Source organism: Pongo abelii, chromosome 4, assembly GCF_028885655.2.
Source record: "Pongo abelii isolate AG06213 chromosome 4, NHGRI_mPonAbe1-v2.0_pri, whole genome shotgun sequence".
Classification (NCBI taxonomy): domain Eukaryota; kingdom Metazoa; phylum Chordata; class Mammalia; order Primates; family Hominidae; genus Pongo; species Pongo abelii.
In genome coordinates this window covers 39,915,205-39,987,293 of record NC_071989.2, presented here as the reverse complement: position 1 = coordinate 39,987,293, position 72,089 = coordinate 39,915,205, and the positions used below count along the sequence as shown (strand labels likewise).

Genomic DNA, 72,089 nt, shown 5'->3' with positions numbered 1-72,089 from the left:
AAGTCCCCAAAGGAAAAAAGTAGACAACATGCAAGAGCACATGGCTAATGTAAGCAGAAAGATAGAAACTATAAGAAGAAATCAAAAAGACACAGAAATAAAAACAATATAATGGAAATGAAGAATGCCTCTGATGAGCTCATTACGAGACTAGACATGACCAGGAAAGATCAGTGAGTCTGGTGATACGTCAATGGAAACATCCCAAACTGAAATGTAAAGAGGATTTTTTTTTCTGTTTTTTGTTATATTTGTATTTTTTAAATGGAATATCCTATTGCTGTGGATATTTTTTTAAAGATATAACATCCATGAGCTGGGCACCGTGGTCCCTGTCTACAGTCCCAGCTACTTGAGATGCTGAGGTGGGAGGATCACTTGAGCCTAATAGATTGAGGCTGCACTATTTATGATTGCACTCCAGCCTGGACAACATAGTGAGACCCCATCTTTAAAAAGTCTTTTAAATAAAATAAAATATAGTATATAGAATGCATGTAATTGGAATACAAGAAACAGAGGAAAGAGAGAACAAAGTAGAAGTAATATTGTAATGAGAGCCATAATCTGCTACATGAGATGTAGCAAATATAAATGCAAATATCCTCAATAAAAAAATTAGCAGATCAAATCCAACAAGGTATAAAAACAATTATATGCCATAACCAAGTAAGAGTTATTCCAGGTATATAAGGGTGGTTTAACATTCAAAAATCAATGTAATCCATCACTTTGACAAGCCAAAGAAGAAAAATCATATGATCATATCAACTGGTGCAGGAAAAAGCATTTGACAAAATCCAACACCTATATATGATAAAACATTTCAGAAAAGTGGGAGTAGAGGAGAAATTCCTCTGCTGTAACTAACATCATACTAAGTAGCAAGAAATTGGATGTTGTCTCCCTAACAGTGAAAACAAGACAAGGATATGCTATCTCACTACTCCTTTAAAAAAAAAAAAAAGGAGAGAGAGAAAGATGAGATCTCACTATGTGACACAGGCAGCTCTTGAACTCCTGGCCTCAAGAAATCCATCTACCTCAGCCTCCTGCATAGCTGGGACTACAGATACAAGCTACCTGGCTGTCTTACCACTCCTTTTAAACATTGTGCTGAAAGTCCTGGCTAATACAATAAGACAATAAAAGGAAATAAAATGTATACATATTGGAAAGGAAGAAACAAACCTGTCTTTTTTCACAAATAACATGATTGTTTATGTAGAAAGAATCTACAAAAAACTTCTTGGAACTAATTAACAAGCATAGTGAGGCCACAAGAAAAAAGGTTAATATACAAAAGTTATATTTGCTTTCCTAGGCGCTAGCAATGAACAAATGGAATTTAAAATTAGAAACATAATACCATTTACAATAGTGATCAAAAATAAAATACTTTGTTACAAATCTAACAAGAAATGTACAAGATCTATATGTGGAAATCTATAAAACTCGAATGAAAGAAATCAAAGATGTAAATAAATAGGGAGATAAACTCTATTCATGGTTGTATGTCAATATTGTTATGAGGTCAATTCTTCCCAACTTAATCTATAGAGTCAATGAAATTTTCATTAAAATGTCCTCAAGCTATTACATGGACATCTACAAATGGACTCTAAAGTTCATACGGAAGGTCAAAAGACCTAGAATAATCACAATCACTGAAAAAGAACAAAATTGGAGGGCTCATACTATATGATTTCAAGATTTATTATAAAACTACAGGAATTGAGACAGCGTAAAATTGGTGACAAAATAGACACATAGATCAACGGAACTGAAAGAGAGAGGCTAGAAATGCACCCACACAGATATAGTTAACTGACCTCTGGCAAAGGAGGAAAGGCAACTGAGTATAGAAAGGCTAGTCTTTTCCATAAATAATGATGAAAAAATTGGGAACCTGTAAGCAAAAAAATGAAATAGACAAAGTCATTTCACATATCACAAAAAATAACTCAACATAGATCATACACATAAATGTAAAATGCATCATTATAAAAATTCTGGAAGAAAACATCAGAGAAAATTTATGTGAACTTGGGTTTGATAATACATATTCTAATACCATTCTTCAGTACTAAAATCAGAGTTCCTGAAAAAAAAAACAACTTTCATCAGTTGAACTTTATTAAAATTCAAAACTTGTGCTCTGCAAAAGAAACTATTAAGATAATCTAATGATGAGCTTCAGAGTGGAAAATAATCTCAAAACACATATCTAATAAAGGACTTGTATCTAAAATATTCAAAGAACTCTGAAAACTCGAAAATAAAAGAACAAATAGCCCAATTAGAAATTGGGCAAAAGATCAAAACAGATCACCACATAACATGTACAGATGGCAAATAAGCATATGAAAAGCTGCACTACGTCATTCGTCATTAGGGAACTGGAAAATAAAACAACAATGAGATTATCACACCTATTAGAAAGGCTAAAACTGGAAGGGGAAAAAAACCTGACATTACCAGTTACTGATTAGAATGCAGAGCAATAGGAACTCTCTTTCACTGCTAGTTGGAATGCAAAATGTACAGTCATTTTGGAAGACAGAGTGGCAGTTCCCAATGAAACTGCCAAGCTATATATCAATGCTATATATCAATCTCACTCCCAGGAATTTGCCTAATCGTTATGAAAATACATGTCCTGTATACAACGCATTTATAGCAGCTTTATTTATAATGGCCAAAACCTGGAAGCAACCAGAATGCCTTGGAAAATGTCTGGTTCTATTAATGGAAGTTGGGTAGGAAATATAAGAGATGGGTTTGGAGTACCTTATAATGCTGGGAAGTAAAGAAGTATTTAAACAAACAAAAACAAAATCACCCACAATGATTGAGGCATGTCAATGGGACAAAAGAGACAACTAAAACAGCTACCAGTGGCCAAAGATGAAAAAATCTGAGCAACAACATAAAAAGTAGTATTGAATTATAATCCCAAGTATAATATAAACATCGGAGAGTGCATGCTGATATATTGATTAAATAAACAGGGATAAGAGAGAAGTCTCCCACTTAGATTAATTTCAAATAATTTCTGTATACTCTGCCTTCCCAGAGAGAAGAGCATTAGTTCCCACTCCTTATGTGTGTACTGTGTATAGTGACTTCCTTCCAAAGATTATAGTATGTAAAGGAGGCAAGGGAGAAACTTTACAGTTGAAAAAATCTCCATCAGCCAGATGACAAAGTTAATCTTCTCTTCAATAGTAACAAGTCATGTTTATACTATGCGTTCCTGATTTGTAATAAAAATGAGGTCAGGCACAGTAGCTCAGGTCTGTATTCCCAGCACTTTGAGTGGCTGAGGCAGGCAGATGGCTCGACCCCAAGAGTTTGAGACCAGCCGGGCCAACATGGCAAAACCCCATCGCTATGAAAAATAAACAAAATTAGCTGGGTGTGGTAGTGCGCGCCTGTAGTCCCAGCTACTCCAGAGGCTGAAGTGGGAGGATCACTTCAACTCCGGAGGCAGTCTTCAGTGAGCCGTGTTTGTGCCACTGCAATCCAGCCTGGGCAACAGACTGAGACCCTGTCTCTATCAATCAATCAATTGATCGGTCAATAAAAATGACATTTTATTTGTGTGTTCTTCTTCTAAAAAGAGTCGTAACCCCAGTTTAATCATGAGAAAAATATCATGTGAATCCCAAATGTGACAAAGGACATAAATATTTTCAAAACAATCTTGAAAATAAAAATAGAGGGCTCACACTAACCGATTTCCAGCCTATGATACCTATGATAATCAATACACTGTTATTGGCATCAGTATAGATATAAAGATCTACAGACGAGAATAGGGACTTTGTAAATCACATTTCTATGATCAAATTATTTTCAGTAAAGTCATCAAGATGATTTAATGGTAAAGACAATCACTACTCATTTAAAAATTAAATTAAATTAAATTAACAAAACCCCTCTGATCCTTACTCTTATCAGCCACAAACATTAAGTACAAGTAAATCATGGAAATTAGTAATATAAGAGCTGAAAATATAAAATTTCTAGAGAAAATATTTTAATATTAGATTTCTTTAATAAAACATAAAAAACCAAACTTTAAAAGAAAAAGTGGTTAAAGAAGACTTCAAAAAATTTTAAAACTTTTGCTCCTCAAAAGGTTCAGTTAAGGAAACAAAAGACAAGCTACAGACTGGGAAAGCATAACCAGAATACATACAAATCTCTCATGACTTAATAATTTTAAAAAATGCAAATAAAAATGACAGACCAAAGATTGTTTTGGATATACTTATGTCCTTTGTCTTTGCATATACATTTTAAAGTTATTTTGTAAATTTTTAAAATAAAACCTTCTATGTTTTTTGTTGGATTTTTTAACTCCATGAATCAAGTGGAGAAATGACTTCTTATTTGAGTCTTCTATCAATGAAGCTGGTATACTTTTCAATTGATTTAGATTTTTTAACATTTCTCTTTGCAATGTTTGGCAGCTGATAGTTATGTACCATAAGTACTTTTTTTTTAAGTCAAGCACATACTCTTCTTTGCGACTGTGACTTAACTCAGAAACTAGGAAAATTGTCTTGCAGAATATCCCTCATCTAGAATTGCTTACCCTCTTGAAATATTGTTAAGCTTATTGCTCTGACATATTTTCTGTGAGATGAATCTCGTATCTTATGTTTTGATAAATTCAAATTAAATATATTTGATGTGAATCTCATAAGTGATGGTGTGTGCTTTGTATAGCACTGAATCAGAAGACATACAATATCTGATTGACACACCATTAGTGATGGTAAGTGTTACCCCCAGATTAGCTTGTGGGAGGCTAATTCCTCTACTGCACCATTAAATATTTCCTCTTTTACCATGGTGGTGCTTTTAGGGCACTATACATATATCCAATTCCTTATCAGCCAATTGATATTCCTTTCATGGATGAATAATTACATTTGGGTTTGCAAAATTAGGCTTTCTAACTCTATCAAGTCTTCTACATTTATTAGCTAGCATTCTGCTCTTAGAGCTTTGCTACGTCAATTAGGACTTTTTGAAACTGCTTTTTCTCATGTTGTAAGTTAATGGAACTAATTCTGTTAAATTATTTTAGATGCCAAGAATTATTAAGAATTTCAAGACAGTGACAGCTGAGCTTTAAACAAAGTACAGGGCCCTAGGAAATGCAGAGCCCTGTGCTGCTGTTTAGGACACATGCCTGTGAAGTCAGTCCTGTCAGGGACATTGACATCTTTGTGTATTGATTTTTCCCTTTTTTGTTTATTATAACAGCAGTGTATTGAGTAGTCACAATGGCAAGCAAGTGCATTTTATATTTAAGTATAAAAAGACCTCAAGCTGCATTTATTATTTCTCAATAAATGTTTGTCCAGGAGGCCTTGATTTTACTATGTGAGAGATTTCATTGTCCATTCATTTAAATCTTGTCAAATTGGCAATTTGTACTACATTTCAGGGATAGTTTATCAGTTTCTAAATTAAGCATCAATCTATTAGAATATATTAACATGATTAATTTTAGTGTAACTTCTCACATGAAGTAGGTAAATAACTGCTAGCTCTTATTTTTTGTCATCTGTTTCCAAGTAGTTTTAAAACATGTAATCATATGTTTCATCAAAACATAGCATAACCTCACCCCATGGACTCAAAAACCACTGATTATTTATAGAAGCACACAAAAGAAAATGCCTATGGCACAAGCCCGTAAACTGAATTGTGCAGATACCTAATAATGGCATTTGGGAAAAAAAATGCTGGGCTCCTTTATCATCCATATCTCATTAGTGCATAAGGAAGAAATCAATTCGTAATGTATACGCTGCTTTGAAGAATCCTAAGGGCCACTCACCTCAAAGTCTAGGTAAACTATCAATACAAAAGGAAAATATTTCTATGTACCCTGTTCAGAATCAAAGGTTGTTGTCCACTCTGTGTGAGGCAATCGGAATGGAGAAAGCTATACAGAGAGGCTGGCTTGTATTTTTTCAGGAAAAAAATCTGAAAAAAAAAAGAAAATCCGCTTAGGTCAACAGCTCAAGAGAAGGCAATTTTACAGTGCCCTTCTGCTGCTCTTCTTAAGAGTGATAACCACAGCCAGTTCATGGATAGATAATCTGTGAGGTCACACAGGGCCTCACACTTTAAAAAGACTCCATATTTTGTTCAATGCTCTGCTTTTGCGTCTTGAAATTCTTAATGATTTTTGAGCAAGAGGCTCTGCAAATTCAGTAGCAGTCCTGGTGATATCGTGTACATTTGTTTTATTAAAAATAGTTCAGGCCAAGCGCAGTGGCTCACACCTGTAATCCCAGCACTTTGGGAGGCCGAGGCGGGCAGATGACGAGGTCAGGAGATCGACACCATCCTGGCTAACACGGTGAAACACCGTCTCTACTAAAAAAATACAAAAAATTAGCCGGGCTTGGTGGCGGGCGCCTGTAGTCCCAGCTACTCAGGAGGCTGAGGCAGGAGAATGGCATGAACCCGGGAGGCGGAGCTTGCAGTGAGCCGAGATCGCGCCACAGCACTCCAGCCTGGGCGACAGAGCGAGACTCCGTCTCAAAACAAACAAACAAACAAACAAAAACAAACAAAAAACAGTTCAGTATGGAAACATCAATCTAATGACGAACATAAGTAATCGGATATTAAATAGTAAAAAGCACAATAAAATCAAATACAGACAGGTATTGTATTTATAAACCTTCATATAGTCTGGTTTTATCTCAGGGTTGCATGGAACACAACTTTCAACATTCTTTCTTTCTAAGATGTTGGTTTTCCGATAACGTATCTGCAGCACCAAAAGTGCTAAAGGATTATGCCAAAAGCCCTGTTGTCATCCTGAAACTGTATTTAATTGCTGCCGGAATTAAACAGGGTTTCACAACATTTTATTATGCCTGTAAGCATCACAGGGAGCACTCTGGTCCGTTTTCCATTCCCTTTTTATAGATACAAACACATAAACAAAAAATATTTCACTTTGTATTTTTGTGAAAAAAATACATAACAGTAATTTACGGAAAGAGAGCAGTACCTAAACAATGGCATCACCAGTGACAAAATGAGGCGATTCACTATTATACACAGAGAAGGTGGAGTTAAGTAATACAGGCATGAAAAATTTAATGGGAAAAAAGAAATCATGACGGAACCCACGAAATACACCAAATTAGGATCATATGATGTGCAGTGAAGACGGGGAATCTCCACAATCCTTGACTCATTTTGAAGTTTAATTCAAGATCATGAGAGAAACAGAAACGTTTAGGACAATGCCAAGCACATACCTGCTTTTCAATACTTGGTGAGCATTTTCCCTCAAACCTCAATGCAGTCTCCTGGTAAATGAGCCTGGATGAGATGGACCTGCAAGAATCTTGAAGTGATAGAGGCAGCCTGCTATTTCTTTGGTCGTTTTCTTCTAGGCTAATATAGAATCTCAGCTATTTAAATGTGACTATTTCACTCCAAAAAAAAAAAAAAAAAAAGAGAGAGAGAAAGAAAACTAAGTCCAAGAAAGGACCAGGAAGACAAGTTTTGAAAGAAAGTTTTTCCTAAGGTCTAAGGTCTGACTCAGCTTTTTCATCTTCTGAGCCAGCCTCTCATTTTTAGGCTGCCTAGAATAGGGCTCCTAAAAAGAAGCTCATACCCCACTACATGCGTGGGAAACACGTAACTCAAAAGGTGCAATTAAGATTGCCAGCAATCTTTGATGTTCCTTAGCTTGGAGAAGCATCACCCTGATCTTTACCTTCATCTTCACATGGTGTTCTCCCTATATGCCTGTCTGTGTCCAAATTTCTTCTTTTTATAAGGACACAAGTCATATAGGATTAGGGTCCACCCAGATGACCTCAATTTAAATTGACTACCTCAGTAAAGACTCTATCTATCGCCAAATAGGGTCACATCCCGGGCTACTAGGAATTAGGATGTTAGTTAATGAATTTGGATGAACACATCAATACATAACAAAGGTCAGTATAAAGCCTTTCTGATTTACATTAACAAGAATAAGTGTAGTAAACTGTTTTTGTAATGTGCCATAAGCAGAAAAACATTTATTAGTGGTTGTAGGTGTGTTTTTAGCAATAATATATGTTTGCAAAAGTAAGAGAACAGTAATATCACTTATAGTTTACACGGGCTAATAGAATGGTGTGATAAATAGATTAATAATATGTTGGGTGTAAGCAATGAATATAAATTAGTGAAAACACTGAAGACATAACATCTGTTTACACAGTACTCATCCCTGCATATTCTGAAAAGCCTGAGTTAATGCTGAATTTAGAAACTGATGAATCATGTATTGTCCCTGAAATTGAGTGCAAATTGCCAATTGGGTCTTCCTATGCTTCCTATGAAGATTGATGCAGCATCTACATATCTACATGAAGAAAGATGAGGAAGATATTTTTATTTCATGCCTTCTATGTCTCATGCTCAAAGATTTTAGACTGTATCGACCAAAATATGAGGCAACAACTGACCTTCTGTTACAGAAGTGCTACTCGATGATGGTGCTAGAAAAAAAAATTCTCTCCTTACCCCAATTCTGTTTTCTAAATCCATGCAATGGAAGTGATGCAGTTTATCTTTTAAGGTATGGTCTCTTCACTCTGCTAGATGGAATGGGAAAGACAAAGCTACAGCTCTCAATGAGCTTATGCTCCAGTGAAGTAGACAAAGGAACCTCTATATGATTGTCCAGAATTATTACATTTCCTTCTTATTTTTGGTAGTTTTCTACATTATGAGCCCCAGTCAGTTTCTAGAGATAAAATAAAAAGCTGATAAACCCAACTTCCTTGTAGGTTTGTATAAGCGCATGGCCTTTGTGGTGTAGGTAGAAGCCATGGTCTATTTTCCACCAATCATTTGCACCCAAGCAAATGATCAGGCAAATACTTGGAGTGAATGAGTCACTGCAGGGCAGGGGGCACGGGCAGGCAGAGGCACATGGAATCCCAGGATGGCAAGGGTGGAACAACAGTTCAGAGTGTCATATGAGTGAGTGATACTGTCAGTACCAACATTGTGAGAAGCCACATGGTGTGGTTGGGAATTGTTATTGGTTTAATAGCCTCAGGATCTATATCTTTCACCCTCCTGGGAATTTCAAAATGTGTCTATAATGTTGAACAATTCCAGTGCCTTCTGATACCTGTCAGAGTGCAGTCTGTTATTTATGCCTGAGAACCTCTGAGAAATAATCAATTGCAAAATGCCAACTACTGTGAAAAAAAAAAAAGTTGGTAAGAGAAAGAAGTAGTCCACAATCTGTTTTGCTCACAACTCCTCCAAGGAATTTTATTGTTTTAAATTTTAGATTCAGGTGGTATACTTGCAGGTTTATGGAAAAGAGAAACCTGGATGGACATGATGTATAATGCTGTGATTTGGACTTCTATTGAACCAGTCACCCAAATAGTGAACATAGTACCCAATAGGTAGTTTTTCAGCCCATTCCCCTTTCCCTCCTCCCCACTTTTGGAGTCTCCAGTGTCTATTGTTTCACTCTTTATGTTCATGTGTCCCCAATATTTGCTCCCACTTATAAGTGAGAGCATGCAGTGTTTTATTTCCCATTTCTGCATTAATACACTTACAATAATGACCTCCAGCCATAACCATGTTGCTGCAAATGACATGATTTTGTTCTTTTTTTATGGATCCATAGTATTCCATGCTGTTTATGTACCACATTTTCTTTATTCCATTCACTGTTGATAAACACGTAGGTTGAGTCCATGTCTTGGCTATTGTAAATAGTGCTGTGGTAAATATATGAGTTCAGGTGTCTTTTTGATGGAATGATTTAATTTCTTTTAGGCATATACCCAAGAACTAGAACAAGACAAGGATATCCATTCTCATCACTCCTATTCAATATAGTACTGGAAGTCCTGGCCAGAGTAATTATGCAAGAGAAAGAAATAAAATGTTATCTATATAGGAAAAGAGGAAGTCAAGTTATCTCTGTTCATTGATGATATGATTTATATCTAGAAAATCCTAAATATTACTCCAAAAGACTCCTAGACATAATAAATGACTTCAGTAAAGTTTCAGGACACAAAATCAATGTAAAAAAATCAATAGCATTTCTATACATCAATAATATTTAAGGTGAGAACAGAATCAAGAATGTAATCCCATTTACAGTAGCCACACACACACAAAAATACCTAGGAATACAGCTAACCAAGGAGGTGAAAAATCTGTACAATGAGAACTACAAACTACTGTTGAAAGAAATTATAGATGACATAAACAAATAGAAAAACATCCCATACTCCTGGATTGGAAGAATCAACATCATTAAAATATCCATACTGCTCAAAGCATTCTACAAATTCAATGCAATTTCTGTCAAATTACCAATGTCATCTTTTCACAGAATTAGAAAAAAACTATTCTAAAATTCATGTGGAACAAGAGCTAAAAAGAGCCCAAATAGCCAAAGTAATCATAAGCAACATGAACAAAGCCAAAGGGTATCACGTTGCCCAACTTTACACCACAAGGCTACAGTAACCAAAGCAACATGGGTTTGGTACAAAGACACATAAATGAATTGAACAGAATACAGAACCCAGAAATAAATATGCACACCTACAACCAAGTGATCTTCAACAAAGCTGACAAAAATAAACAATGAAGAAAAGACACCCTATTCAATAAATGGTGCTGGGAGAACTGGTTAACCATTTGCAGAAGATTGAAACTGATCTTTAATAGATCACTTTTATTTTATTTTTTATTTTTAATTTTTTTTGAGATGGAGTTTTGCTCTTGTTGCCCAGGCTGGAGTGCAATGGTGCAATCTCAGCTCACCTCAACCTCCGCCTCCCAGGTTCAAGCAATTCTCCTGCCTCAGCCTCCTGAGTAGCTGGGTCACAGGCATGTGCCACCACGCCAAGCTAATTTTGTATTTTTAGTAGAGACGGGATTTCTCCATGTTGGTCAGGCTGGTCTCGAACTCTCGACCTCAAGTGATCCATCCACCTCAGCCTCCCAAAGTGCTGGGACTACAGGCGTGAGCCACCACACCTAGCTTAGATCACTTTTATACTTCTTGTAACAAAAGTGTTTATATGAATTAAATGTTAATTTTTATTTCCTGTGACAACACAAAGTGCCTAAACATTTATTTGTATTGTCATAATTTTATATATTATTAGTGTACAATTAATCAAAACAATATAAAATATGCATTTTTATAATGTTTGTTAAATACCAGATACATATAATGTGCCTCTGAGTGAGATGAATAGGATTTCACTACTCTCCAGTAGTTTGCATCATGAATAAATAAAATATATGCTTAGAAACTCAGTAAATGGTGTCTTTTTTTATTTTAATATCTATAAGCTTTGAGAAATCATGTTAATTGTTAATTGACAAAAATAATTATATGGTAATTGAAAGAGTTGTATTATAGCAAATTCATTTATTTATTCGAATGTCTTTGAACTGCATGCCAAAAATGACACTGAAGGAAAACCTAATTGAATTCTCAGATGATATATTATTAAAAATATTTGTTGATGATGGATGACTGTGGTATTCATGTTTTCAGTTTCTATAATGGACATTTTAAGAAGTATCAAATGACTATTAATTCTATGGATTGCTCATTTCCATATTTAACCTAATAAGCTCAGAACACTTCTGAAAATCAAAATGTTTGCATGTATTACATATTTACCGGTGTAGTATTTCTCATAAAATAATATGTGTGTAAAATATATTTTAATTAAAATCTTGGTGCTTCAGCATTAGCATATTCTACTTACAAAAAATATTTTTCCTATTATTTAAATTGGTGTATCAAATCCTCATTGTGTTCCAAACATACAGATTAGTCTTACTGCATTTTAGATAATGAATTTATTTTTAATTTCAGACAAGTGTTACTAAGATGTCTATCTCAAGAAGTCCCATAAAAACACTAAGAAAGGAATTGTAGTATGTCATAAAAGATATATTACTAAAAGCAGTCAAGATTAGAGATGTAGAAATAATTTAATAAATTTATCAAATTTTATAAATTATAAAAACAAGATATTCTGTTTTACATGCTTAATTTATAATGCAGTCTCAGTAAGTAAAATTATTATTTATAATAGAGTATGATAAAAAATATGTTACATCTTTAATAAATGTGAGTACAATGTAAAATTTTAATGTTTGGTTTATGGGCATAAACAAGTAAAAATTTATATTTTTACTGACAAAAATTTTTACTGATAAAAATCAGTAATAACTCCAATAATTGCATAAAACATCATGATAAAACTTTCCCTACGTACTAATATGTAATATTAGAAGTATATATTAGTATATAATAATAGAACATAATAGAAAAATACATCCTGTCTCATGTAACTTCTTTTTTGTTAGTAGAAGGTAGACTATATTAAATATTTTATGACATAAGATGAGCATTCATTATAATTAAAACAATACATCAAGATATGATTTGACTAGGGCAGCTTTATTTACCTTATTTGTTAATATGCACTAACGCTAAAAGAAATTACATGTAAGTTTTATCCTTGGATTTTATCCAACGTATACTGAAAATTCTGATAGTCTTCAAGAATATCTAGTTAGAGACTAACTATAAGAATTAACATAATAACTAATGCTGCTTTAATACTCTAAAGGTAATTTCTAAGATAAAATAAAACATTTTAAAGATGATACAATATTAAGAATTTTTGAAGATAATTGCTTGACTTTAAATATGTTTTTTAAAATTTTGTGTGCATTCAATGTCTCTCTTTTATGCTATCTTACTTTTGCTCTTGGTATCCTCTTTTAAGAATGATGCACTCTTTGATTTTTTAAATGATTACTTATACCTGTCCACTCCACCATTTGATTAAATTCAAAACTTTTCCTAACAGAGCCAAAATGCCCTTCTGTCGATGCTATATTTCACCATTAAGATAAATATTTATAAGAGAAGAGGGCTTCAAGATGCATGTGTCTTGTTTAAACATTACAAAAAGCTTTCTTTTGTTTTTTTTCTTGGCAACCAAGTGATTTTTCATATAACCTGGTATGGTAAAATATATGGAAGTTAATTGAATTGATAGATTTCCTTAAATCTATCATTGCTGGAATATCCCCAGGAATATCTTCTACGGTTTGAATATGATTGTCTTAGAGTAAGTGGATGAGGTAGTGAGCGATTTATCTACACAGAATAGTTGGAGAAAGGCTCACAGGCCAAAGCATGTGAAATGAAGCATGACATACGAAAGGGGAGCTGAGATGCCAAAAGCTGGGTTGAAGAACACTTTAAGCAGAGGAAAAGTATATAAGAAGGTCCTAAAGTATGAATGAACTTGTCTGGCTTAAAGATAAAAGACCAGTGTGGGTGGACAGAAGCAACTGAGAAAGAGAATTGAGGTTGAGAAGGAATACAAAAGTAGCTATGCAAAAAAATTTGCATTTAGGTCAAAATAAAAGAATTCATAGAAAAGTTTAAAGCATAAGAATTTTATAGTCTGAGTTACATTTTTAAAATGGATTGAAGACTTTAAGATATAACTCTGCCTCCAACATGAAGAATCCATCACAGGAGGCAATAGACGAAGCATTGTGAAAGTGTTAAGTGAGAAATAATGATGTATTATTAGGCAAGGGAGATGAGCAGAGGCAGAATTGAAATTCACTTCGAGACATAGTCATCATGATTTGCAGATGAACTGAATTTTCTTTTTTTTTTCTTTTTTTGTTTTGTTTTGTTTTTTGAGACAGAGTTTTGCTCTTGTTGCCCAGGCTGGGGTGCAATGGCACGATCTCGGTTCACCGCAACTTCCGCCTCCCGGGTTCAAGCGATTCTCCTGCCTCAGCCTTCCCAGTAGCTGGGATTACAGGCATGTGCCACCATGCCCAGCTAATTTTGTATTTTTAGTAGAGATGGGGGTTTTTCCATGTTGGTCAGGCTGGTCTTGAACTCCCGACCTCATGTGATCCGCCCACCTCGGCCTTCCAAAGTGCTGGGATTACAGGGGTGTGCCACCCCCAGCCAGAACTGAATTATCAAAGTATTAAAGAGAGAGAAATAGTGATGAGTACCCTGGAATTTGGATTAATGTCACGGTCATTTATTGAGGTGAAAACTCCTGGAGAATGAAAATTCAAAAGGAGGAATTTCATTCTGAGCACGCTAATTTGCTATGAAATTAATATAGATTAAATATCTTATTAAAAATAGATCTCGGGCCAGACACAGTGGCTCACGCCTGTAATCCCAGCACTTTGGGAGGCCAAGGCGGGTGGATCACGATGTCAGGAGATCCACACCATCCTGGCTAACACAGTGAAACCCCATCTCTACTAAAAATACAAAAAAATTCGCCAGGCGTGGTGGCGGGCGCCTGTAGTCCCAGCTACTCGGGAGGCTGAGGCAGGAGAATGGCGTGAACCCTGGAGGCGGAGCTTGCAGTGGGCCAAGATCGTGCCACTGCATTCCAGCCTGGGAGAAAGTGCGAGACTCCGTCTCAAAAAAAAAAAAAAAAAAAAAAAATCTCATATTGAATTAATAATAAAGCCCAAAAGTTTAAGAAATATACCTAAATCAAAATAGTAATAAAATGTTAAAGTAAATAGGTGGATTAAAATACATCTGAGAAACTCAAATAGGAACAGTGCAGTACTATTAAATATTAACACAGAATCCAAGGTAAGAGTCATTAAATTAGTGGCTATATTGCACAGACATGTTCCACTATGAGCTTTTTTGCACCTATAATTATAATATACACCTCCTAAAAACTATTAATCAAGGACACAAAAAGTACATATAATTTGTAATATTATTAACTGTAAATTTAACTTTATTATCCACATTTTTAAGTATCCATTGGCATATGGAGAAAAATATACACACTGAATCACAAAGAATATCTCAAAAAATTATAAAATGTCAAATTTACAAATATCTATTTTCCTACAAATACATACAAAATATATTTCAGTTAAAAATAAATAACAAAAGCACAACCACTAAGTCTCATTCACCACTATACATACATTACAATTTAGAAATTAAAAGTATTCCATAGTAACTTTTGGATTAAAAAGAGAATAACAAATCAAATTATAGACTATGATGGAATAATTAAGTATTTCATAGTAACAGAGGTGTTTCTATTAAAATCAATGGGGAATAAGGATTCTTGTAAATAGTATTAGTAATATCATTTTAGAAGTTCTAGCTGTAAGGCATGAAAAAAAGTCAACATAGCTAGTGTAAAGAATAAAATAATTTAGTGTGGAACAAATAAGTTCCTTTTAGACATTTTTGGAAAGGTTTTCTATTTTAAAAAATAAATAAATTTTAAATACATATATGTATGCATGTCTACATGCACACACAATAAAATTGGATCTCCCTTTACAACTACATTAAAATAAACTATACATGGATTAAATATTAAAATTTTAAGCCAAATTAAATCCCCCAATACTAAAAATTATACAAAAAGTTATATACTTGACTACATATAAAGTCAAAATTGTTTTAGTGTTAAAAAATTAGAAGCTACTTTAAAAGACAAACTAGTAAAATATTCAAAACTCATATAATAATGTTTAGCATACTTATCCTTTGTTAAAAAATAATTATTTTAAATATCTATTAGCCAAAAGGACAGAACATGTGGATTCAGTTAAATAGATTACAGCAAAAAACAGAAGAAATAAAACTGGTCATTAAACAAAAAAACATATTTAATCTCACAAGTAATCAAATAAATTCATAATAAAATAATGCCATACCAGATTTTGGCCTATCAAATTTTCAAAGAACAAAATGGTGAAGAAACTGTGAACCTGAATTCTGATTAGATGCTGCCAAGAGTGTAAATAGATAAATCCTTTCAGGGAGGTAATTTTCTATTATGTATCAAGATTTTTAAAATAATTAACATGAATTTGATAAAGTATTTTTACTTCTAGTAATCCCTCATTAAGAAATTATTACTGATATGGACAATAGAAATCTATGCAATGATGTTCATATGGGGAAACATTTGTGGTATAGGTGAAAACAAAGGATACTTACAGGAATATCTCACTTTATGGTACTTCACTTTATTGCACTTCATAGATACTGCATTTTTTGCAAACTGGTTTGTGGCAAGTCTGCACTAAGCAATTTTATCAGTTTATCAGTGTCATTTCCCAATGCGACACAGAGATGGCATTTGTACACTCTGTATCTCTGTGTCACATTTTGGTAATTCTCGCAATGTTTCAAGCTTAATTATTATTATTATATCTATTATAGCGATCTGTAATCAGTGATCTTAAAGTTACTATTGTAATTGTTTGAGGGCACTACAAACCACTCCCATATAAGAAAGCAAATTTAATTAATACATGTATGTGTTCTTACTGCTCCACAGACCAGTCATTCCCCTATCTCTGTGCTTCTCTAAGATTCTCCCTATTCCTGAGACACAACAGTATTGAAATTAGGCCAGTTAATAATCCTACAATGTCCTCTAAGTGTTCGAGTGAAAGGAAGAGTCACATATCTCTCACTTTAAGTAAAAAGCTATAAATGATTAAGCATAGTGAGGAAGGCATGTCAAAAGCCAAGATAAGCCAGGCCTCTTGCTCAAGTTAGCCAAGCTGTGAATACAAATCAAAAGTTATTGGCAGAAATTTAAAGTGCTACTTCAATGAACACACAAATGATAAGAAAGTGAAACAGCCTTATTACTGACATGCAGAAAGTTTCAGTGTTCTTGACAGAAGATCAAGCCAATTATAACATTCTCTCGAAACAAAGCCTAACCCAGTGCAAACTCTCAATTCAATGAAAGCCCAGAGATGTGAGGAAGCTGTAGAAGAAAGCTGGAAGCTAGCAGAAGTTGGTTGATGAAATTTAAGGAAAGAAGCCATCTCCATAACATCAAAGCAGAGGATAAAGCAGCAATGCCGATGGAGAAGCCGCAGCAACTTATTCAGATCTAGCTATGATAAATGATGAAGATTAATGCATTAAACAACAGATTTTCAATGTAGATGAAATAGCCTTATATTGGAAGAAGATTTCATCTAGGTCTGTCATAGGAAGGAGAAGTCAATGCCTGTCTTCAAAGCTTCTAAAAACAGTTTGACTCTCTTGTTAGGGGCTAATGTCCCTAATGACTTTAAGTTGAAGCCAATGGTCATTTACCATTCAAAAAAATCCTAGGACCCTTAAGAATTATGCTAAATCTACTCTGCCTGTGCTCTACAAGTGGATCAATAAAGCCTAAAAGATAGCACATCTACCTATAGCGCAGTTCACTGAATATTTTAAGCCCACTATTGAGACTTGCTGATAAGAAAGAAAGATGCCCCTCCCTCCCCTCCCCCAACGCGCAGGCGGGCGGGCTCTGTGAGGCGGGCTAGGCCGGGGCCGGGCTATGGCCCCAGTGCTGTGCGTGGGGAGCGATCTGTGTGTGGGGGACCGCGTGAAGGGGTGGCCGCTAAGTGTGCGATACTGTGGAGGCGGCGGGGACGCTGGGCGCCCCTTTTCCGCCTCGTAACCTCGCCTCTGTGCTTCCATCTCGCCCGCCCTGTTCCTCCTCTAGTCCCGTGGCTCCGTGCCCAGGACCCTGCCAGCAGAGGAGACAGGTATATGCTCGTCACTTTCGAAGAGCCGCCCTGTGCTATCAAGGCTGGCTGGAAAGAAAACGGTACAACGTTTATGAATGAACTGAAAAACCTTCAGGCTGAAGGACTTAGGACTCTTGGCCAATCCCTAAGGACAGCTTTTGATTTATTAAATTTAAATAGATTAGCAACTGGCATAGACAACTATGGGCAGGGAAGAAACCCTTTTTTCTTGGAGCCAGCAAAAATTATCACAATTACTGATGGGAGCAAGTTGACTACCACCGGTGGAGTCCAGGATGAGCTTCATTAACCTCTTAATTCTCCTTTGCCTGGAAGTGAATTGACCAAGGAACATTTTTGTTGGGATCAGAGACTCTTTGCATTAGTGTTGCGGTTGCCTGGCACCATGTCAGTAGAATCAGAACAGTTGACAGGTGTGCCTTTAGATGACTCCGCAATCACACCGATGTGTGAAGTGACAGGCAACCGGTCGTATTCTGTGTGTTCTCCAAGAATGCTTAATCAGTGTCTGGAGTCCTTGGTGCAGAAAGTACAAAGTTGGGTGGTAATAAACTTTCAAAAAGCAGGACCAGATCCTTCCTCTGTAGAAGATGGGCAGCCAGATAAATCAAGGCCTTTTGGATCTCAGCCTTGGCATAGCTGTCACAAACTCAAATATGTCAGACCAAATCCTAAAACTGGGGTTCCTATAGGTTATTGGCCTGTTCCAGAGTCTTTTTGGCCAGATCAAAATTCGCCAACACTACCACCTCGTACATCTCATCCTGTAGTGAAGTTTTCCTGTGCAGACTGAACCAATGGTTATTGATAAACTTCCTTTTGACAAATACGAGTAGGAACCTTCATCACTGACTCAATTTATCCTGGAAAGGAAATCTCCTCAAACATGTTGGCAGGTATACGTCAGCAATAGTGCAAAATATAGTGAACTTGGTCATCCTTTTGGTTACTTGAAAGCCAGTACAGCACTGAACTGTGTCAATTTATTTGTGATGCCTTAACAATTATCCAGTCCTTCTTCCCCTCTTAGATGACTTGTTTAAAATGCATAAAGCAAAACCAACCTTGAAGTGGAGACAGTCATTTGAAAGTTATTTGAAGACCATGCCTCCCTACTATCTCGGGCCCTTGAAGAAAGCTGTTAGTATGATGGGAGCACCTAACCTAATAGCAGACGGTATGGAATATGGACTTAGTTACAGTGTCATTTCATACCTCAAAAAACTGAGTCAACAGGCCAAAATAGAATCTGATCAAGTCATTGGATCTGTAGGTAAAAAAGGAGTACAGGTAAATGGAATAAAAGTCTGGAGCCGATCACATGGTTTATCAAGGGCATATAGGAAAGATTTTCAACAACTTCTCCAGGGAATTTCAGACGATGTCCCTCACAGACTGCTAGACCTTAATATGAAGGAATACACTGGGTTCCAAGTTGCTTTGCTGAATAAGGATTTGAAGCCACAGACATTTAGAAATGCTTATGACATACCAAGACGAAATCTTTTGGATCACTTAACAAGAATGAGATCTAATCTTTTGAAGCACACTCGCAGATTTCTTAAAGGACAGGACAAAGATCAAGTGCACAGTGTTCCTATAGCACAAATGGGGAACTACCAGGAATACCTCAAGCAAGTACCTTCTCCACTAAGAGAACTTGATCCTGATCAGCCGCGAAGGTTGCATACATTTGGCAACTCCTTTAAGCTGGATAAGAAGGGTATGATGACAGATGAAGCAGATGAATTTGTGGCTAGACCTCAAAATAAACATAAACGACCTGGAGAATCAAATATGCAAGGGATCCCTAAAAGACGTCAGTGTATGTCTCCACTACTAAGAGGCAGACAGCAGAATCCTGTTGTAAACAATCATATCGGGGGAAAAGGACCACCTGCATGTACAACTCAAGCACAGCCAGATCTTATTAAGCTTCTTCCTCTTCATAAAATTTCAGAAACCACTAATGGTTCGATAATACATGATGCAGTTGAAAATCATGTTGCAGACCAACTTTCATCAGACACTACACCAAATGCTATGGATACTGAATTTTCAACATCTTCTCCAGCCAGTTTACTGGAACGGCCAACCAATCACATGGAGGCTCTTGGTCATGACCATTTAGGAACCAATGACCTCACTGTTGGTGGATTTTTAGAAAATCATGAGGAGCCAAGAGATAAAGAACAATGTGCTGAAGAGAACATACCAGCATCTTCACTCAACAAAGGAAAGAAATTGATGCATTGCAGAAGCCATGAAGAGGTCAATACCGAACTAAAACCACAAATAATGAAAGAGATAGGAAAGCCAGGGAGAAAATATGAAAGAATCTTCACTTTACTGAAGCATGTGCAAGGCAGTTTACAAACAAGACTAATATTTTTACAAAATGTCATTAAAGAAGCATCAAAGTTTTAAAAACGAATGCTAATAGAACAACTGGAGAACTTCTTAGATGAATTCATCTAAGAGCCAATCAGATCAACCATATTAATAGCAATTAAAAGAAAATAGAATGTGGCCACTTATTTCACTATCTTCTTCAAATACAAAGCAAATACAAGACTGTTGTGATCTTGCATTCATTTTCTGACATGCATTGTCAGCTATTTGAAATACTAAAAGCAAATCTACAGATCCTTTTCCGTCATTTTACAGTGACCTTTTCTTCATTTTGGTTTATTTTTGTAATGTGAAAAGTATCACTCTAAAAAACATTTTTATTTAACAAACTAAAAATATTCCTCCAAAAAAAAAAAAAGAAAGATGCCTTTTGAAATATTATTGCTCATTGACAATGCACCTATTCACCCAAGAGCTCTGACAGACATGTACAAGGAGATTAGTGTTGTTTTCATGTCTGCTAACACAACATCCATTCTTCAGCCCACAGATCAAGGAGTAATTTCATCTTTCAAATTTCATTATTTAAGAAATACATTTGTAAGGCTATAGCTTCCATATATAGTGATGCTTCTGATAGATCTGGGCAAAGTAAATTCAAAACCTCTGGAAAGGATTCACCAGTCTAGATGCCATTAACATTTGTGATTCATGGGAGGAGGTGAAAATATCACTAACAGGAGTTTGGAAGAAGTTGATTCCAACCCTCATGGGTGACTCTGAGGAATTCAAGACTTCAGAGGAAGAAGTAACTGCAGAGGTAGGAGAAATAGGAAGAGATCTAGAATTCTAAGTGAAGCCTGAAGATGTGACAATTGCTACAAGCTCACGATCAAATTTGGAAGGATAAGAAGCTTCTTTTTATGTATAAGCCAAGAAAATGGTTTCTTGAGATGGAATCTATACCTGGTGAAGATGAGTTGAACATTGTTAAAATTACAAGAAAGGATTTAGAATATGATATAAATTTATGTGTATATATGTATAAATACACACATATATATGTATAATATAAACTTAATTGATCAAGCAGCAACAGGGTTAGAGAGGATTGACTCTAATTTTGAAAGAAGTTCTACTCTTGGAAAAATGCTACCAAACAGCATCGCATGCTACAGAGAAATCTTTTGTGAAAGGAAGAGTCAATCACTGTGGCAAACTTTATTGTTCTCTTATTTTAAGAAATTGCCACAGCCACCCCACCCTTTAGCAACCATCACTCCGATTAGTCAGCATCCATGAACCTCAAGGCAAGAACCTTCACCAGCAAAAAAATTACAACTCTCTCAAGGCTCAGATGATCATTAGCATTTTTTGCAATAAAGTATTTTTTAAGGTTTCCACATTTTTTTACATATAATGATATTGCATACTTACTAGACTACAGGATAGTGTAAACATAACTTTTATATGTACTGTGAAACCAAAACATTTGTGTGACTCACTTTATTGCAATATTCACTTTATTGCAGTGGTCTGGAACTGAACCCGAAGTAACTCCTAGGTAGGTATACATAAAACATAATTCTTAAAAAAGTTGTGTTTGTAAATATGTTGGAAGAGAATAATATTAAATCTATTAAAAATGTAATGTATTTTTGGTGGTTAGATTATGACAAGTATTTTTTTGCAGTATATATTCCATTTGCTACCATGAACTACATGTCTTTCGTGCCAAGGGAAAAATCATGCACTTAACACAAAAACCTTCAATTGCAAAATGTAGTCATTATTTTAACATTCCCTCTGCAGATGTTTTCTTTAAGAAAATAGGATGAACAAATGACTGCCAGCTGTTCAAATGATAAATACTCCGATCAAATAAGTATTGCTCTATTAAATTAATTAATTAATAGGACCATTAGTCAAATTAATTTAACTATTAACTATCATAGTATTAGACTATGCTTGTCTCTCTTCCCTTGTAAGTTTTGATTATGCAAATTTTAGTAAAATTCACTGTAAAAGTATTTTGCCTTTGAAACTTTTTTAAAAAGTTACTATTGTAGCATATGCAACTGCCTTTAGCTAATATCCTCTTCCCACCTCCAAAATTTAATCATACTGTACCTCGAGCAAGAAACCCTGAAGTCTGTAAATAAGCTTAGCAAAGGCCTGACATGTAAGCATACAAACGTTAGTTGCTTGTCATTCTGAATCTTTTGTGCCATTTGATTTTCTTTACATATGCAGCAACTTTCCCACCAAAAAGTAACAAACAGAAACAGCTAGGCAAAAATAAATAGCTAGCTAGGTTAGCTAGCTACATTGATAGAGAGAGAGCAAACAAATTATCTAATGATTGAACAGTCTTGCTGGCTCTTTGTTTATCCCTCCAGATCAGTCACCACATCTCTCCACTCAGTTCTGTGCTATGGGAGTCTGACCTTATAGATTGCATCAGCTGCACCCAGCGCCCTCTGGCTTCCAATTTAGTTTATTTAATGGAAGGTACAGACTGGCCAGCAGAGGAAAGTTCCCTCCCTACTGGGCCTTAGGTGGCAGTTGCTGGGTTTCTCTTCCAATGGACTTCTAGGAGGTCCTGTCTTTCAGCTATTCTAGCCTAAGGGTAGTGCTGGCTCTTTGCTCCTACTATTTACACTTTCTTTGGCTGCTCCACATCCTTGCTGGCATTGACAGTCTCTAACTTCAGCTCTTGTGATAGATGTGTATCTGTATTTCACTGTACTTTAATTTGCAATTCTCTAATCAATTGTACCTAGCCATTTGCACATCCCTTTTGTTATCCTTATTGATCACTGGAATATACTCTCTTGTGAGGAGTCTTTGCCTGTTTTTTAAAAAATCAATTGTCAGGCGAGGCGCGGTGGCTCACACCTGTAATCCCAGCACTTCGGGAGGCCAAGGTGGGTGGATCACGAGGTGAAGAGATGGAGACCATCCTGGCCAACATGGTGAAACCCCGTCTCTACTAAAAATACAGAAATTAGCCGGGCGTGGTGCTGCGCGCCTGTAGTCCCAGCTACTCGGGAGGCTGAAGCAGGAGAATCATTTGAACCCGGGAGGTGGAGGTGGCAGTGAGCCAAGAGCCTCAGGTTGGCGACAGAGCGAGACTCCATCTAAACCAAAAAAACAAAAAACAAAAAAATCAGTTGTCAGTCTTTTTATTATTATTGTTTTGTAGGAGCTCTTTATTCTGAATATAATTTGTTTATCAAATATGAGTCTATGCTTTGCTTTTTAACACTTAATATTAAAATGTCTTTGAATAAAAACGAATTCTTAATTTTAATGCAGTTCACTTATAATCTTTTTTGTATGGTGTGAGTTTTCACACTCTGTTTAAGAAATCTTTGTTTAAGAAGATCTTCATGAAACACGAAGTATTTAAAGGTCTTAAAGATTTTCCCCTATTTTCTTTAGGAAGAATTATTGTTTTTCTTTTTATATGTAGGTATATGATTTACCCCTAATTTTTGCCTATCACATATATCGTAGGTTGAAGTACATATTTCCCATATAGATTTCCAGTTGACCTAGCTCTTTCTAACTCACAGAACTGCAACAATGCTTTTGTCACATATCATATCATATATCATGTATGGAACTGTCTCTGGGCTCTATATTTTAGTTCACTGGTATGATTGTGCTTGTACTAATCTTACATTGTCTTAATTGCTGTGCTTTTATAACAGGTCTTTACATCTGGTACCGTATAGCTTTCATTTGTTCTCTTTTGAGATTACTGTTAAGTATACTAGATCTGCATTATAGAAAGGGCACAAATTTTCAAAAAAAGATGGAATTTTGATTGAGATTGTATTCAAGCCATAGATCAATTTTGGAAAAATTGACATAAAAAAGATTGAGTTCCAAATTTTCCTTCCATCCTGTAGGTTGCCTTCCATCCTGTAGGTTGCCTTAAACACAGCCTTAGCTGCATTCCATATGTTTTAAAATATATGTGAATAACCTTTTCTTTATTGGAAACCCCTTTCAGTGGTTCAAATATCCTGCAAGTAGATATATAGTTAATAATTGCCTACTACAAGTGAAGCGCAAGGTCCAAGATTGAATAATTTTAAATGATATTTTGGAAGAATATGGAGAGGAGATATTAGAGAAGAGTATAAAAGAGCTAACTTTTCATCTTATTTACTAGGAAGACAACAGATGACATTTAAGACAAAAAATAAGGAAAAATTAGGATAAACATGATATTTTCAAATACATAGGTAAGTACCAGAAAATAAGAAACTTTTAAAAAGCTAAAATTGACTAGTCCAGGTAAACAGAAATAGTGAGTACCAAAAAGTGAGTTAGAGGGCTTTTTTCCTACTGCATAACTCTAATTTTTTAATTCCATACATGTAGTTGTTTGACAACAAACATCATTTTTACTTAATTTATTAAAAAGTCTTTTAAAGAAGATAGAATTTTGTGAAAGATTTGATATTTTCCTTGAAGAACACAACGTTTTAAGCCTAAAATATATCTAAAATACATTTATGCCACAACATTTCCTTAAGGAAATTGTGCTTCTCAGAAAACATTGAAATGTCTAATTTCTTCTCACACCTGATTTGTTAATGACTAGTTGCAATATAACATTATACTCAAATTCTAAGTTGTCCAAACAAGCACAAGTCTGAAGTCTAAAATTAGCTACTATCTATTGGATTGTGGCCCAGGTAAATTCGTTTGTTCAGTGAAGCAAAAATACTATATATGTGGAATAGTTTAAATATTATTTTAAATGTATTATTATTATTGTATGTATTTGGCTTATGTTTCTAAAGGAAAGAAAGCATAGAAAAATGCACAGTTCACTACTGCCCTCTGCCGCATGGAAAGGTGAAGAGAAAAGTGCTAAGAGAAGACCTGCTACCTGGCCTGCAGTGATCTGATTTGGGACTACAAGCTATGTCATGTCTTCTAGTAAAATGACTCCACCAGCCATTCTCTCTGTAAAATATGCTGACTGAGAGTCCTTGCAAAATGGTCCTTGGATTAAACTGCTAGTATTTTTAGAACACCTTCAGATTTTGAGAGAAAAGAGAGTCATTTAAAAAAATAATTCATCAGACAAGATGTTCATGAAGCAGCTACTATTTCAGAGACAGCTTGGGAAGAAAAGTATCTTATTACTACTAGGTCAGTATGGCCAGTCAATGATAAAATCCTGTTGTTATAAACTGACATAAGCCAATTTGATCCTTTAGAAGTTATGAAGCCTTTTTTCAGTATGTGTTACAAGTCTCCAGCTATGAGAGGGGAAGGCTACATCCCTCTCATTAACAGGCAGCCTGCGCAATAGAAGCAAATCTTTAACCGTTTTCTGCCAAACATAATGTTTATTGGCAAACAGGAAGAAGAAGTTATCCAACCTAGTCATGCAAGCTGGGAAGTTTCTCTGTCCTCAGGCACTCCTACAAGCAAATGTCAATGCCAATCTTTCAGCAGAATTGGCCAACTCTCTTGTGAGGCCACAAAATGACTCCTCTATGAAATAAAGTAGGATAGTGGTGGGGGGAGTGGGAGGCAGAACCAAATATAGCATCTACTCTGAAAGACAAAAATATTTTCTTACATTGACAAAGTAACATTATCATACATAATAAAACTAAGAATTATTTCTGAGTGCTATCTCACTCCTGGTTCTTTTTAAAATCCTTTGCAACATTTAAACTGTGTCCCTTAATGCCTTTCTGGTGATGACGTCACTTGCTGAATGGTCTTCTACCAGCAGGGATTTCCCACATTGGTTGGGAATATATTCTTGGGTCCTTTATTTTGAGGCTGATGAAATGATCTCTTTTTTTTGTCAGGTAAGGTGACAAATTTCTCTGTGATAGGAGTGGGGATACTGGACAAAACAGAGCTTTGGTGTTGAGCACTTTTCATATATCTGTTGGTCATTTGCATGTGACCTTTAAAAAAAGGTCTATTCAGGTCCTTCGCCCACATTTTTATTTAGGTGCTTCTGTTTGTTGGCTTGTTTTTCTATTGATTTTCATGAGTTCCTTACGTATTTCGGCTATTAGTCATGTATTGTATATATGATTTGTAAATATTTTCTTCCATCCTGTAGGTTGCCTTTTCATTTTGTTGTTTGTTTCCTTTGCTGTGCAAACACTTTGTAGTTTGATGTAGACCTACTTGTTTGTATTTGTTTTTCATTACCTATGCTTTGAGGGTCATATTCATAAAATCATTATCAAGACTAATGTCATGAAGCTTTTCTTGTGTTTTCCTCTACGATATTTACGACTTCAGATCTTATGTATAAGGCTATTTTGAGTTGAACTTTGTGTATTGTGTAAGATAAGAGTCCAATTTTATTCTTTTGCATATGGTTATCTGGTTTTGCAAGCACCATTTATTGAAGAGACTACGCTTTCCCCCTTGTGTATCCTTAGTACCTTTGTACCCATGCATGGCTTTGTACCCATGCATGGCTTCTGAACTCTCCATTCTATTCTGTTGGTTTATGTGTTGGTTTTTGTGGCAGTAACACACAGTTTTGATTACTGTAGCTTTATAATTATGAAAAAGTGCTGTGCTCAACATCATTAATCATCAGGAAAATGCAAATCAAAACCACAATGAGGCATCACCTCACACTTCTTAGGATGGCTATTATCAAAAAGCCAAATGACAAGTGTTGGCAAGAATGTGGAGAAAAGGAACCCTTATACTGTTGATAGGATTCTAAATTACTATAGCCATTATAAAAAAGAGTATACAGGTTCCTCAAAAAACTAAAAATAGAGCTACAATATGATCCAGCAATCCCACCTCACTGCTGAGTATGTATCCAAAGGAATTAAAAACAGTTCTTGAATATATATCTTCACTTTTATTTTCAGTGCAGTTTATTCACAGTAGCCAAAAGGGAAACAACTTAAGTGTCCATTGATGAATGAATGGATAAAGAAAAAATGGTATGTGTGTATTTATATTTATGTTTATATACAATGAAATATTATTCAACCTTAAAAGAGAAGGAAATCCTGCCATGGATGAACTTAGAGGACATTAACCTAAGTGAAATGAGCCAGACACTGCAAGACAAATACCACATGATCTCACTTACATGTGGAATCTGAAGTGAAACTCATAGAAACAGAGACTGGAGATGGTTGCCAAGGGCTGGGCGATTAGGGAAAGGGGGGATTTGGTCAAAGAGTATAAGCTTTCAGTATAAGATGAATAAATTCTGGAGATCAAATGTACAGCATGGTAACTATAGTTAATAATAATAATAATAATAATATTAGTCTGGTGCAGAAGTAATTGCGGTTTTGCCATTACTTTCAGTGGCAATATTAGATACTTGAAATTTGGTAAAAATAGATCTTAAAGATTCTCAGCACTACAAACAAAAAAATATAACTCTGTAGAGTGATGAATACGTTAGTTAGCTTGATTGTGGTAATCACTTTACAGTGTATATACATATATATTAAAATATCACTTTGTACACTTTAAATTTATACAATTTTTATTTCTCAATTATATTTCAATAAAGCTTAGATAAAACCACAGCAAATCAAACAGATCTCTGGGAATTACAGATTCTACTATCCTGGATTCTTACATTTTATTCCTGCAAGGTGATGGTCCAAAGTGGCTGAGGACAGAGATCAGTGACTTCCTTGAGTTGACAAAAAATAAGATGTATTATGGTTTTGTGTCTCCTTTCCAATAATTATTTGATATTTGACAGATACGGGTTTCAACTTGCTTTTACTACAGCGTCCATCTGGTAAAGTGTCTATGAAGAAGCTTCTAAAAGCTGGAGGGATTGATACCTGTTCCCTCCAAAAGAAAAACCCTGATGACTTATAATGTTGTCCTTGCTTAAAAGGACAATGCATTATTATTATTAATAGATGATGTGAGTGATTTCAAAAGATATTGGAGCTATTGTGCACAATAACAGCAAACCTGGAATATTCTTGTAAGATAACCAGAAGGTAAAGTACAACTACAAAGCAAAACATCAAAAACAATATATCTAACTATGCTAATATTAAAAGATGAGTCAAAATCAGAGAATAATGGAATTGATCAGAGGAAATTTGCTAGAGACGAGTGTTTGGTCAGATCTTAAAGGAAGGAGGAAATATGATTGACTCGACAGAATCAGATTGCAAGAACAATCTCTAATGTGTTAGAGAGATTGAAGAAATTCTCTAGGTAGGAATACTAGGATAATACAGATAAGCCATGAAGATGAAAACTACAGAGTACATAAAGAGAATCTAATGAAATGAGGATGTCTGGTACCTAAGCCCTTGAAAGATGATTTTGATGCTAGCAATACATGTAATCTCTGAAGTAACTCTACTACACAACTTTCCAGCAAAAGGTGACAAAGTCCCCTTTCAAGCTGAAAAATTTTAGAATGTTTTAGTTACATGGAATAGAATGCATTAAAATTATATTCTGGCATATACTTGTATTTGTATTTTAAATGAAAATATAAAATATTAAGTATTGAAAAATTAATGTAGCATGTTAATATGTGGAAGAAGAACAGACACAATTGTTAGAGGAAATACAAGGACTACTACAGTGATCAATAACATGGACAATGAATTGTATACTTCCTTCCAGGCAAAGAAACAAAACCAATGAAGCAATTTACTGAGGAATTACTCTAGTGGTAAAAAAGATGAAGGGGTTTTAATGTGCTTCAAACATGGGGTTCATTACGGTTCTGCTAATTCAGGATTGAAAACCATATCCTGGATAAGACTGAATGAGTTCCTAAGTCTGTATTTAATTGGTTTTTGAAAATTCCTATTGTTTTTTGTTCAGGAAAGAGTCTTCAGTTAGGTCTGCTGAGGTTCTAGTGTACTGATAACTCTCAAAGTTCTTTGTCATTTATCACCTTCAGCTGGAGGGGTTCTCAGCTCGTACTCATTTCCCAGGTTCAGTGAGTTGTGATGAAATACAGAATTCAGTTTTGGTATCTTTTAGTCAAGTGCTGCTTTAAGTAGAAAGATCTTTTATACAATCTGTAAATTATCTGAATTGGATTTCTGTGTGGTTAAATTTCTCTCTTACGTCTTCATCTTCCCCACTTCCTATACCTCATGGCGCAAAACAAATAAGGTTGGCAGAACACAGATCACATCAGGTATAATTTCTGGTAAAGGTACCATGAATAAAATTTCCAGCTATACAGCTACAAGGTTCAATGCTTCACATTTCTGTATCTTAAATCTATTATAGGATGGTGTGGAATTATAATGCTTTCCATTTGCTGGAAATGGTCCAACTGCATGCATCTGGAATAATTTGTTCCATCTGTTCTCATACAATTTATTAGATTTATCGAAACCATGAAGTTAAATTTGGATTCCTGGAAAAGGAACTATTAGGAGTTAACATGAATTTACAATAATGCTCAATTCTATACCTCTTTCCTTTGACCAGAATAAATTAGCCAGTTTCACATTGCCTAATGCTAACATTTAAAATGTCAGAAAGTATGTCCCTTCCTTATTCAGAGTGATGTGGAAATGTAATCTGTAATCAAAAGCACAGCAATTCAACTTCTCCTTACTGGAGAGGCACCAATGATTGACATCTTCCATAGGCGGTTACATTCCCTTATGAGGCTTGCTAACTGGCATTTTGAAATGCCACATTTCATATATATGCCCTATTTTAATTCAGAGACTAACAAAGTTAAAAATTGCAAGGAATTATATGTCAATAGTCAATACCAAATGCAAGATTTTCCCTTAAATGCCAGCCCATCCACTAATTTTCTACAAGAGACTTAATAAACAAAGTTAATCTGCCTGTGTTACCCACGGACTCTAGCTGTGTAGGCTCAGACAGGCTACTTGGCTTTTACCTGCCTTCGTTTCCTTGTTTGTAAAATAGAGATAATAATAGTATTTGCTCACAGAGTTTTTGTGAGGCATTTGTAATATAATACATACAAAGCTCTAATAATAGAGCCTGACACATACTAAGTACAAAATGTGTTAGCTACCAATATCATTGATATTTAATTTTGTACATTTCGGTGACATCCTACTGCTTATATTACTGCACCATATGATTGTGCAAACAACCCCTCCAGATCAAAAAATAGAAAGAATAATTCTCACAGGCATTGCTTTTTGAGAGATTGTGAATAGTCGAGTTAATTTATTTAATAAAGTATCTGACATAGGAATTTGGGGTATTAATTACTTCCTTAGATGGACCAAGAACAAAGGTAGAAATAAAAGAATCCCCTTGTTTGACACATCCTGATCACTAGCTATGCATATTTTTGAAGGAATTGGTGGTAGAATTAAGGATGATACTTCTTTTTTACGCGTTCCTTGACCTTTACATTTTTCAAAGCCAAGCAAGTATTACAGGTTGAGCATTCCTAATTTAAAAACCTGAAATCCAAAATGCCCCTAAATGTGAAACTTTGAGTGCTGGCATGATGCCCAAAGTAAATACTCACTGGATATTTTCAGACTTCAGATTTTCAGATTAGGAATGCTCAATCAGTAATGAAAATATTCCAAAATCCCTCCAAAAAAGAAATGTCAAATACTTCTGATCCCAAGCACTTTGGATAAAGGATATTTAACTGGTACTTCCGTAGCAAAAAGAAAAGCAAGCAAACAAAAACCCTGACAATATTTTATAAATATTTTAGAAAGGAAAAAGCTAAAGAACGCATTATTTTGATAATAATTTCATTCGAATTTGAACTTCAAATTCTTTGAAAATAAAGTTTTATGACTTTAGAAAATAAGTTTAGTTTTCTAAGTCATTTAAAAGCTGCAAATCATTATCTGATAATATATATAAACTAAGAGTAGCTACAATGACTTGAAAAATAAATTCATTTTCTCTGAAAAACTTGTTCAAGGCTCATCTTAGGTAATGTGAGAGACATTTGCTTCAGCAACACACTTACAATAAGGTGAATACAGTGTATGAATATTAACATTAATATCTGTCAGTACTCAAATCTTGATGCTACCAATCCCTACTTGTCTATTGATTGAGAGCATCTCTTTAAACGCATGTATCTGAGGTTTCCCAAGGATGCACATAAACCTTACCTGATCAGTTCTCTGGCCTTTTGCCTCTTTTGCTACTGATGATCCCAGTCTCCTTTGATTTCTTTGCCACGGCACCAACTTGGACCTGAAATCTACTCCTGAACCATTACTAACATCACCACTCTTTCGAGATGATGCTCAATTTGGGGAAAGGCCCTACAGCAAAAGACATACGTACCTTAAAATCTCTTGGTAGTTAATGATAAGAGATTTTCCCATTTGCCACACAACTAGACATGACAGATTCTCATGGCCCCAGACACCCACTGAGAGAGGCAGCTTAGCGAGTTGCCAGTTTCCTTGACCTTGAGTTACCACCACAACTGTCACCTCTGCTTCTGTGGTGAAGTCCTGATTTACCCAGGCATCAGTATTACATGTGGTGAGATGAATATTTGCCACATATCTATTGTGTTCATATATCTATTCTGCTCAGCCAGGGGATACCCCACAGCAAAGGTTGCATGAGCCTCAAAATGTTGTAGCTTTTTCTGTGCTCACATTCTTAGCCACTAAGTCCCAGGCCATGCAAACATCCCCACAGTGCCCTACTAGGATGAGTTTCAAAATCAGTTATGTTCTCATACCAACAGGACCCATTGCAAATTGGGGACTCACAATTCTAGACTCTTCCTCCCATTTGGGGTCCTATTGTCCTTTTCTGTGCTCTGGGCACTGTTGGGGTCACTCAAGTTGATCAGACATGTTTTGTATATCATTTCTTAGTATGTTAATGTGAGTTGCGGTCTCTTTCCCCCACCCCAGGAAAGCAACTCCTCTGAAAATCCATAGATTGAAATAGATACGGCATGTTTCCCCTCTTACAGACATAAGAGTATGAGTTCCTGTCCAAGTTTTGTAAAGAAAAATTTCTTATTTTTTCTTTATTTTTTTGTTTTTGAAATGGAGTCTGTTCTGTCACCAGGCTGGAGTGCAGTGGTGATCTTTGTTCACTGCAACCTCCAACTCCCGGGTTCAAGCGATTCTCCTGCCTCAGCCTCCCAAATAGCTGGGACTACAGGTGCGTGCCACCACACCTGGCTAATTTTTGTATTCTTAGTAGAGACAGGGTTTCACCATGTTGGCCAGGATGGTCTTGATCGCCTGACCTCGTGATCCGCCCGCCTCAGCCTCCCAAAGTGCTGGGATTACAGGCATGAGCCACCGCGCCTGGCCTTTGTAAAGAAAAATTTCAAAGAAAAATTTTATGACTTTCAGTAATGTATTCCCTTCCCAAGAAATGAGGTTAAGGTACCTGCTTTTCAACCTCTTTCAATTTTTTATGTCCCAGGTAGAAAAAGGTGTTAAAATTCATGGACCTAAGGGTGGTCAGCTAGCTGTATAGGCATGGCCTATACAGTTATTGATGTTTCTGACTTTTTGTTTGTAATACCATTATTTGCAGAGGTAATGAAAAAAGTCCATATATTTATATCTTTTTATTAAAAAAAATACCTAGTTATAACATTGAAACAGTATAGGACTATATAAGGTAAAAGTATGAGAAAGAGAGAAAGACAGTTAGAAAACGCACAGGAAAATCACGGAGCAAATATGCCAAAGTACTAGCAGTGGTTTCCTTGGAGATGTTGCTGAAGGGAACATTTGGAGAAATTTTCATCCTTCCTATAATTGTAAATTGGTGTGATTGAAGCTGAGCTTTACTTTTTTGGTAATTTAAGGGAAAAAATGTAATTTTAAAAAACAGTGACTTGTTTGCTCCTTTAGGATACACATTTTTACTTTTTGAATGGCACTCTGTTTGTACTGAATAACTTCTCTAAATTTTGAAGTAACATAAATAACAGCAACAATTTTTTTTTTTTGAGACAAAGCCTTGCTCTATCACCCAGGCTGGAGTGCAGTGACTTGACCACAGCTCACTGCAGCCTCGACCTTCCCATTTCAAGTGATCTTCTTCTGTCAGTCTCCCTGGTAGCTGGCACTGCAGGTATATGCCATCATGCCTGGCTAACAGTTTCGGTTTTGTAGAGATGGGATCTCACTGTGTTGCCTAGGCTGGAGCAACATCTTTTACCACAGATTATTTTCAATGTAAACATTTTGTTATTCACTAATGTGTTATTCCTATAGACTAGTTTTTCTGTTCTTGCATGTTTTCCTCAAACCAACTCTCCAATGAAATCAAATACCGTTGGCTTATCAGCAACTAAACTTCTCTGTGTTCCAAATGAGAAAGGAGCCTCTTTCCTATAAATTCAAAACCCACTTATATTATGTATAAAATGTAGTCAAATATGAAATAAAATGTTTTAGATACTCTATTTTACTTTGTGGAAACAAGATACTTCACCGATTTCAAGATGACTATCTTGAAATAGATTTAATTTCAGATTTCATATGAAGCTCCACCATTCATTCCCTTTCTCCTTTCTCACTGACATATTTTCTGATGAAAAAGCACCTGGCATAAAGGTCAGGTTGTGAAAAATGATTCCATTTCTGTTGTAAACAGCAAGATGCAATTTCTCACTTCGTTTTTAGATAGCAAGAGCACCTCATGGATGTTTTTGAAAGCTACAACTGATAAAGTTTGTTGTGCAGCCCTGAGAGATTGCTATGATCTGTTTCTCTTTAACCTGTCCTTGATCTGATTTATGAGCCCTTTTTAGGAAAAACATCACTCCCCAAGGGAGATAAAAAAGTCTGTGCTCCTGTTACCTAACCCAACTCACACTAAGATAGTCTAAGGAAAGAGTAAACATGGTCCCAGGAATGCAGACTTGAGGTTTGATGCCATCAAATAATCCTTGTGGCCAGTGCTTGTGTCTAGATATAAAAGAAGAAAAAAACCCTTTATTTCCATGTTTTGCTTCTTTATGCCTCGGGGGACTTCTCAGCCTTCAGCCACTGTGGGCTTTATGAAGAAATGCACCACAGATTTTTATTGGTTGGGCATGGTGGCTCACGCCTGTAATCCCAACACTTTGGGAGGCCAAGGCAGGTGGATCACCTGAAGTCAGGAAATTGAGACCAGCCTGGCCAACATGGTGAAACCCTGTCTCTACTAAAAATACAAAAATTAGCCGAGTGTGATGGCATGTGCCTGTAGTCCCAGCTACTCAGGAGGCTGAGGTATGAGAATCACTTGAACCTGGAAGGTAGAGGTTGCAGTGAGCCAAGATCTCACCACTGCACTCCAGCCTGGGCCACAGAGTGAGATCCTGCTCCAAAAAAAAAAAAAAAAAAAAAAGAAGAAGAAGAAGACTTTTCTTGAGCAAGGCCAACACCTGTTGGCATATAGTATCATGCAATAGTAAACATTACAACTATGAGGCTAACTTATTAATGAACTTTGTGGTCTTGAAAATTCTAATTTGTCTTCAGAGCCAAGATGATGCTTAGTCTTTTTTACTTTTTCTATTTGTCAGCAAGGAAGGATGAAATCTGAGGTAAATGAGTGTTTTGGGAAATTCTACCCCAAAGATTAAAAAAATCAAAATAGAAGTCCATGGGAGTTTCAGTTACCAATATAGATGGAAGTTAAAAACTACCATTATAAGAAAGTTGAAAGATTTGTGATTTTGTGTTTGTTATGCAGTTTATAAATGTGTGCAATTTTGTAATTGTTTTTGTGATTGTTTGGAATTATTAGAAACCTTCCTGATTATTCTTGTGGACCACAAATACTAAGGAAATTGGGGAGATTGTATCTTATTTATTAGTTAAATTTTGGAGAGCTCAAGGGAACTTCAAATGTCTAGAAGAGAAGGTAATACAAAAGAATAAGAAAGCAGTTGAGTCCTTAGGATGTATTGAAAGCAATATTGAAGAATATTCATAGTTAGTCTGATTTTGCTTAATTTTAGGAAAGATTTTAGCAATGAAAGGCATTAGTTGAAATTTTTAAACAGAGTTATAATTTTATATAATTATAATTTTATTCACTGTTAATGAAAACTTTTTGATTTCTGTAATGTTAGGTTAACACTTTATACAAGTAGGAAGTGCCAGGTGCTGTTCAGTAAAATCTGTTTCATTAAATTTTCTTGAGAAAGAAAATATGAAGCTCAAACAAAATCAAAGGTGAGTATCCCCAACTTTCCCTTCCTCAAATTATCCTGGCAGAGACATACCTGAACTAAGGGTTACATTAGTTACATTAGTAAATGACAATCTGTTCCATTCACTTGGCATAATTCTAGGAACAGAAGCATATTTTAGTAGCAAGTTGTAAATTTCCTATTAAATGTGTTTCCTCTATATCCCTACACCAAATGGTGAGCAGGCTCTGGGAAAAGTAGAAAGAAAATCTTCTGAGAACTCTCTTCTTAAATCATTTGGCCGGGAGCGGTGGCTCACGCCTGTAATCCCAGCACTTTGGGAGGCCGAGGTGGATGGATCACCTGAGGTCAGGAGTTCGAGACCAGCCTGACCAACATGGTGAAACCCCAACTCTACTAAAAATACCAAAAAATTATCTGGGCGTGGTGGCAGGCTCCTGTAATACCACCTACTCGGGGGACTGAGGCAGGAGAATTGCTTGAATCCGGGAGGCAGAGGTTGTAGTGGGCCGAGATAGTGCCATCACACTGCAGCCTGAGGGACAAAAGCAAGACTTTGCCTCAAAAAAAAGAAAAATTATTCTACTTCCTACGGTTCATCTACAAGGTTCTAAAAAGTGTTCTAGAATATGAGCCAAAATGGCATATAGCATCATGCAATAATAAACATTACAATTATAAGGCTAAATATACATGAATTCAGAATGCTGATGACCACTCCCCAACCAAAAATACAGATAATTTCAGGCATTTGTACACATCCTTCTGCAGCCTGGAATAGCTTAGTAGTGAGTGATGGTAGTCATTGCCTGCTTCCCATATCTCCCTCTAAGGGAATCTGTCCAACCACAGTCCTTGCTGCCTAAGCAGCCACATAATCTCATTCCTCTCATTTCCAATCTTGGTTAATTGAGAAGGTTGTTCCTGATTAGATATAGTCTATCCATGGGACGCTTAATCACTTGGTCTATTATGCAAGTTAATCATATTCTATCTGTTGGCAACTGTAACGGGAGGTAAAGAATTCACAAAGGCAAGCTGGAGAAACAGGAACAAATCTCCTAGAGTACAGCGAAGTCATATTAACAAATGCAAAATCTTAGACTATAAAATCCATAAACTACAAATTCTAAGCTTGTAATAGATCCTGAGAATTCAGCCACTCCCCATCATCAAACTTTAGGTTTCATGAGAACTTGGTGTGAATCCTCTCCAAATTTCCATGAGAATCCATCTATTTTTCCAAGGGCAGTCTTATAATAAATTAAGTGCTTCCCATTGCAGCTATAAAAACCAGACCAAAATGCCCTATACCTTATTTCCCAGCAAAGTAAAAGGTCTCTTCCAGATACTATTTAAAATTTGCAATCTCTATGCTGCATTCTTTTTATCAGCCCTATCCTATGCATTCCCTCCTAACATAAATCTACAGTTTGTATATTATAAAGCAATCATATTTATTTTCCTAGTTGTTTTCCTTTTTTTTCTCTGAGTTTCACAAAAAGGAGGAGCAAGTTTTCCTTTCTGGTACTCCTAGAGAGCAACTAATACTGTATACTTCACAGGAGCTTTAAAAAACATGATATAGGAGTCCCAGGTTAACAACAAGGAAAATATTAGACTTGAATTAAGAAGATCAGTAGCCCAAAGCTTTTACCGTACATGATTCCAGTTGCCCTGCACTTCTAAGTATGGACCAATCAGCCACCAAAATTCTCCAATTGCCACACACTCTGAAGCAAACCCAACGCTGCTCATTATATTGCTCCCCTCAGCCACCATCATAAATCCAAGCTCCCTAGATCACCACATAGATGCCAGTCTTCTATTTGGCAATGCCACTAATCTGACTTTATCACCCAACCTTCTCTCTCCTCCCAGATGCTGCCATTATGGCTTCTAGAAATCCTGGTCTGTCCTCAGCAATCTTACTTCCATCCTCAGCTTCTTTCCTGAAAATGTCCTACATCTTCTTGCTCTAAATAAAATCGGGCTCTTGCCTGAGAACATTTCTTCCTATTTCCCTCTCAAGTAAAGATATGTTACTCTCTATTCCTTATAGTCCGGAAGTGGAGTGGATCTCCTCATTGCTTCCCATTGTTATTTCCAAATTGTTTCATACCTTTTTTCAAAACCCCTGCTTTTTTGAAGCACATGCCATAGTGCTTGCCATTGTCCCTACACCGTGAAATGTCATCTACTAAGCCTAACTCATTAGTAGACTCTGCCACCCCATTCATCAATCATTGTGACTTTAAAATCAGCATATAGCCACCTGACACCCTGCCCTCTCAATTCTTGGAATGTAAAGGGCCAAAAATCTTGTCTTCTCCTTACCCCAGCCACCCTCATATGGCCATATGCCTGATCACACTATATCCAAAATCTCAATTTCAGTCATCCCATTCTTTGATGGTTAGTTAAAATTTTCTTTTATCCCACAGCTAATTTTAATCTATATACTCCACTAGTTTTTTATTATCTCTAACTCCCTCTCTATCTTACAAAGCACATATTTCATCATCTAAAAATATAATGACTCCACTACAAAAATTATTCTTCTTTTATCATACTGGACTGGTAAAAACCCAAGCCTGGTTAAACTCAACTATGTACTTACTTGACACAGTTGTTCCCGAGCAGCTAAAAACATTAGTCCAATTCCACATACTTGCTGGCTGGATTCACTATAAATTAGGTTCAGTATGATAGCCATTTAACATTGCTCTAGTAAATTCACTTTCACCCTCTCTGAGATAACTAGTTAACACCTTGCTTTGTTTAAGTCTGTAAAGCTCAACTGCATCTCACATACAGTTGTCAACTTCAGATTCATATTTCACTGAAAAAAAATAGATAAAATCATTTTTAAAAGCCAACTTCATCTTCCTACTACCAATTTCCTCCAGCTACCACCACATACAAACACACATGGACACATACTTTCTCTCTCTCTCTCTTTTCTCTCTTTCTCTTTCCTACTTTTCATTTTTTTCCAATGGAATTAGAGCTCCTTTTTCTGATTAATTCCACTCTCTCACCTTGTACCCTAGATCCTCTTTCCTTACCTTTATAAGCATGTTGCTTTTGAAATTATCCCCTTTTTCTTCTAGCTCATAAATCTCTCCCTCTATACTAAATCATTTCTCAACTTAGAAATATGTCTTAATGTCTTCATCATAAAAACAAACTAAATCCTTCTTTGATCCCACATGAGCTTCTAGCCACAACCATGTGATTTCGATCTCCTTCACACACACACACACACACACACACACACAGAGTGCCTCTCAAACCTTGACTGTATTCATGGTTTTACTTCCCTATATCACATTCTCTTCTCAATCCACTCCAGGGGAGCTTTAGTCCTCAGCATTTCATTAAATTGGCTTTGCTCAGTTTCAACAAGAATCTGAATCTTGTCAAAGCCAATGGTCACTTTTCTGTTCTCAACTGTGACTTTTCTCAACATTTGACACTGTTGACTTCTCCCTCCTTTGTTCAACACATTTAACACTGTGTGACCACAGGCTTAATTTTCTTCATATTTTAATGAACACTTTCATTTCTCTCTTTTTTTTTTTTTTTTTTTGAGATGGAGTCTCACTCTGTCGCCAGGCTGGAGTGCAGTGGCACGATCTCGGCTCACTGCAACCTCCACCTCCCAGGTTCAAGTGATTCTCCTGCCTCAGTCTCCCGAGTAGCTGGGATTACAGGCACATGCTGCCACGCCCAACTAATTTTTGTATTTTTAGGAGAGATGAGGTTTCACCATGTTGGCCAGGATGGTTTTCATTTCCCAACCTCATGATCCACCCACCTCGGCCTCCCAAAGTGCTGGGATTACAGGCATGAGCCACCGTGCCCAGCCTCTCTCTCTCCTTTCTCTCTTTCTTCCCCCATTCTCTTCTCCCCATATGATCTCCAAATCGATGTGCCCCAGGACAAGATCAAGGTGTCTCTCTCAAGCCCTCTTCTATTTCCTATAAGTCTAGGGCATTAAATACAGCTGTATACCAAAGGCTCCCAAATTTATATCTTGAACCCCAAGCTCTCCACTAAACTCCAGACTTGAATACCTACCTTAAAAATTCGTATGTTCCACAAATATCCAATAATCCAATCAGATTTGGGGTGGTTCACTTCCTCACTGTCTTTAAGTCTTTCTGCATACATCACCCCACTGCAGAGGCCTCCCTAACAAACCTGTATAGAAGATCAACCCTATCTTAAGACTTCCTATTTGCCTTGTAATGTTAATGTTTTCTCCATAGCACTTATCATCACTCAATATGTATTATTTATTTATTTATTGTCTGTCTCCCCCACCTGGAAAACTTGTTTCATAAAGATAGGAACTAATTCCCACAGCTATTTTTCCAGTGCTAAGTATAGTCATAGGCTGGTAATATGCACTCAATAAGTATTTGTTAAATTTATATCCCTAAATGTTCCTCACACTAAGCCTTTGCTGATTCAGAAAATTACTATATACCCATTTACTCAGAACAAAAACACCCAAAATTATTCCTGATTCTCCTCTTTCTCTCTCCCTCCCCATTCCTTTCTATCAGTCTAATAGTGACACATCCCACATTCCTCACTAGATTAATTGCCACCCACTTCAGTCCAAGACACGGTATTCTGTCTCATGGGTCTATCTCTGTAATCTCCTAGCTATTTTGTGTGTGTGTGTGTGTGTGTGTGCAATTCCAGTTTGTACCCTCACAAGCAATCCTCCTATACACAATAGCTGAATGGATTTTCTAAATCATAAATCCAGTCACACGACATTTGTTCTCGAAATCCTCTAATGGCATATCACTGAAATTATACAACATTCTAAACTATTCAACACAGTATGCAAGGTGCTACATAATCTCCCCTCTGCCTGTAACAACATCATTATCTCTTAACTCTATCCCTTATCATTTCTTTTGGAAACACCAAAATCTTTCCCACCTTAGATCCCTGTGTTTGGAACACTTCCCAGGGTTTTACCCAGCTGATTTCTTTCCATAACTCAGGCATTAAATGACTCCTCATCAGACCTTCTGTGACCATCCTTTCTAAAGCATTTAGTTTGCCCTTGACTTCAAACACTGACACATTATCCTGGCTTTTCCATACATAAGGAGCATCTGAAATTTGTTTTATGTTTGTCTGTTTTCTGGCTTCTGGTTAATTATCATCTCCATTTAAGAGATTGTAACCCCCATGAAGGTAAAGACTGTCATGTTTACTACTCTATCTCCAGTACCTAGGACAATGCCTGGCACACAGAGATACCCAATAAATATTTATTTTCTGACTAATTTGAAATTTGAAAACATGGACAAACCTCAAACTACACGATTAACTCATTTTGTGGCTGACTAAATTATTTAGTATCTTTAAATGTTACTTTTTATGACATAACAATGATAAACCAATAAATTCTAAGAACATTATAAGCCTCAACTCAGATCATGACATTGAAACTTCTTTGCAAACCATAAAGTACTATAATTATGCTTCAATCACCATCTATCTGGACTGCCTACATTATTAAAATCCTATGAAGACCAGTTGGGGTTTACAAAGTACAGACCCAAAAGTAAGTTAAAATGACATTTTCCACTACAAAAATATATGTTTTTGTGTAACAATATTTAACATTTGAAATAGTGTGTCAATGTGTTACTCTTGATTTCAAGGATTAAAAAATGACATTCAACTTTGTTTTTCATGCAATTTATTGTAACTTTATTTCATTAACCAGGAAATATCCATAAAGAATTTGGCCCAACATTCTTAATTAAATTTGAAATCTCAGACATGCTACTTGTGAAAAATCTACCAGTATTCCTTACCACCATGGCCCTTTCTAACTCCACCATTTTATCAGCTATTTGCACAAATGCCTAGAGTTCAGTCATGGGGAAACTCTTGAGTCAAAAAAGAAAAGAAAGGCAACACATCAGTGGGATAGTCAAACATAAATTGCAACTCCATCACACAACTAATTGAAGATACAATTGACTAACAATCAACCAATAAAAATGACAGGTATATAAATCTAAAAAAAACATAGATTAAATTTCAATCAAAGTGTTAGGAAGATCTACTGGAAAATTAACGGACCAGAATTGTTCTGTTGAATTGAAAAAAGCAGTGACCTGGAAACAAGAAATGCAGATTCTATTCCTGGATTAAGAACTTATTAACTCTAATGGACTCTTCTACCTCTCTGGGGATCAATTTCTTTTTCTATAAAAAAATGAAAGATACATATCTATTTCTGTAACTGAAATTTCATAAACATCTTCACAGTGACAAGGTCCAGGATAAGAAAGGCTACAGACTAGAAAGGATAGTGTTAAGAAGCTGGAAGGAGCCATCAGGCCCAGACACACATATCATTTAGCCAGAAGGATATCTGGGCAGGCCCAGATTCAATTCCTAGCTTCACTGCAAACTCCATGAAAAACTGCTGGGAATATTTGCATTATTTTTGTCCCCAAACTCCAGACAGTTTTGAAAATTACATGAGATAAGGGTGGGAAAGCACCTTTCTCTCTTGGAAAATTCCAAAGGATAATTATAAATACTTTCTATAGCCCATAATTTCAGGGTTGCTTATGGGTATTTATTTAAATATTTGCCCAGACTTTTGCTATCATAGATGATATCATGGATGACAGATTGCTTCTCTATTTATCAGGCTCTAAAAGGAATGTACACACTTTGACACAGCATGTTGGGAAAACCAGAACTCCTTAACTGAAAAGAAAACAAATCTGAACTTTGTTATGTTAAAAAAAAAAAAGTGTAGCTCCAATACGGCATGGTTTCAAAGATATTTGACCTCAGTAGATGTAGATGTTACTAGTTTAGGTGAATTAAAATTGCACTGGAAAATTTCCTTGGAAACTTTGTACTTTGTCATTTTCCTACAAATCTATTTGGGTAACTTTGAGTAATTATGGGTTTTTTACACTTTTCATTTCCCCTTCCAAATCTCCTCTCTCAAACAAACAGAAATTTCATTAATTACATTTTAGATTCATTGGTAAACACAGTCAATTCAAAGTAAGGATAGCTGTCATGAGATAAATGTTTGGATTCCAGGTTTAGTCTAGTCTTGCCACATGGTATTTGCCAAAAAGCCTGTCTCTAAACTATGCCATTTAACCAAGGGGTTAGACTCTAAACTTGGAAGCTCAATGGTCAAAATGCTTTTACTTACAAAGAAAGATAGTATTTTATTTTCTAAGCATTAAAAATACTCCAAGACTTTTGATTTAATTATCCTTTCTTTTTTTCATCCTCATATATATATATGGATATACATGTATAAAATGCATTATTTTAAATATGAACATAAGATATTTCCTTATCATTTCATTAATGACATAGAATGCATGTATTTTTCACCAGATTTTGATAATAATCAAGTTTATCATTCATTGCATACTCACATTTTAGTCAAGCTCAATCACATAGCTGAGATAACTGATCTAAGGGTGAAATAAAACAGACAAAAAGCAAGTATAAAGTGCAGCACAGTAGATTATCCAATCACCATAGGTTTGAATTCATTTAAAAATATAATTAATTAAAAACAATAACTTAAAAATAGGCAGACATAGGCATTACATACACATATAACCATTATACTACATAGCTCCGTTCACCTTCCCAGAAATTTAGGAAGGAGATGGAGGATACAGGCAAAAAGAGAAGGTAGCAGAGGGAATGAAGTGGGTGGAAGGTGAGTAGGCAGCAGAGGCCAGGAGAGGAAAAAGGAGAAGGAACAAAGAAAGAGAAAGAAATGCAGAAAATGGGGCAGAATAGTGAGGCAGCAGAATGAGAATAATTCAATGTCTTGCTGATTTTTCCTTCCATGCCTTTGTGCTTGGTACTTTGTTTAATAAAAAAAAATGTTCGGTGTGTTGTAAATATTTTGTCTCAAGGGAGCTAAGTTTCTTCTTCCATTTAACTCATGGTCAAGTAAGTGGTGGCGGGATGATTTTTCATACTGACGCCTTCTCCCAAAATGTAATAGATTTTTACAGAGAAGACAGCACATCAGCTTCCAGGATGTTACAATTACACATGGATGATCTTTTCTATGTATTCTGAGTTTTGGGCATTAATCGGACCTCTAGCCCAATGGTGACATGAGCTTGATGATCTTCATATTAGACAGATACCATGACATATGCACTCGTTTTATATTACTAATGAACATAGGTAAAGAAATGTGCAGCATAGGCCTAATAAGATAATGAGAGAATTTCCATTTCTATTGTTATCTTTTACATTTATTTGGCTTGGCTTTTATTTTAAGGGATAGAATTGCTTTATGGGAAAGAAAAAAAGCAGTAGGCAGACTATAAGGATCATTAGGTCTCAGGGTTAGCTCAACCCTTAACTAACTTAAAGAATTTGAGTATTCCTCAGTGAACAGTTTGCTTTTAATATATAAAATCCTTATTTTTCCTGCTTGATAAACTATAAAACAATAACAGAAATGCTGTTCATTATTACTATTTTTGCATTAATGTTGCCAACCCTGTATCATAATTTATAACCATTTTTAAGTTTCACAGTACCAATTAATTCCCTTTCTTCTGTCCTCATATATCCCATTTAAGGGATTTTCTTTTCTGCAATGCATTTCTTCCCTGAGATCCCGTTCCAAGCCTGTAGCTCTGCTTGCGTGGGCAATGGGCTGACCTTCACATCTTGGGGAGCCAGTAGAGTTAAACTAACCTATTTACAATAACAACCATGTGTTGCTATGAGATGTGCCTTGAGAAGACTGAAAATCATTATCTTTGTCATGTGAGCAGAAGGTATAAATAAGGTGACCAGAAAAGTTTTATTTGTGTTAGCAACAGATGCAGAAGAGCAAAACAGCTATTCTAATAATATTGCCCATATGCTGGTGCAAACAAAAGAAAAATCTAGCAGTCCCAGGATAAGTGAATTAGTGCTCCTCAATGATGCCATTGCCCAAGGCAGGGTTTTGTTCTTCCTCTCTGATGTTTTTTCAGTGCCAAATGGCTTGTCAGTTCCCATTAATGAAGAGCCAGGCTGCCTAGACTCCGAGTTGGACAGTTATAGGGGATACCACATTATTCACAAGTTCTTAATGTGATATCCCCTACAACCCTGGATGCTCTGTTGGGTCCTAACAATGCCAATAGGAGGTTCTGTGTTGCTTTCCACTTTAGTTTTCAGAATCGCTGCTCTTGTCTACTATTATTTCTAGCTAGAATTTTGTCATCCTCCTTTATCATTTGCTCCCTTGTCCCCAAATACAAAATGGAGAAGATTGACCACGCATGAGATATACAAGTAGTTATACGTAGGTGATGACTGAGGGAAAAAGGTCTGCACTTTAATTTACAATCCCATGAGATATGTACATTTTTTCTAGTACAATTCATGGGTCTGGTGAACAAGTTTCTCTTTTCCTTACCTGGCCACCACCTTATTCACATAAACATTAAAAAGAGTCTTTAAAGAAAATAGAAATTCTCTTCTGGGGAATGTGAAGGCAAAAAGGGGAGGAAATACTAATGCTTGCTTTGATATTAGTAATATAACACGGCTTGCTTGCCCATGTATCTAAACATCAGGATTTTTGAAAAAGCTTTTTCACTCTGACTTGTTTCTCCTTGGCTCCAGTAACCTCAGCAGATTTGTAGCACTGTAGATAAGATTCTGATAGTCCACATTTACCCACACATAAATCAAATACTTTTTTGAGACTCATTTTACATACAGTATGTTATAGTAAATCCTGTGAAGAGTACAAAGATGTGTTAGTGCATTTACCAGAGAGATCAGAGTCTAAGAGAAGAGCTTAACACCTAAAAGTAAACAACTTTTATACACGTTTTATTCTCTTTCATGGAGCGCAACATTAGAATCTATAGAACTCAAGCTAGAAATCTCAGCATCATTCACAACTTTTCCCCCTCGTGCATCACACATTAGTTATAAGAGCTTGCATAGTTTATTTCTAAATTTTTCTTAATGTTTCCCTTCTTTTCACTGACAATGCTCATAAATGTAATATTTATGTACCAATGTTCATAAACTTAAACTTTCTTGGTTGATCTAGTGCAACTAATTCTTTGTTTAATATTCTGAAAGTCTGTGGAGCTATTGAAAGATTTAGAGCCAAGGGAATATGTATGACTGGTCTTAAAAAAAAAACAGTGTTATTAACTTAGGATCTGGATCATGAATGCACAGATTTGCTAGAAGGGTAAAGATAATTTTAATCTCATGGATAAAGAGAAAAAAGAGAGAAGAGGTTAAATCAGAAATTATTCACAAAGAGGAATCATTAGAAACTTAGTTTATTACCTATATTAGGGCCATAGGACATGTGTGTCAAAATATAAATTCTCTACAAATTAGCATAATTTTCACTGAATTCAGATAATTTCACTAGGTGTTTGTGATGGACACAGAGGCGTGTCACCCCGATTCCCCTTTGACACCTGAATGATAATTGACATAGACATACTACGGAGTTGAAAGAGCCCCTGTTTTGGAATCAGAACCTGTGGCATGAGAGATGTCACCAGTTAGGAGTGTCAAGTGAAAGCCTATAAAGTTCTCCTTTCTACACCTGGTCAGGTACCAAACCAAAAACATCATATCCAAGGAGAAGACTCATGGGCAGTAGCAGATGATTTAGCTAGCTGGTCAAGGGCTGGGAACAGAGATTGGAAAATCCAGGAAAAAATAACTGAAGTAGAAGTATATTGCTAGACCTACTGGAGGAGGGGCTAAATATGAATACTTTTTGTGTCATATGCTAGCTCCTACAAGAGATCTACCAACACAAAAAAAAGGCACTAAATCACCAAGCACACAAAATGATTTGGCTAGTCGATGTCAGCCAGCATCTGTCATTGGCCACCCCAGTGCTGGCATGATAAGCACATCAAAAGATGGCCACAGTGGTAAAGATGAACCAAGGTTGATAGAGTTACTGCCACCACTGAACACCTAGCCTACCAACAACAAACAGTGCTGAACCCCCAACAATATGCCACCGTTCCTTGAGGAGACCAACTTGCATCATTACTCACTAGTGCACAGGCCAGCTATTTGTTTTGATAGAAATATTTTTGTTTGATAGAAATATTTGTTTGATAGAAATAGATAAATATTTGGGGTATGGGTTTTTCTTTCCTGCCACCACTACCCAAGGGCTTGTAACATGTTTGATCTACTAGTACGCCTTCCCACACAACATCACAAATCAAGAAGCCCACTTTATAGCAAAGACTATGTGGGTGGGGGCCCGTGGCCATGAGATTCATGGATCATATCACATATCAGACTATCCAGAACCTACTGGCCTCACCACATTCTGGAACAGCCTCCTGAAGGCGTAAGTGAAACATCAGCTCAGATATAATTCTTTTTGAGGATGATGTCTACATACTCTAGGATGCAGTATACATTTGAGTCAAAGAACTTTGCATGGTGCTTTGCATCCAACAAGAAGAATACAGGGGTCCAGTAACAAAGAGATAGAAACAGGAGTGGTCACACTTATTCTCACTTACAATTACCCACTTAGGGAATTTGTGCTTCTCATCCCAAATATAGCCTCTCCAGAGTAAAGAGTTCATGGTCCTTACTAAGAGGGGACATTTCCTCCAGAAGACACAGAAGCAGCCCTATGCATCTGTAAGTGATGGTTGTTCTCCAGGTATTTTAGGCAGGTAGCAGCAGGTGAAAAGCGCTAGAATGTTGGACAGTAATTAAGATTGACCACTGGAGGGAGATAGGGATGCTGTTACATGCTGGAGGCAAGAAGGACTATGTTTGGTCTCACACTGGGCATCTCTTGTTACTAACTTGCCCTTTTGTGATATTAAATGGACAAATACAGCAATCACAGTCTGAGAAGCCATGGTGACCATGGGCTCAGACCCTCTTAAGGATATTGTGTAAAGTCATGACAACGGGTAAGCCACTGAGACCAGCAACGGTGTTCCCTGAAGTCAGGGAAATCTAGAACGGATGGTGAAGGAGGTAGCCTGTGACAACTGGTTGTGGCCCCAAAGTTAGCTCCAGTAGACCGGGCTGTAGCATCAGAAGCCTAGTGGAGTTCTCCCCATATATGTAACTAGATCCAAGCAGTGCATGTGTAGACTCTGATAAACACAAAGATGTACCACTTTGATCCCTTTTGAGAAAGGTCGTGCTGCCAGCTGCAGGGAATGTGGCCAGCAGACAGCCTGCAGCAGTCAGCCACTTCAAGGACTGTCTCATCTGAAGCGTCAGTTTACCCAAGGACAGGTCTTTCCTAAAGGGGCCCACATTCAATGACTGATTGAGGTAGTTGTGATCCAATTTTTCCCAACACTCTAGGGGCTGCGCTATCTCCAGAGCTCCAGAGAGGAGGCTGGTATTAGGCCTGTGCTGCTACCTGACTTGTCTTCATGCCCCTGCATGCCATTTCAGGGTATGGCTCCAAGAAAACTCAAAACTTGAAAGCAGTGATAAACATTTTTTGAAAAAGTCTTTCGAATGATTTGGTAACTACACTGAAAAAAGGTAAACAAGTTATAAATTCCTTCAGCAGTGGGAGCCTGTTCTATTCGCCTCTAAATCTTCAGTGCCTGCTGTGGTAGCTGATAAATAGCATTAACTTGCAATGAACTGAATCATACTGAATTAGAATGCTGAAGTGATATAAAATATTTAGTGTTTTGCAAAGTTACTTTTATATTAGAAATCCTTGGCCAGGCACGGTGGCTCACGCCTGTAATCCCAGCACTTTGGGAGGCTGAGGTGGGAGGATCACGAGGTCAGGAGATCGAGACCATCCTGACTAACATGGTGAAACCCCGTCTTTACTATAAATACAAAAAACTAGTCGGGCATGGTGGCCGGCGCCTGTAGTCCCAGCTACTAGGCAGGCTGAGGAAGGAGAATGGCGTGAACCCGGAAGGCGGAGCTTGCAGTGAGCCAGGATTGCTCCACTGCACTCCAGCCTGGGTGACAGAGTGAGACTCCGTCTCAGAAAAAAAAAGAAATCCTTACTTGTTCCTGTTTAGTTATTTGTTTATAGCATGTAACATGTATGATAACTACCACTACCATCTCACTAAGTTATTACACTATTGCTGTTGAGGGAATCCTGGTCCCCACTTCTCATCTGCCATGAGGGGAATATTCATGAAAGCTAAATTTATGATCACCCTTTTTACCTTCTCACCCGACTTGGGAGGTTGGAAGAAGTAACTGCCTGTGAGTTTGGCACCTTCTTTATTTTGGAGCAAACTACCAACAGCAGGCACACATTTTTGCCTGTCTTATAACACATCTGTTTCTGTGGGCTGTTGAATTGAGGGCAACTTGGGCAATTATTCCAATCTGAGAAAAGATGAGAAAGTTTTAGGAAGTCAATTTTGCTTTTAACCCAAGCAAAAAAGAGTTTGATCAATGATTGTTGAAAACCAGCTCTATCAATCGCAAAATATTTTAATGCCTATCAAATGAAATTTTATGTACAAACATCTCAGGTAGGGAGAGGGGTATGATTCAGCTCCAAATTCTGTCTTACCTTCCAGACAATGATTATTTCTTTCCCTATTTGTAAGAATCTGCTTCCCACTGGCACCAATCCCATCTCCCAACACTCTTCATCAACTCATCCTCATAATCCCTTGTGGCAGAATCTGTTGGAGTATTGACTCATGATCAGTGTGTAAAACTTTAGGGCTGGGGACTGTTAACAGAAGCAGGAAACATTATCCTCTCTTACCCCTTGTGATTGTTCTCACCTATAACCCTCAGGCTAGGCAACTACTGCTCTGTTAGGGTGAGGAAGGTCCCTGTGATGACAGTAAGTCCTCTCAACTACTGATATTTCATTCTAAGACTTACACTGAAAAATGTTTATTTAGCATAAAGAAGATGATAAGCCACTTAAAATAATGAAGATTTTATTTTCTTATTATTTTACTTCACTTTTCTTGGGGAAGAGTAAAACTTCTGCCTCATAATTCTCTGTCTTGTCTAGCAAAATTAGTATCTTTAAAAAAAATTTCACTAGCATATTAAATTAATTTACCATAGATCAAGTCTCTTGGCAGCTCCCCCAGATTGCAAGTATCATGTAGAAAAAGTAAGTGATTTCATAAATCACTGATTAAATCCAAGCTCTGTGGATAACTCTGTGGTAACTTCAAGTTTTAAAATATATTTTTGAGTCTGTAGTGATATGGTCCTGAAATGCAGTCTTCATAAGTTCTTTTTAAACATAAATGATTTTTTCCTATATCACTGAAACTTTCCTTCACATTTGTTTTTTTTAAGAACAAATCTAAAATGTCTGAGCTTAGAAAAAATCTTTTAAAAGTCTGAGCTTAGAGGTTTACCATAATTATAAAGAATGGTGTGATTCAATTTTACATTTGTTGTATTTATTATCATTTGTTTTAATGATAAAATAGAAATATGTATGTATATTTCACTGCTATTTAGCATAACAGAACATGTATTTTTCCATTTTTAAAAGACCATTTTTTCTTCTCTCTCTCCCCAACATTCATCTGTATCCAAATAAGCAGGTCAATAGCCTGGTGTGTATTTTTTCATTTTCATATAATCACAATAAAAAATACAGAGTGCTTTCGTATTGTTTTGACAAGTCAACTTATATATGTTGATCTTTGACCAGCTTTCTCACTTAACAATGCATTAAAAATCTTCAAGTCAGAACATAGGCATCAACCATCCTTATATTATTGCTTTGTGATTTTAAAATGAATATAGTTTATTTCTGAGAGCAATTTCAGAATTACAGAAAAATTGAGCTGAAACTACAGAAACTTCCTACACATCTCCTGACAAACACAGCCATACAACCCTATTATTTACATATTGTATTAGTTTAGTGGTACTAAACTAAACTATGGACTTCAGCTAATAATAATATACCAACATTGGCTCATTAATTATAAAAAATGTGCCATACAAATGCATCAAAACAACCACATGAGATTATATTATATGGACATATTTCTACATTTCTTAACTTATGAGGATGCTAGTTGATGATAACTTTTTACACCACTATAAATAGTGCTGCAATAAATGTTCTTGAACATTAACTCTCATGTACTAGAATTTTATTTCTATGAGATAAATTTACACCTCCCTTCTCAGTTCATTTAATTGGAAAAATAAGCAAGATATCCATCTCCCTTCAACTTAGCAGAATTATTAAAAGTATGGTACATCTAGGAGGTGGTTCCAAGATGGCCAAATAGGAACACCTCCAGTCTACAGCTCCCAGTGTGAGTGACGCAGAAGATGGATGATTTCTGCATTTCCAACTGAGGTACCGGGTTCATCTCAATGGGGTTTGTTGGACAGTGGGTGCAGGACAGTGGGTGCAGCACACCTGGGAAGTGCAAGCGGTCAGGGAATTCCCTTTCCTAGCCAAGGAAAGGGGTGACAGACAACACCTGTAAAATCGGGTCACTCCCACCCTAATACTGCACTTTTCCGACGGTCTTAGCAAATCGCACACCAGGAGATTATATCCCATGCCTGACTCGGAGGGTCCTATGCCCATGGAGCCTTGCTCATTGCTAGCACAGCAGTCTGAGATCAAACTGAAAAGTGGCATTGAGGCTGGCGGAGGGGCACTCGCCATTACTGAGACTTGAGTAGGTAAACAAAGTGGCCAGGAAGCTTGAACTGGGTGGAGCCGACCACAGCTCAAGGAGGCCTGCCTGCCTCTGTAGACTCCACCTCTGAGGGCAGGGCATTGCCAAACAAAAGGCAGCAGAAACCTCTGACACCTTGGAAGACAGTAATGGTTCTCCCAGCACAGAGTTTGAGATCTGAGTACTGACAGACTGCCTCCTCAAGTGGGTCCCTGACCCCTGAGTAGCCTACCTGGGAGGCACTCCCCAGTAGGGGCAGACTGACACCTCACACAGCCAGGTACCCCTCTGAGACGAAATTCCAGAGGAACAATCAGGCATCAACATATGCTGTTCACCAATATTTGCTGTAGTGCAGCCTCCGCTGCTGATACCCAGGCAAACAGGGTCTGGAGTGGACCTCCAGCAAACTCCAACAGCTGCAGCTGAGGGTCTTGACTGTTACAAGGAAAACTAACAAACAGAAAGGACATCCACAACAAAACTCCATCTGTACATCACCATCATCAAAGACCAAAGGTAGATAAAATCACAAAGATAGGAAAAAACAGAGCAGAAAAACTGAAAATTCTAAAAATCAGAGCGCCTCTCCTCCTCCAAAGGAATGCAGCTCCTCATCAACAATGGAACAAAGCTAGATGGAGAATGACTTTGACAAGTTGAGAGAAGAAGGCTTCAGATGATCAAACTACTCTGAGCTAAAGGAGGAAGTTCAAACCCACAGCAAAGAAGTTAAAAACCTTGAAAAAAGATTAGACGAATGGCTAACTAGAATAACCAATGCAGAGAAGTCCTTAAAGGACCTGATGAAGCTGAAAACCATGGCACAAGAACTACGTAACGAATGTACAATCTTCAGTAGCTGATTCCATCAACTGGAAAAAAGGGTATCAGTGATGGAAGACCAAATGAATGAAATGACGAGAGAAGAGAAGTCTAGAGAAAAAAGAATAAAAAGAAATGAATAAAGCCTCCAAGAAACATGGGACTATGTGAAAAGACCAAATCTACATCTGATTGGTGTACCTGACAGTGACAGGGAGAATGGAACCAAGTTGGAAAACACTCAGCAGGATATTATCCAGGAGAAATTCCCCAATCTAACAAGGCAGGCCAACATTCAACTTCAGGAAATACAAAGAACGCCACAAAGATACTCCTTGAGAAGAGCAACTCCAAGACACATAATTGTCAGATTCACCAAAGTTGAAATGAAGGAAAAAATGTTAAGGGCAGCCAGAGAGAAAGCTCGTGTTATCCACAAAGGGAAGCCCATCAGACTAACAGCTGATCTCTCGGCAGAAACTCTACAAGCCAGAAGGCGTTGGGGAGGGGGGTGGGGGGGCATTATTCAACGTTCTTAAAGAAAAGAATTTTCAGCCCAGAATTTCATATCCAGCCAAACTAAGCTTCATAAGTGAAGGAGAAATAAAATACTTTACAGACAAGCAAACGCTGAGAGATTTTCTCACCACCAGGCCTCCCCTACAAGAGCTCCTGAAGGAAGCACTAAACATGGAAAGGAAGGAAAAACCAGTACCAGCCACTGCAAAAACATGGCAAATTATAAAGACCATTGAGGCTAGGAAGAAACTGCATCAACTAATGAGCAAAATAACCAGCTAACATCATAATGACAGGATCAGATTCACATATAACAATATTAACCTTAATTGTAAACGGGCTAAATGCTCCAATTAAAAGACACAGACTGGCAAATTGGATAAAGAGTCAAGACCCATCAGTGTGCTGTATTCAGGAAACCCATCTCACATGCAGAGACACATATAGGCTCAAAATAAAGGATGGAGGAAGATCTACCAAGCAAATGGAAAACAAAAAAAGGCAGGGGTTGCAATCCTAGTCTCTGATAAAACAGACTTTAAACCAACAAAGATCAAAAGAGACAAAGAAGGCCATTACATAATGGTAAAGGGATCAATTCAACAAGAAGAGCTAACTCTCCTAAATATATATGCACCCAATACAGGAGCACCCAAATTCATAAAGCAAGTCCTTAGAGACCTGCAAAAAGACATAGACTCCCACACAATAATAATGGGAGACTGTAACACCCCACTGTCAATATTAGACAGATCAATTAAACAGAAAGTTAACAAGGATATCCAGGAATTGAACTCAGCTCTGCACCAAGCAGACCTAATAGACATCTACAGAACTCTCCACCCCAAATCAACAGAATATACATTCTTCTCAGCACCACACTGCACTTATTCCAAAATTGACCACATACTTTGAAGTAAAGTACTCCTCAGCAAATGTAAAAGAACAGAAATTATAACAAATTGTCTCTCAGACCACAGTGCAGTCAAACTAAAACTCACGATTAAGAAACTCACTTAAAACCACTCAACTACATGGAAACTGAACAACCTGCTCCTGAATGACTACTGGGTACATAACGAAACGAAGGCAGAAATGAAGACGTTCTTTGAAACCAACGAGAACAAAGACACAACATACCAGAATCTCTGGGACACATTTAAAGTAGTGTGTAGAGGGAAATTTATAGCACTAAATGCCCACAAGAGAAAGCAGGAAAGATCTAAAATTGACACCCTAACATCACAATTAAAATAACTAGAGACGCAACAGCAAACACATTCAAAATCTAGCAGAAGGCAAGAAATAACTAAGATCAGAGCAGAACTGAAGGAAATAGAGACACAAAAAACCCTTCAAAAAATTAATGAATCCAGGAGCTGGTTTTTTGAAAGGATCAACAAAATTGATAGACCACTAGCAAGACTAATAAAGAAGAAAAGAGAGAAGAATCAAATAGACGCAATAAAAAATGATAAAGGGGATATCTCCACTGATTCCCACAGAAATACAAACTACCATCAGAGAATACTATAAACAGCTCTATGCAAATAAACTAGAAAATCTAGAAGAAATGGATAAATTCCTCAACACATACACCCTCCCAAGACTAAACCAGGAAAAAGTTGAATCTCTAAATAGACCAATAACAGGCTCTGAAATTCAGGCAATAATTAATAGCTTACCAACCAAAAAAAGTCCAGGACCAGACGGATTCACAGCTGAATTCTACCAGAGGTACAAGGAGGAGCTGGTATCATTCCTTCTGAAACTATTCCAATCAATAGAAAAGAGGGAATCCTCCCTAACTCATTTTATGAGGCCAGCATCATCCTGATACTAAAGCCTGGCAGAGACACAACAAAAAAGAGAATTTTAGACCAATATCCCTGATGAACATCGATGCAAAAATCCTCAATAAAATACTAGCAAACTGAATCCAGCAACACATCAAAAAGCTTATCCACCTTAATCGAGTGGGCTTCACCCCTGGGATGCAAGGCTGGTTCAACATACGCAAATCAATAAATGTAATCCAGCATATGAACAGAATCAAAGACAAAAACCACATGATTATCTCAATAGATGCAGAAAAGGCCTTTGACAAAATTCAACAACCCTTCATGCTAAAAACTCTCAATAAATTAGGTACTGATAGGACGTATCTCAAAATAATAAGAGCTACTTATGACAAACCCACAGTCAATATCATACTGAATGAGCAAAAACTGGAAGCATTCCCTTTGAAAACTGGCACAAGACAGGGATGCCCTCTCTCACCACTTCTAATCAACATAGTGTTGGAAGTTCTGGCCAGGGCAATCAGGCAGGAGAAAGAAATAAAGGGTATTCAATTAGGAAAAGAGGAAGTCAAATTGTCCCTGTTTGCAGATGATATGATTGTATATCTAGAAAACCCCATCATCTTAGCCCAAAATCTCCTTAAGCTGATAAGCAACTTCAGCAAAGTCTCAGGATACAAAATCAATGTGCAAAAATCACAAGCATTCTTATACACCAATAAGAGACAAACAGAAAGCCAAATCATGAATGAACTCCCATTCACAATTGCTTCAAAGAGAATAAAATACCTAGGAATCCAACTTACGAGGGATGCGAAGGACCTCTTCAAGGAGAACTACAAACCACTGCTCAAGGAAATAAAAGAGGATACAAACAAATGGAAGAACATTTCATGCTCATGGACAGGAAGAATCAATATCATGAAAATGGCCATACTGCCCAAAGTAATTAATAGATTCAATGCCATCCCCATCAAGCTACCAATGGCTTTCTTCACAGAATTGGAAAAAACTACTTTAAAGTTCATATGGAACCAAAAAAGAGCCCACATTGCCAAGTCAATCCTAAGCCAAAAGAACAAAGCTGGAGGCATCTCGCTACCTGACTTCAAACTATACTACAAGGCTACAGTAACCAAAACAGCATGGTACTGGTACCAAAACAGAGATATAGACCAATGGAACACAACGGAACCCTCAGAAGTAATGCCACACATCTACAACCATCTGATCTTTGTCAAATCTGACAAAAACAAGAAATGGGGAAAGGATTCCCTATTTAACAAATAGTGCTGGGAAAACTGGCTAGCCATATGTAGAAAGCTGAAACTGGATCCCTTCCTTACACCTTATACAAAAATTAATTCAAGATGGATTAATGACGTTAATGTTAGACTTAAAACCTAAAAACACTAGAAGAAATCCTAGGCAATACCATTCAGGACATAGGCATGGGCAAGGACTTCATGTCTAAAACACCAAAAGCAATGGCAACAAAAGCCAAAATTGACAAATGGGATCTAATTAAACTCAAGAGCTTCTGCACAGCAAAAGAAACTACCATCAGAGTGAACAGGCAACCTACAGAATGGGAGAAAATTTTTGCAATCTACTCATCTGACAAAGGGCTAATATCCAGAATCTACAAATAACTCAAACAAATTTACAAGAAGAAAACAAACAACCCCATCAACAAGTGGGCGAAGGAGATGAATAGACACTTCTCAAAAAAAGACATTTATGCAGCCAAAAGACACATGAAAAAATACTCATCAGCACTGGCCATCAGAGAAATGGAAATCAAAACCACAGTGAGATACCATCTCATACCAGTTAGAATGGCGATCATTAAAAAGTCAGGAAACAACAGGTGCTGGAGAGAATGTGGAGAAATAGGAACACTTTTACACTGTTGGTGGGACTGTAAACTAGTTCAACCATTGTGGAAGTCAGTGTGGCGATTCCTCAGGGATCTAGAACAGGAAATACCATTTGACCCAGCCATCCCATTACTGGGTATATACCCAAAGGATTATAAATCATGCTGCTATAAAGACACACACACACGTATGTTTATTGTGGCACTATTCACAATAGCAAAGACTTGGAACCAACCCAAATGTCCAACAATGATAGACTGGATTAAGAAAATGTAGCACATATACACCATGGAATACTATGCAGCCATAAAAAATGATGAGTTCATGTCCTTTGTAGGGACATGGATGAAGCTGGATACCATCATTCTCAGCAAACTATGGCAAGGCCAAAAAAACAAACACCACATTTTCTCACTCAAAGGTGGGAATTGAACAATGAGAACACTTGAACACAGGAGGGGGAACATCACAGACTGGGACTTGTTGTGGGGTGGGGGAGGGGGGAGGGATAGCATTAGGAGATATACCTAATGTAAATGACGAGTTAATGGGTGCAGCACACCAACATGGCACATGTATATATATGTAACAAACCTGCACGTTGTGCACATGTACCCTAGAACTTAAAGTATAATAAAAAAAAAAATGCTAACTAACAACATAAAGGCAGGCTATACACAAAACACTGATAAGAGTATGCCTTGAGCCAAGGGTATTCATTATAATGAATAATCCAATTCTGGGCACCTGATGTTCAAATAAAAAAAGAAATATAAAGGAAAAAAAACTAAAGTACATCTAAATTATAACAGCTATTTTTTTTTTTTGAGATGGAGTGTCGCTCTGTCGCCCAGGCTGGAGAGCAGTGGCGTGCTCTGGGCTCACTGCAAGTTCCACCTCCCTGGTTCACGCCATTCTCCTGCCTCAGGCTACTGAGTAGCTGAGACTACAGGCGCCCACCACCACGCCGGCTAATTTCTTTCTATTTTTTTTAGTAGAGACGGGGTTTCACCGTGTTAGCCAGGATGGTCTTGATCTTCTGACCTCGTGATCTGCCTGCCTCGGCCTCCCAAAGTGCTGAGATTACAGGCATGAGCCACCGTGCCTGGCATAACAGCTATTTTTTATTGCATACCATGAGCGTCACACCATGCTTGATTTTTTATTAATAATGCTTTTGAATTGTTAAAATATACATAACATGAAATTTACTTCAAAGGGCTGAAATGTGAGTATTCTCTCTGTCTCTCAATCTCTCTCTCTCTCTCTCTCTCTCTTTCTCTATCTCTTTCTCCTCCCCCATCATGGATGTGAATAATAATAACAAATCTTTGGAAAAAATCACAACAAAATATTTATACAAGCAGTGAGTTTATAAATAGAAAATTGATAGCAACAAAAATTTTAAGAGACTGTATGTCAGATATGTTGTTTGTCCCTTGAAGGCTTTGTTGGTAATAAAACATGGACTGAGTCTGTGAGTGTGAGCCAGTGTGACAAATCCTCTCTTCTTAGGGACTAAACAGTGGGTTGACAACTCCATAATATATAGACAGCAACGCTCGTCAGTTTAGTGAAAAATCTGGTCTTCCTGTTAGTTACCTGAATAACTCAGGGAAACAAGCATTGTATATATTTTTTCCTCTGAACAGCTATCCTATGAAAACCTGAAAAATAATAATAAAATATTAAATGTTCTAAGGAGATTTTTAAAAATTATGATTGAAAACATTCCTGGGAGACAAGTCCTACCAGTTTTTAAGAAGTAAGTTTGCAGCCAGGAGTACAGGAAGGGAGTGGCAATCTTGACTAAGAATGAGGCTGAAATACAAACCCTTTTGTCTCTTTAGTCCCCATAGCCTTAAGCTGAGCCCCATCTCAGGCTGTAGTGACCGCTATGGGACATGGGGAAATCTGAGTCTAGCTGGAACACCTTAGCCCCATTTTTTTTTTTTTCCTACAAAGCTATATTTAGTAATCTGGAGCCTTTGTGTCTGGATTGAATTTCCTAAGTGGTTCTGAAATTCACTGTCTGCATAACTGAGAAAAATAATTAACTTTATTTTGCCTCGGTTTCCTTACAATAAAATGGAGCTATTAAAACTATGAACTTGGCTGGGCGTGGCACCTCACATGCCTGTAATGCCAGTAATTTGGGAGGCTGAGGCAGCCAGATCGCTTAAGCAAAGAATTCAAGACCAGCCTGGGCATCATGGCAAAACCCCGTCACTACAAAAAATACAAAAATTAGCTGGGCACGGTGGCACAGGCCTGTAGTAGTCACAGCTACTTGGGAGGCTAAGGCTGGAAGATTACCTAAGCCTGGGAGGTCAAGGCTGCAGTAAGCTGGGATTGCTCCACTGCACTCCAGCCTAGGCAATAGAGTGAGACTCTGTCTCAAAAAAAAAAAAAAAAAAAAAAAAAAAATAGAAACAGCTGGGCGCAGTAGCTCACGCCTGTAATCCCAGCACTTTGGGAGGCCGAGGTGGGCAGATCACCTGAGGTCTGGAGTTTGAGACCAGTCTGGCCAACATGGTGAAACCCCATCTCTACCCAAAATACAAAAATTAGCTGGGCATAGTGGCAGGCTCCTGTAATACCAGCTACTTGGGAGGCTGAGGCAAGAGAATTGCTTCAACTCGGTAGGTGGAGGTTGCAGTGAGCCGAGGGAACAAGAGCGAGACTCTTGTCTGGGTAACATGAGCGAGACTCTGTCTCAAGAAAAAGAAAGAAAAAAGAAAAAAGAAAAAGAAAAGAAAACGAAACAAACATACAAACAAAAAACCTACAAACTTGATAGGCATTTGAAACAATTTAAAAAGGTAATCTATGTAAAGGCACATACACAGGGTTTAGTAGATATTTTGTCTATCATAAAAAAAATAGTATTACTTGACCAGGTTACTCCTCTGGTAAAAATAGAATCTGGATTTTCAACATATTTACAGACAACCACTGTTAATGACATGACTTCATTATATCTACTCTCAACTCTCCAAAGGCCACCGAAACAAACTATTGATAAATAAGCTAAGTTCATCAGATTCAACTACAGATGGAAAGAGTCACAACAAGATAGAGTCTTAAGACTGTTTTAGAATGAAAGTCTAAGACAGACTATTTATAGGGTTGAGAGATTTGGTCTCAAGTGATCTAAGACAAATCTCTCAAGGCAATGAATGAATTGGGAATGAGTAAAATTTGTCACTAAAGATCTCTTGCTAAAAATACAAACTAAATAAATGTACATTATGCCAGTTCTTTTTTCTATACATATTGCATAATCAGCATGATATTCCATTTTCAATACAAAAAAAAAACAAAGATAGAAATTTAAACTTTCAGTTATTAGAATCTAGAAATGTGAATATTGCATACCTCTTATTACTGCCAAATTATTTTATCTGGCTTTGTTTCATTATATAATATTATATAAAACAAATTTCTCACTTAATTTTTTAATAGTTAAGGTCTTCTTGAAATATGTTATAATCTTACTTAGATTGCCCTGTATGCATGCCATTCCACAAAAATGAACATTAATCCCTGCTAAGAATATATTTGTTTCTCTGATACCTAGATTGTCTTCTCAGAACTGAATATAAATCAAATATCATAGGAATTAATTTCTACAACCCTGACTGTCTTCTCAGAACTGAATATAAATCATATATCATAGGAATTAATTTCTACAACCAATTCTGTCACTTTCATTCAAGCAGTGTGTCATTACCCAATATTTTAATTTTTGTTATTAAAGTTTGAGATAACTATTAAGGGAAAACAATTTTTTTATTCCTTCCAAAATAGTTAATTTCACTAAAAAGTCCGTAACCAAAAGAACGTGCAAATAGAGGAACACACACACTGAACACCTAACTAAATCACCTAACAGGCATGGTGGTTTTTGCTTACAATTAGGGAAATTCTCAGTCAGAAAGGAAGGAAAAAAGCCTTTAAATTGAGACTGCTGTAAGCAAATCAAGGTCCATATAAATGCAATAATAAAAGCAACTATTGTGTTCGTGGCAATTATGAGCCTGATATGTGCTAGACACTTTCATGCTGTCTATGATTTTATTATTTTAAAAAGAGAGGAAACTTAGCCTCATAAAGATGAATAACTTGCCCAAGAGTATATATCCATGGTGTGATAGACAGAGCTTCAATTATATTCTGACCCTCAAAGCCATTTCCTATTGTGTCGTACTACATTGTCTCAAAACCCTATTATGTGAATTCCAAAGTTTATACTTGGAGAGCAAAGAATGTTTCCCATGGACCAGATATAAACCATTTGGGTAAAAAGTCAGCCTACAGTTGCCTCACAGCCTGCCTGCCCAAGAGGGCCTCCTGGAGGAATGTGAAGATCTGTAGGAAAATAAAGAAACAACAAAATGAAACAAAAAAACTAGGGACCATACTGGATGTCTATGAATTAAAATCAGAAGCAGATAACTGGAGGAGACCACTTGCTCCTGATAGGAACCTATGAGTAACAGATGGCCAGTAATGGTGCTAGGGTTTGTTGGCCTTCAGAGATTTCATGAAAACTTCTCTCAAAAGAGAAAGAATCAGCTTTAAACAACTATCAGACCCAGAGGATGCCAATCCTAGATAATTACAAAGTACAAGTTAAGTAAGGTTTTTCCTTCTGTGATAGACTGAATAATGTCTTCCTGTCCAAAGATGTACACACCCCAATCTCCAAAAACGTACATGGATTTTGTGGATGTGGTTAAGTTACAGATGTTGAGATAAAAAGATTGTCCTGACTTATCCATGTGGGCCTAATATCATTACTTGGGTCCTTATGCAAGGGAGGCAAGAGGTCAAAGGCAGAAGGAGATGCAACGTCAGAAGTAGAGGTTGGATCTGGTGGGGAAACCTAGTGAGGGGAGGAAGAGGAGTTGAATTTTAGGTAGGGAATTAGGCAGGACAATAAAAATAAAGTAGTTCATGGCTTCTTCCAACTGTAGGTGTCTAGCCCAAAGAAGTTCCAGGGTGGCCTGGGTATATTAATTAACTAATTAAGAAGTGACCAAAGGATATTTTGTTACCTAGGGGTTTGGGGTCTTGCACTGGACTTTACCCAGTGGTCCGAGATTGTCAAGATTGTACAAGAAATGGAGAAATGGAGAAAATAAATAAAGTTATTGTCTGATTATATCATATGAATCCTAATTTTCCAAAATTATAGTACCACATGTGAACAAGGCCCCCTTTGAATTAGGTGACTGAATTAGGTTGTCTCTTCATTCTTCAGGGCTTAGACTTCCTCCTACACTCCTATTTTCCTAACTCCTGCCAAGTCTTTGCAATTGCCTCCTTTCTCCAGTATCTGCTCCAGTGAGGTTCTCAGTGTCCGGGTTCCCCACATTTTGCCCTGACTACACTAGGTGTTACCAGCCTTTCATAATCCCTTTTTGTTTATAAAAATAATAACTTTGTAATAATTGTCAAAGCATATTTTTTTAAAACATTAAAAACAAAATTGTCATACACATAGTGAGCACATATCAAAGTTTTACTTCACTCAGTAAGGAGGAAGCTAGTAGAATGAAAAATGAAAACCAGGGATTTAATATGGTCAATAAAAAATGGTGCTGACATACAATTGCTAAATTAGAGCAAAATGGGTTATACTTTACAGGGCAGTATAGCTATAACTTTGGGAGTCATCAACCATAATAAAAATAAAACAATTCATGTACCTAATAAATTCTCTACAACTCACATTCTTAAAGGCAGAGTTGTAAAATGCCCATGTACTAGTCAGTTGTGATTACTAAAGTCAAACAAAGTTACATTTTCTAAGAGTCATGTGACTCTGAGGTAGGTATGTTAGAGAATGCTCTGGCATAATTTTAAAAGGTTGCATAATCATCTTTCTGCTTCATCTCCAAGACGAGAATAATTCTTTCTAACATCATAAGCAAATCAGTAAAGAATTTAAAATTTACTAAATAAATTAAAATTACAAAATAAATACTGATTTCAAGGAGAGCAAAATTTACTAAATAATGATAAACTTCTGATTAAAACGAAATTTATGTTTACTTAATACTTATGCTAGATTGTGCCACATCAACTTCGTTAAACTGGGATTTATATTTTCCTGAATCTTCTTCTCTGAGTGGCGGCAGATGTGATTTGGAAGGTAGAGGTTTAATAGTAGCCATGATGCTCAGAAGGACATTGAGGTCAGTTATGGTGATGCTCATTTGCAGAGGTGCCTAAAAGATCCCAACTCATCTTTATTGTCCTCTGTTGCCTGAGTGACTTGCCATCCCCACTGAGGGCCACCACGCTGAACAACAGCTTCTTCAGGCCCACAAACAAATGTTTGGCTACAATCTCATAGAAGTAATGCCTACACAGAGGTAACAGCTTATTGTAGTCATCTCCATGGCATCCCCCTCTGCACAAACTTCATTGTCTGGGCAAAACTAGTATTTAACTTCAAGCTCTGACGTATCCACACAGTACTTACCAGTGTTTTTGGCAGACAACTGGTTAGTGACCGTGTCTGATCCCCTTCTCTCTGGTCCAGCCTTCACTTCACTAGCTCCTCCGACATCCTTGTAAGGTCTAATCACTATAGTAAATCTCTTGTTCCCCAAATATTCAGAGTGGCTCTGCTTTTCTGACTAAACACAGACTGATGCATTCCTATTATTTTACAGCTATGATCTCTAATTTCAACCCACTCAGATGAGATATTTCCAACCGTATTCTGACACAAGTCTGTTCACTAAAATGATGATACGATGATGATGATGATAACTAGCACTTGCTAGAAGCCTGGCATGATTGTAAATGTTTTTGTGCCAAATGCTCAAGTGTTTCTCAACTCTTAGAGACTTTTTCCATTGTCTCTCAAAAGAATACCATGTTTTAGAATGTTAACAATATTATTCTCAATCCTGGGTCATATTGGCGTGAAAGGATCAGAGGAAAATCTAGTTACAGGGATGATGTGGGTAGCTAAGTGAATTTGGAGCCTGTTTTATTCGAGTAGTAGGGCAGCCCCTAGGTAACTATCATTACTGGTTTTCTCAAATATTAAGAACCAGTGTTAAAAAAGGATCATGCACACATTTTTGGCTCCAAAGTTGGAATAACAATACTTACTGGGAATTTGTCACATGTCAGGTACTTTGCAAAACTGTTTACATATTATTACCTCATAAAACTTCCCCAACAAGTCCAATAAATAGGAATTGTCAAATTCTATTTGGGTGAAAAGAATGAGATTGATACAGATAACTTGCCCAAAGCCACACATTAAAATATATATAAAATTGTAATGGAAACTGCTAATTGTCTTCCTATATTTATTCTGTGAGTTTTAGCCAGACGGATATTTACAGTAATAATGACTTTATTCCCATCCTCTGTTGCAACTAGGTACTGCCATTTGGCTGTATTCTGGCCAATGGAGTCAAAGTCAAAGTGAAAGAAAATGGCCCTGCTTTTCTGATTGCTATAAGACAGATGTCACGGCTAGATCTCCAGCAGCTATCCTGAGTCATGAGGTAACCTTGGGAATGACAGTTGAACACAATGGAGCAATATGCCATAAGAACCCCGAGTCCCTGGTCCCTGTGCGGAGCCTTGCACCAGTTTACTCACCGCATTTACTACATAGAAATTTCCTGTTTTGGAAGCCCAGCTTCTTGTCTAGAAGAAACCAAAGTTTCCAAAAGCTGGGAATCCATTTCCACTTCATTAGGGGCAAATTTAAAAACACTTTTCTACTTTGACCCTGCAGGCTTGTTTTCAATTTAAGTCTGCAATGGGGGGAAAAAAACGTAATCCAATGAACATTGTCTCATTTCTTATTTAAAATACCAAGATCTATTCAGAACGGAATAATATAGAGAAAACAGCAAAATAATCTTATTAGAACTTGGTCAGACCTTGACCCCAGTGGGAGTTCTCCATACAAATCTCAAATCTAATCCCTGGCAACAGGTCCAGAAAGGCCCAATGGAGCCAGAAATCAATGTCTATAAAGATTCAGGTTGTTAATGGGACATAGATTCAGTTGCCTATATCTGTTTTCACTATTTTTTCTATCATTCTTAGATAAAATAAGGCTCAAATGATTTGTTTTTTAAGGTAGAGGCCCTTTTTCTACTGCCTCTTCTATGTGAAAGCAGATAGCTCTGTTGTTGCATATTTGACTTAATAGAGCTACTGCTTTTAATGTATTAATCCTTGCAAATAAAAATTGAATTAAGTCAGCCTGTCTGAAATGGAGCCTCCAAAACAATGAATAACAAATGTGCAGTAGATGTCATAATCCAACAGTCTGGCAGTGTGCACTTGTCTTCATTTGTAAAGTCTCTTTATGTTCACATATGTCTGAGGGGCCCAACCAGGGTTACAGCAAAAATTAACCTGTCAAGAATTGCCCTCATTCTCAGGAGCTTAAGATTACAGCCTCGTTTCTAGGTTTTTTTTTAATTTTTAGAGCACCAGATGGCCTATTTCTACAGTAAAAACATCTTTAAGACCATTAGAAAAGTTGCCCCTATTGATATGGATTTAAGCCAAATTAAACTGAAAGACATAATACGAGAATTTCCGGGAGATGGTTTTATTTATTTACTTGCATGTAATCACCCTCTCATTGTATTGAAATTACTGCTACTATGGTAAGTGACAATGTGCTGAATTCAGCTCTGATTTTTCAGAAAAAAAAACATTTTCTTTTCAACTAATATGAATACTCACATCCTTCACAAAGACCTTTCAGATTATTGTGTAGGCTCAGTCCTCTCTTCACATGCATTTGAGAAAACATATATTCCTGGTCAGATGGGAGGAGAAAAATATGTTTATTTTCCTGAATATATGCCTGAATATATGCCTTCTCAGTTTAAATTTGTGGAAAGCTTTTTTTTTTTTTTTTTCTTAATACTTGGAGATAAAGCATTTGGGGGAAAAAAAAGTTATCTACTTGCAAAGAAGGATTGCAAGGGATCTAGACTTTAGCAGACTGGCTCACCAAATAAACATAAAACAGGTGCTTTATGATAAAATTGTAAAATATTAACCAGATTACTGAGTTTAGATGTAGTCTACTTATAGTGGAAAACAATTTTCTCTCATAAATATCATAACCACAAATGTCTTTATATCATCAGATATCTGCATTGCAAAATTCAGTTATAAAGCTGTTGTGTTAGGAAGTCAGAAGGTTAAGGAAAATGCCAGAAATTTTATTTATTTGGAAGATTAGAATTAGATAGGAAATACGCTTTACTGCTGCTGCTGTTGCTGTTTGCGTTTTCTCTTTTTTAAATTTTTGGATTTATTTTCACAGTCACAGTGATCATTTTCTCTGTTACTCGGAAGTGAAGTTCTCACTTAGCCACAATGGCAGCAAAGAAGAGAAAAAGAAGGACATTCAGAGCGGTTTGAAGAAAAGAAGACAACCAGGGAAATGAGGCAACAATTGGCATATAAAAAATTCAGTATTATCAGAAATACGGAGTAAGAAATAAATGCAAGAATATAATCCCCTGTGAAATTCCAGAAATGTGGGACAGGATTGAGACCTGCCACAAAAGGTAGACTGGAGACTTAAGCTATTTATTTGCATATGAATAAAGGGAAATTCCACTGGAGCACTTAGGAATTAGACCATTATCCTAAGTGAAGTAACTCAGGAATGGAAAACCAAGCATCCTATGTTCCCACTCATAAATGGGAGCCAAGCTATGAGGATGCAAAGGCGTCCCTAAGAATGATACAATGGACTTTGGGGATTCTGGGGAAAGTGTGGGAGGGGAGTGAGGGGTAAAAGACTAAACACTGGGTACAGTATACACTGCTGGGGTGATGAGTGCACCAAAATCTTAGAAATCACCACTAAAGAACTTACTCAGGTACCCAAACACCACCTATTCCCCAAAAACCTATTGAAATTTTAAAAAAGGAATATTAGGGAGCTACAAAAAATATGCTTTCAAAGTGCATTTAATGAGATGGAAAAATTATTATAAAATCAGATACAAAAATTGATATATGGAATAATCCCAATTATATATAAAAATATACTCATAGGAAAATGGAAATATGTCTAAATATCAACAGTATAGTATTCTTGGGCAGCAGAATCAAAGATGACTGTTTTCTCCCTTACATATTTCCATGTTTTTCAAATTAAAATATACAGTCATTGATTAAAAAAATACTGAATCAGACAAATCAAAATCAAGGACTGGGCTATAAAACAAGTGGCACACACTCTTCAAAAATATCAATGTCATGAAAGAAAAGGGAGCTAGGATATTATTCCATAGTAAAGATTAAAAAGACATGACAACTAAAAAAACAAAAAATACATGTTTTAGTACCAGACTTCTGAAGATAATCTCTAAAGCCAAAGGGGCCTTGTGCACAAATCATCAGAGAAGATTATATTTTTGGAAAGCGGAGAGAAGGATGTTTATTGCCCTTTATCTTATTGAATAAAAATCTATCTTGCAAATTCAAATGTGTCTTATAATAATAAAAAAGCCAAATCTCTCTTTAGAAGAATTGTCCTAATGTGCACCCTGGGCTGGTCTTTACTTACTGATTTTTTCATTACCATTCCAAGTGGTAACACCAAGGATGGTGTTTTCTATCTCTGCAAGTAAAATTAAGCATTTCTTCCTTTGTACATGGTATTTTTGTGGTAGGAGTTCATAAAAGAGAAGGAAATTGGACAAGGTGTATTAGTTAACATGATGTCTTGCTGCTTAACCAGACATTTCTCAGTGGCTTAGCATGATTTATTGGAAATCTATATTGGGTCCATCCTAGTTTAATGGAGTGTTTATAGTGGAAACTTCCACTCTGGGACTCAGGGGCCTAGATTGTTTCCATTTTATAAGTATGTCATCCCTAAGGTCTTCAGAATTCTTTGCCATGTTCTCAGAAGCTGGCCAGGAGATGGAGGAAGAAAAGATCATGCACAGAGAGACTTCATGGCTCCAGCCTTGGAGTGGCATATCCTTCCATTTGATATTTCATTGGCTATAACTCAGTCACATGACCCAACCTAAGTGGCCACAAGGAAGGATGGAATATGTAGTCTAGCTGTTCATCCAGAAAGAAAAATAAATGACTTTTGTAAACATCTGGCTAGTCTCTGCCAAAATGTGCATGCCATTAGCTGCAACACAGCTTCTTTCTTCTTAGACATATATATTTAATAACTTTTTAAAAATGCCTTCAATTTCTGGAATAAAAGACATGTTTGTAGTCAAATCCAATAACCAAAAACGTTCCACCAGCAGCCATACTGTGTAATCATAGCTGTTTTGAATATTTCCTGCCTCCGCTCACCTCTTTTAATACTGACTACACTCAGATTTTGAAAGATGTATTTAATAAAAGGACATCTGGCTCTTTCTAATAACTAAATTATCAAAATTTTATGCATGTATGTCATACCCTTGTGTGTTTACTTTGAAATAGGTTCAAGTGAAGTTCATTTGGACAGAAAATGGACAGAAAAGCCATAATGACTTTATGCATTAATTAGCCTGGTCTAATGATGATAGCATTGAATGAATCAGCGGTCCTGCTTATAATCCCTTTATGGCCCAGCTTGGCCACCGGCTGTATTTTTGAAAACTCAGGGCTCATTTTCTCTAGTTGTCATACAGAAATGATCCAGGTTATTACAATTCTCTAAGCTCTAAAATGTGACAAACTCCAATGCTGCTGAAGATCTGCAGTGACTCAAGAGTGTAGGAGTGGAAGCATAAAATGTTACCCCAGGAGCTGGTGTTTCAAAAGGCTAGAGTCATACCTACAACTAAAATGGTGTTTCAACCCTTGAATTGTCTGGTTAAAAAGGCTTGATGTCAGTGCTCAGGAATCTGCATTTTTAAATGCTTTGAAGTCAGTTCTACCTGTCCCACAGGAGAATGATGAATCTATGTTTGCTCCAAAATGGAGTATGTGCATGCACTCATGCATAAGATCATCCACTGGAGTAGAATAAGAGAAGAAAAAATGGAAACCACTATGTATTTTCAATTTTTATGTAAAAATAAGAATGAAATTAAACTCAGCTAATATTTAATATAATGCTTGATGCTGTCATGTCTACTCAATTCCCTCGAACATAATGGAGAGAATTATCCTGAGGGAAAAGTGGGAGTCCCACAGCTTAGAAGGGACCCAGTTAAGTGGATTAATGGATTATACTATGTGCTTCTTATTAAGGCAATTCTTACAAAAATGGGAAGACGTCTTTAAAAGATTCTTCCAAGAAACTGGGGGTTGAACATAAACTCATATACATATACATACATATATATATATACATACACACACAAGTGATCAATCATAAAATGACAGATTTGACTTCTGTTTTTGATAGCCACAATGGAGGAAGGAGAGAGGAGAGTAATGATCTAATCAGCAGACTGCAGTATGTTACCTAGCAAATATTTGGGGGAAAAAATAAAGGTTCTTCTTTCACTTCTTTAATGTAGGAAGACTTTTTTTAATGATTGAAGAAGTAATTGCATTTCTAAATAAATCTGGGCTATGGGAAGATCATTCCGAAAATAGACATTTGGAGAAGTTTCCATTACTACATGATTCTCATGCAGAAAGCAAGTCATGTGTGCAATGTATAAAATCTCTGAAAAAAATTACTCTGTGTAAAGGTTAATTTTACATGCCAACTTGCCTGAGTTAAAGAGATGCCTAGATAACTAGAAAGCATTATTTCTGGGTGTGTATGTGAGGGTGTTTCTGGAAGAAATTAGTATTATCTTTCCTCACTGATATGGGCAGGTGTTTTACCATCCATTGAGGGGCCAGATACAACAAAAAGGTGGAAGAAGGACATCCATTTTTTCTGCATTTGGACTGGTTCTCAGGCCTTCAGACTCTGGCTGAATTTCACCACTGACTTTCCTGGTTCTCTAGCTTGCAGATGGCACATAGTAGGACACTTGGCATTTATAATCTTGTGATCCAATGTCCGTAATGACTCTCCTCTTATATATGCAGTCGACCCTCCCTATCCATGGGTTCTACATTCATAGATTCAACCAATCACAGATAAAAAATATTCAGGATAAAAAAAGATGGTTGCATCTGTACTGAACATGTACAGACATTTTTCTTGTCATTATTCCTAAACAATACTGTATAACAACCATTTACATAGCATCTACATTTTATCAGGTATTATAAATAATCAAGAGATGATTAAAGATATACAAGAGGATGTGTGTAGTTACATGAAAATACTATGTCATTATGTATCAGGGACTTGAGCATCTTTGGGTTTTGGCATCCATGTGGTTCTGGGTGGAACCAATTCTCTGCAGATATTGAGGAATGACTGTATGAATATCCTATTCATTCTGTTTCTCTAGGAAAATCTGACTAATAAATTTGGATATAAAATTTTCTAACTCATTTAAAAAATTTCCAAGTGAGTTTCAGTGGATTTTGAACTCATTAATAAAATTGTACACATCTAATTATTTTGTATTAATAACTAATTGACCTTGAGGGCTACATAGACATACTAATAAAATCACCAAGCAGACAAACCCCTTAATTTGTGCCTGATTTTTTTTTTAAAAAAAGTATCCTGAATTAGTAAGTAAGGATAATCAACGATACATTTCTTTTACTTGGGTTTGCATACATTTCTGGGAATCTTCATCAGCTTATGACAGCCCATAGAAATAATTGTCACAGAAAAGTTACATAGGAATTAGGGGAAAAATCCTGATTTATATTTATGCACATTCCATCCCCCCAAAAAGTGAGTTTCTCCAGATTCATGTTTATTTTTGGTGACTGCAAATAACTAAAATTTAAAATTGCTTCTTATATTGTTTTCTCTTTATACTTATTTTAGTTTCTGTTTTCATTTTTATTTAAAATTTGCATAATAATTGGAACAGAAATACCTAGAAATTACTGGAAATTTCACAGGATTTTTCGAGTGTCGCTTCAACATCTGGAAACTTCTGTGGCCACCAGTGCCTCTGCTTGAGTTTCACTCGCGCCCACTCGGGGTCCAGCGGGCTGCGCTCGGTTTGCACTACCAGCCCAGATCCCATGCCCACCGAGGGTGGGCTAGGTGTGGAGTGGCGAGGGGTGTGTGAGCAAACAAGCGCAGAATCCGGCCACGGCACACAGCCAGGCGCACCAGCTGCTGCAGTGAGGCAGGCAGCTCCAGACACCGACCCGCACAAGCACTGGCTCCATGCAAGCCTGTGAATGGACCAGGTATACTGCTAGCGGCTTCTGCTGTGGGCGCCGGTGTCTGGACAAGGGCAGCCCTCTGGGGCCTGGAAACTAGGAGACACCAGCAACCACGGAGCCCCAAGGGGTTGCGGGGAACGCAGCGGGGCGGGGGTGAGAGTGGGGGCGGGGGTGAGAGTGGGAGCGGGGGCGGGGCCTCTCTCCTTCCTGCTGCCTGCAGCTTGGCGAATGGAGTAGGGGTAGCGGGTATGTTTTCAGCCCGTTTGTGTTTTAGCTCATTCAGTCTGTCTTGCTCCAGCCCGTGGCTCCTGGACTGGCCTGGCCCTGCCACCATTCCCCTCACGTGGGGCGGCTGCCCTAAGCCGGCAGAAGGCAACAGGACTATAATGTTAACAGCCCTAGCTCAGGGATTCCCAAGGTCTGGGCTCCCAGAAAGGTCCCTGCTCTTCACTCCTGCAGCCCCACAAACAGGAGCGTGTCACTGCCCGCAGCTTGGTGAGCCAGCCAGGAACGTGTTACAGCCCCTCTTGCTGTGACCCACAGCTCAGGGAGCCAGCCAGGAGCATGTTACACTCCCTTTTGCTACAGGAAATTGTTACAACCCTTTTAGCGCCCACCGTTTGGCGAGTCCCAATTTCTTGTTCCATATCCAGGAAGAATGAGGTTACTTGGACAACTGGAGGGTGCCCAAGGTGGAGAAGAGTTTTATTTAGTGACAGAACAGCTCTCAGTGGAGAGGAGACCCAAAGTGGGTAGCTCCTACTTGCTGGCAGGTAGTCCCAATGTGTGTTTGAGTACAGCTGAATCTGGTTGTTCGTTTGTTTTTTTAATTTTTTTTTGAGACAGCGTTTCACTCTTGTTGCCCAGGTTGGAGTGCAATGGCAGTGGCTCACTGCAACCTCCACCTCCCAGGTTCAAGTGATTCTCCTGCCTCAGCCTCTCAAGTAGCTGGGATTACAAGTGCCCACAGCCATGCCTGGCTAATTTTTGGGTTTTTAGTAGAGACGGAGTTTCACCATGTTGGCCAGGCTGGTCCCCAATTCCTGACCTCTGGTGATCCACCTGCCTCCGTCTCAAATCTGCGGTTTTTATGGGCTCAGAAAGAAGGAAGTGTGTGCTGATTGGTCCATGGGCGCACCTGGAAAAAGAATCATCTGATTGGCTGAAAGGCTTCAAGGAAGTTCTCACTACAGGTTGTGGACTACACCCTGAACTGGCAGCCCAGTTTTCAGGTGTAGGTTGTCTGTATCCTGAAGGTCGGGCTTCGCCAGGGACCCACCCCTGTCTGCCTGGGAATTTATCTGCCTCCGACCACTATCAAAAATAGATATATTTACTATAAGAACATGCTAAGTGGCCACATGCTCAAATATTTTTACTGATATATGAGAGTAATCAAAATCCTGGAGTGGAGATACAACATTGAGACTACAAAGAAGCATGTTCCAGCTTACACAGTAAAAGAGTTTGTATAATACATTAAATATCATTAGCCTCTGTATCTAACCCTTACTCCCTAAATATCTTACTTCAACTGCTTTCATCTTGCAAACTTACCCAGTTTCCTTTATGGAGATGGTAAAATAATATACAAATGAATTCACGTAACAATCTTATCCAACTCACTGGTCCTCTCAAAGAAACCCAAAACAAGTTCCTTGAAAATCAAGTATGGTGCCTGATTAAATCATAGTTATATGCTAGACAGACATTTTTAACGTAATTATAAATTATGATTCTTTCAGCATCTAAATTTTAGCCTGCATTTAAAATGTGAAAACCAAACTGCTGCATTATGAAGAACAATAATAGTAATAAGCATAATGATTATATATCATGACATTTCACACATTTAAAATAACCTAATTCTCTGTCTAGGAAAACTTCAGCTTCAAAGACTTGAGCCCTGCATTTAGAATCAAAAGACTTACTTTTGTTATGACTTTAT

At 37.0% G+C, this 72,089-nt stretch overlaps 1 long non-coding RNA gene and 1 pseudogene across 1 annotated transcript; both read left to right on the top strand.

Moving 5' to 3' along the window:
- Positions 1–17,668: 17,668 nt before the first annotated feature.
- Positions 17,669–20,202, top strand: LOC100939905 (integrator complex subunit 6-like; annotated as a pseudogene).
- Positions 20,203–40,624: 20,422 nt separating this feature from the next.
- On the top strand, positions 40,625–65,424 carry LOC129059271 (uncharacterized). The gene is made up of 3 exons (XR_008525064.2): positions 40,625–40,760; positions 63,305–63,432; positions 65,229–65,424. It is a non-coding gene; the product is annotated as an uncharacterized LOC129059271 (long non-coding RNA).
- Positions 65,425–72,089: the final 6,665 nt, after the last annotated feature.